Source organism: Oxyura jamaicensis, chromosome 2 (assembly GCF_011077185.1).
Source record: "Oxyura jamaicensis isolate SHBP4307 breed ruddy duck chromosome 2, BPBGC_Ojam_1.0, whole genome shotgun sequence".
NCBI lineage: Eukaryota > Metazoa > Chordata > Aves > Anseriformes > Anatidae > Oxyura > Oxyura jamaicensis.
The window spans coordinates 125516644-125588732 of NC_048894.1; the positions used below are offsets into that span (position 1 = coordinate 125516644).

The window sequence follows — 72089 nt, forward strand, 5'->3', positions numbered from 1 at the left end:
TACATAACTACCATTTCACAGATCCTTTAATTGGAGCCCACCTGAATACCTGCGGAGGCTTTCCAAAATGGCTTAATTAGAATGCGAAACTGTGTATGAGAAAATCAACAACAACAGCAAAAATACAAAAGAAAAAGAAATGAGAAATGTGGGCAAGCTGATAGGAAAGAAACAAGTTTCTAGAATTTTTTAACTTTGTGAACTTAGAGTTCATTGCCATTGAAATCCTAAAATTACGTTCATACATAGTATGATACTCAGCATTTTTTCCTTAGAACTCTATCAGTGTAAGTAAATCTCAAATATCACAATTTGGTGTTACAGATTTTATAGCTATCTATATATATAGATCTATCTGCACAGCATTCAATCCAGTCTGCTCTGGGCTAACCAAACTTCAACCAAAGTTCCATTTATACGTCATTAGGAAGTCAATTAACATGAAGGTTTATTAATTCAGTTATTTAGCTATTTATTTTTTCTAGTATCAATTGGACTCCTTAAGTAATAAAGTTCATGGATTGCATTACCTCTGTCTAAGAAAAAAAAAAAGCTATGACTATCAAAATAGTCTCATATAATTTTATCCTTTGCTGGTAAATTTACTCTGTAATAGTTTTATAATTGTTTAGACAAATCGTGTTTTTTTTTTGTTTGTTTGTTTGTTTGTTTTTCATGATTTTCTTTTCTGACTGAAATATCAGGGAAGTCCTTTTCCATCTCTTCACCCCTAGCACTTTCTCTTCTTTAATTTAAACTTCCACTGGGTGGCATAGTTTCTCCCATATAAAATACGGTAAATGTAATTCTCCAGTAAGTTTGGAGATTTGAGCTTCCCAGCGTTTTGCACAATTACGGTTATCATGCTTGTGGCATAGATCGCAAGAGAATGCTCCCTCTGGAAGATGTTTCTTCTGTCTATTTGTGTTAATCTGAAGAAAATTTTTGACTTGAGGTTTTCAAGACTGTACTGAGAAGAATTGCTAGGTGTTTTTATTTGGTTGCTTCTTTTCTATCTCAGGTATCTGAGGAAAATAGCATAACTTGACATAAATTTATCTCTGCAAAAGAGGCTGTTGATAAATCTCTGCAAACATTTATCTTGAGATAACAGTATTTGTGAAAAGAGAAACAAAGAAATATTAGGGGAAAAAAGAAAAAAAAAAAATCTAAGAACTGTACTGTACAAAGAGCAGTCAATAGACATTTAGCTTTCTTTCTAATAGCTCCAGATCACGGGCACCCAAAACTGTTACAGAACTCAATAAATGACGCATGCATCCATGTTAGAAGAAATCTCAAAGAGGGAATAAAGGCTTTAATCATCACAAAAAAAAACAAAACAAAACAAATAAAAAAACAAATTTAAATTGAACTAAGAGGATACAAAGAAGCTCCTGCACTGAAGATCCTCCCCATCTACTTGGCCCTGGTGAGGCTGCACCTGTAGTTCTGTGTCCAGTTCTGGGCTCCCCAGTATAAGAGAGACCTGGAGCTACTGGAGAGAGGCCAGCAGAGAGACACCAAAATTATCAAGGGACAGGAGCACCTCTCCTGTGAGGAGAGTCTGAGAAAGCTGGGACTATTTCTCTTAGAGAAGAGAAGACTGAGAGGGCATCTTATCAATGTGTATAAGTATCTGAAGGGAGGGTGTCAAGAAGATGGGGCCAGACTCTTCTCAGTGGTGCCCAGCAACAGAACAACAAAGTGAACAACAGGCAACAGGCACAAAGTGAAACACAGCAGGTTCCAGCTGATTATGGGAAAACATTTCTTTATTATGAGGGTGACAAACAATGGAAGAGGTTGCCCTGAGAGGCTGTGGAGTCTCCTTCTCTGGAGCTGTTCAAAACCCACTTGGACAGCCTGCTTTAGGTGGCCCTGCTTGAGCAGGGTGTTGGACCAGATGACCTCCAGAGGTCCTTGCCAACCTCAGCCATTCTGTGAGTCTGCAACTCTGTGAATTGTCTGTAGAACTTGAAACCCAACTCTGCTAACATATCTGTCTCTTCAACAGTGACTTCTGTCCTAAAGCCAGCTTCTGTGAATATTCCTGAACTGATTGTTAAACATTGATCATAACTACATCCCTAACTTTCTACAGAATATCTAGTCAGTTTCCTTGACATGAATCTCCTACTCAGGCACAAAAATGTTGCTGAGCATGAACAGAAATTTGTAAGTCTTCTGTTAGCATCTGCCAGTGTACCATGCTGTCTGTCACGGGGCACGTATTGTCCTAGACCTCTTCAACAGCCACCAATCATCTAAATGTTGTTCAAGTGTCAAATGTTCCACTAAATTCATCAATGAAAACTACTAAAGTGACATTTGTGCACAGGCAGGAATATGATATCTCCTAGATTTCTTTCAGATCTTTGGATGTATGTCTCACCTAACTCTTTTAACATACAAAAAGACAATTCATGGCATGTAGTGTTTGAGTGACATCTATCATCTCATTTCTATTTATTAGTTAAACTTAATTTTTCTATACTTTCTGGTTAGTAGCAGCAAGCTCCTCCCAGAATATGATTCCACGGCCTTACTCAGATCTAATATCAGGACAACTGTCCAGTTTCCCAAACCAAAAGAGAGGATAACCTTCAGATGATGAAAAAAATAAACACTTCATTATATGAATGTATGATTCAGCTTAGTAACTGGGTAGAACTCAGTATTAATTTGAATATACTTCCCAATTGCTGCACTCTTTTGATTTACAGTTCATCAGACAAATGAAAAGCAATGAATGTTTTTAAAAGTTCCATGTCTGTGGGTATCTGCTTTGAAATAGAAATACTCCTTAAATGTTCCACATTGATGTCAAATAACCTCTTTATTGCCAAATAATTGGGCTTTATCTTTTATCTGAAAACTTTTTAAGAAATATTTTATTTAGCAAATAACTTCTCTACCAATCTCCTACAATTAAGCAGAAGATGCAGTTGGATTGGCAGAAAAATGCCATGATCTGCAAACAGACTCTGAACCTTGCCTAGCGTGATGGCTGCCTTGAGAGCCATTCAGACCTTATAAGCACTGTTAAACATTTCAACCTAAATTTAGCTCTTTTAGGAAGATAACACTCATTTTTTTTTTTTTTTTTTTTTTTTTTAATATGCAGTGCCAAAATGTGAGGACATAAAGATGCCAATTTTCACTGTGTGGATGGCAGTCTTTGGGGGAAGATAAAAGAAAATTGTTTCTGATTTCTGTATCATTCTGTAGGAGCTGCAAGTGCTTGCCACTTTTAAAATTAAGACAAGTCTATGCAACAAATCAGTGGATGATAAACATGTTTGCTATGCATTTTTAGTGAATGAATGATTTAGAAATTTGGTGGTATTTCTGAGGACAGTAAGCACTGTACATTTTAGAACCCAGGAATGACCATTGAAGTGACACATAAAGAATATGAAAAGCAGAGTAAATTACTCAATTTTTCGTTTATATATAATATTATAGTGGCACAAGGTTAGAAGAAGAGATCCCGCCAGAAAATAGCTAGATGATTTTTAACACATTAATACAAAATGAAATATCTATTTAGCGGAATGGGTATCAGAAGGACATCCCAAAGCTGGGGTGTTTACAGAGTGAATTTTTAAAGTGACTTAATAATGTGCTGATTAAAAAGGCCTGCAGTTTGTTGATTTAGTTTTGGGTAGATAAGTCTTTGATTCTCTCTTAAGTATTGGAAGCCAACTACTATCAAAAGAAGCAAGTATGGTGAACAAACCATTAGGTCTTGCCAAGTACAGAGTTAGGTTTTGCTTGCTAAGTAGTGTTCTGCTTGGCAGTTAGAAAGTATACACTTACTCCATTTCAAGCCATCATCTATGGGTTGTGGAAGAGAACAGAGCAGGTAAAAGTGTGTATGTCACACTGTGATACCTTGCCAACTATTATATAAATTTATATATGATCTACTCTTTGTATCTCAGTATTTCAATAAAACATACTCATGAATCACACTATGAACCTCCAGTCTTTCACTGAGAGAGTATCTTGATGACTCAGCTGTTAAAGCTGTGGAGGTTTTCTTTCTATGTATTTTTCTTTCTATGTATTTTTCTTTCCTCTTGCAATGTAGCTAAACAGAATACTTATGGGTTATATTCAAAATTAGTCTTAGGAAAGTTTTGCCACTAAAGAGAATTGACTGCCTAACTAGTTGTGGGTTTTATAATTTGAAAGCCCTATTTTTTGTTTGTTTTATTTTTTTATCAACTGCTTCGTGCATCTCAAGATTTTCACATACTCTCAGTTGGATTTGTTTCAAAGAGTGTGAATCTTCCAAACAGATATAGTCATTCTCTAACACGTTGAATTTTTATTTGCATCAGTCTTTGACAAATAATGTTTCTACTTGCTGTAAGTTTTCCTGACATTTTAATTTTCATATCTTGCCAATGCGTAGTATGCGTAATGATTTCTGTTCTGTTTTCACAGAGTATTTCCTCAATAACTAATTCTTCTGTTTAGTTAATTTAACATGAGAAAAACATTCATTTTGTGACAGTTCATCACAACTTCATCTGGTCAGGTCTGTGTTTTCAGAGGCCTTAAAAATGTTGTTAGCTTGTACAATTGTAGTTGAAGAGTATGTCTTTCTGGATCCAAGGGCTTGAGAAGAGCTGCTGAACTGGTGCTCCAAAGGCCTTAAAATTGAAAGACATATTCTTCTCTCTCTTTCCTTTCTTCTTTTCACAGGGAACTCTTTCTTGCATTTAACAGCGTTGGATGTTGACATATTTCTGTTGGCTAAAATCCAAACCACCAATTGAAATACAGATAGTTGCATTAGGTTATGCTCCAGTTGAAGTCAAATACGTTCTCTGTTTAATGTTTTCCAATAATGTTTCTTTGGACTTTGAGTGTATGACTTTGAAGACCTGGTTCAGAAAACTTTTGAATATGTAACCAGTCTCTGAACATATGGCCTGTGATATCATTTAATTGCAGCAATAAAAGGATGCTCCTCATATACTTAATGCCTAGAGGAAGACCTATTCTTTCCTGTAGTTGAATTATTTATCATATTGCTCTGGTTCTTCTGAATTTCAGATATTTATCTAGTCATCCTCACCAAGCTGTCCAACTGCAATATCCCTCATTCTTCTCAAAAAATTGATTCATGAGCTGGTCATTTTATGGATGAATACTCAGGACAATCTCCTTCCTGAAAAACTTTCTTACTAGTTGACAAGACCATCTTTACTAAATGGAGGTGCAGAAATCATTTATTCTAAAAGCTACTCCTGATGTCCAGTGCATAAGTCTAAATCTGAGCTATTACAATCAGCCAAGATGTCAGTGCTCCCCAGCTTCTGCACTTTCTTCCACCCATTAGACTGCTTTCCACACTTGTGTGTCTTGCTTTGACAATATCAGTCCAGCAATTCTTGTGTCAGAGCTCTTCAAAACAGGGAATGCCACAGTTTGCACTTAGTGTTCTGTCCTGGGCTGGACCCTTCAGCTGTTTCCCTATGACACAGGAAAACTTTTTTTTAGGAATCGTTCCTAGAATTTCTAGGACACAGATAAGTAGGTACTATTGTACAACTAACCTTAAACTATCTATGTTTAACGATTTGACTTAGCCAAATAATTGTAGGGTGTAGTTTTGATCTATAGGCTGAATTTGATTCTTAAAAAGGTATTTTTAATGCTACATGTTAGCTGCGTTGGCATAATTAAAAGCTGATGGCTTTTAAAATAGTTGGTATGTTGTAATCCATATAGACCAATGGAAAGTAAAAAAAGAGAGAGAGAGAGAGAGAAAAATATATATATATATATATATATTCCTACCTTTCTTACTGGAATACAGAAAACTCTATAGTTCTGAACAGCTGTTTTTCAATATGTCAAGTTCTAGTTGATTAAATTGCTGTTCAAGAACATTGAAAAAAATGGCTTATCTCAAGAAACTAAGCAATCTGCTGCCTTATTTGGTAAACAGTCATGAGTATGTAAAAGCTGGAATTAGGTTCAGCCTTCAAATAAATATGTAAGACTCCAAAAAAAATTTAAATGATTTTAGTTTTATAATATGCTCACAGCTCTCATGCTGATTCTTTTGTTTCAAGGGCATTCACTCTAGCTTCATGCATAAGTGCTGTGGCATGTGTCTTTTTTTTTTTTTTTTTTTTTTTAGCTAAACAAAGACAATCTAGAATTGATAGACAACATCCCAAAATAACTTTTCCTTGTCATTACATGAACTTTTGCATTGACCTATATTAGGCAAATTGTTTTTAAAAAATGTTTTAAAATGCTTAATACATTTTAACTGTTGAAAATCTGGTAAAGTTCAGCCTATAAGTTTCCCTGAATCTGTGCCAGATGCATGAACATAATGTTTCTATTTTGAGCTATTCCCAAATAAATAACTGGCAACATCATTTAGATTTAGTTGGGTAAGACAGCAAAGTATTTTAGAAAGTCAACAATACTTTAGTTTTCAAAGCTCTGTTTAAGTCTAGTGACTCACTAAGGAGAAAATGATGTATGTGAAAGGAGGAAAGGTAGGAAGACGTGAAAATAAATAAATAAATAAATAAATTGGAATTTTTCACTCTCAAGTTTAGAATGTGAGGGAGAGAATACCTGAGATGGAGGATCTTCAGGGAGTATGTATTTAGAAGACAATCTCATGACAAACCACCCTGAACTGCTTTTGTTTGGGCTTCATGGGGGTAGAGAGGAACATCAGGTTGTGTCTCCCTAGTCAGGGTCTTCTGCCAAGAATTAGAGTTCCGTTTGCTTGAAATAAAAATCATCTTGTTGTCTCATTACCTCAGATACTAAAAAAAAAAAAAAAAAAAGAAAAAAAAAAAAAAAAAAGTAAACTAATATTTGCCTCCCCTTTTTGACATTTGAATCAAAGTTTATATTAAATATTTTGGAATTCTATGTGGAAAAAAAAAAAATAAAGTTCCTTTCTCCTTGTTTTATAAATTTTCTCTCCCTGCATTTTTTTTTTTTTTTTAATCAACAAAATAACACACCTCAACCTGGTTATCCTTTGCTTATCACAACTGGTTATCACAATTTCTCTGTCAAGATTGTTTTGGGCTTTTTTCCTCACCATGTATTGATATGTATTCTTGATATATGATAGCTAGACAAAGTTTGTATTTATAAGCTCTTCTTCCAAAGAATAGTATGGAGCAACAACAGGATATTGTACATGGGTCTCTGGAGCACCAGAGATTAACCTGTTGATAACCTGCCCTAACAGAAGGATATTCATACCAACACAGTTCTGTCCTTAGTTAATAAAACCTGGTAGTTTCAGCCAGCTGCACATTTGTCTATGGTACTGTTAATCTGCAAACCAGGGAGACTACTCAAAGATAATTAAGAGGTTACTCCACATCTATGTTCATTCTTGCTTGCCAATTCTATAAAAAGCTGACTTTGACGTGTCTTCCTTTTTCAGATGACACATGATGGTCTCTCCTATACAATGCAAGTCTTGAGTTTATTGGGATTTGTAGCTTTTTCACACAGAGATTTCAGTGAAACATCAGTAATATTTTAAAGCTGGTAACAGAAATAAGCAATATTCATCACTCAGCCTTCCATTACTGACTTTACTTATGGTGTGCATTTTAACCATGCCCCAGATACAGAAATGACTTCACTAAAAGCTAACCTATTTCTGGCTGTGCTAACTGCTGCAGCACTCACATGAACTAATAGAGGTGTCCGTCTTTCATCACTTTCGTGGTTACAGATTTACCATAGCTTTTCCTTGAGCTGGTTTCATGCACAGCTGGAGAAAGATACTGAAAAGGCAGGTTTTATTAGTGCAAAAGGGTTCTGCATGGGTCCAGTTTGGTGCACTGGATTTTAGTAGGTCAGTCTCAGCATCAACTTGCTGGACACCCAGGTGGAAATTAACCATATGCCTCTGGGCTCTTCTCCTCTGGCCTTCAGTTCCCAGAAGGCTTATTTACTTGTTCCTGACATTGTGCAAATTACTGAGCAAACCCTAGTCTGAGATTCTGGGATATTAGACTAATAAATCTTCCCCAGAGTACCAGGGAGCACAAGGAAGAGCCATTAGAGTCACCATACAATACCTACTTCCAAGTACCAACATTAAGCCAGAATTAACACAAAAAAGTTCATGCTCACCTCAAACCACTTCCTTGCACTGCTACTCAGGGGCTCCTGCATCACACTCTCTCTCTAAGATTCCATGTTTTCAAAGTTTTTATCTCCATAATTTGAGATAAAGTGGACCCTATTACTGCATATACGCAGAGATCATTGTATATCTCAGTACAAAAAATTGCAAATTTGCAATTTTGGAGGAGTATTTAACTATGTTGTAAACATTTAACATTTCCTGTGTAAAGCAATGCAGTTTTTAAAAGAAAACACTGAACAAGCAAAAGGAGTTAACGTGATTCCACTGAGGGAGAATCTGCCTGTGAGAAATCTCTACAGCAGACTGAAATCTAGCTGCTGGTAGTTTATTTGCTGGAAGAAAACCAGACCATCATTTGCCCACTTCCCAGAAAAGAGCATCTGTGGGTGTTCTCTCTTCTTTCTCACCAGTACTAGAGATGAAATCTTGCAATAAGACCTGATTGTTAAAACAGCTACCTCAAGAAAACTGTTGTTATGGAAAACACTGACATCAGCCCAACTTCGCTGTTGTTGTGCTTGCACCCTTCTTGCGGTGTGACAGCATTACAAACTGGGCTGTTTCTTTCTTGGAACAAGAAATGCGGCAAGAACTGCTAAAGCTAGCTCTAATTCTTTGCTGCATTATTTTGTTTGCTTAAAGCCTTCTTTATCCTAACCTCTAATTACATTTAATCTGAGTAAATACAGATAAGAGGAAAAAATCTTAACAAACCACTGAGTTCTCCAGGACTATGTGGTATGAAGATGATGGGAAGAGGCTTCTCCTACTTGTATTAGTGTGTCCCAAAAATAAAGTATTTCTCTGTTGTCAAAAGAGACATTTACAATTGGTATTCTTCCTTCATCACATAGGAGAGGGAGCCATCAGAGGCCCTGCAACACTATGATCTAGTGTGCTAAAGGAAACCTGGATTCATGAGTCTTTATAATACCCATTATAGTAGCTGGGTACCCTACATCGGCAGGTAAGTGCTCTCAGTCCCTGCCTTTGAGGCGTTATGAATCCATTATGGGAAAAAAAAAAAAAAAAAAAAAAAAGCAGCAAAATAAACTAGGTTTGTATTCCCTCTACACTGCCTCTACACTGTATTCTGTTTCCTACTGTTAGAGAAGGCCAGCTTTAAGCTATCATTGCTATAAATCCTTAGGAAAGTGTCCACTTTCAACTCTAGCTATACTCTATTTAGCTGGTTATCGCTGCCCACCATTTGGAGGTCACCACCTCTACATGTTCTGCAAAAGCATGTGTGAGAGTGTTCCCTACAGCCTCGCCAAAGTCAAAGAGGCTAGTTGAAACTACCTTCACTATGAATTAAACTGAGCTGGCCCACTTCGCCTGAGATGATAAAGGATCGCTTACTTCATTGTATCAGCAGGTTTCAGAGGATGGTGACAAATACTATTGTAACAAAAATTTTGTCTATCCCAACTTCACACAGCAGCAGTCCCTGAGGGTAATTTCATACAGTCTTTCCCCTCCATCCATGAAGACTGTGTTCCTAAAAATTGCACTTAGTAGCAAGCCAACAGATAGGAAAGCATTATTTTTTTTTCCCCATAAGAATGCATGCAGTAGAAAGGAGATGCATACAGGGACTTAAGTATAATTTAAATACATGAGGACAGTGTATATGGTGTAGGAGTTCGAAGAGGGAGAAGCAGGAACAACTGGAGGAGATGTTGGTTTTGGGGAAGCTGAGATGTTTCAGAATGATCTGTCACATAGCTTGTATTAAGCAATTAATATTATAATATTATTGTACCCCTGTGCATCATCACCCTGTTTTTTCATCCTTCATCCTTGATAGAAAATTCACTCAAGTTGGAGGAAGATGATGACTATGATGAAAATGTAACCATTCAGAAATAGGCAGCAAGAAGGCAGAAATAATTTAGGTCAGGCTTGTGGCCTCATAAAGTGACAATGTTTGACAGATGTTAATGTTCCAAAAGCGCTGAGACATGAACACCAGCCAGGATCTCCTCCAGATGACAAGCCTGATGATCTTACCGCCTTCTTTTGAAAAGTTATGCTTTCATCACTGTCCTCTTCCTCAGATGAATTAAGGTCAATAAAGTGTGAAGGATGGAAATGGGTAATGGAGGTTAGCAGGGAAGGCTGTTAAACTATTAGCAATGAAGCTTGGAAACAACAGCTAAAAAAGCAACAGTGCAGGGTGTTGCTGTGCTGCATACTGAGGAAATGGTACGAGACATTCTGGGGTTGGTCTGCATTTAGCAAAAAGGCAAAAGTTTTCCTGAAACTACTTGTGGTGGGAAGCTTCTGTCTAGTTTAATGTCTCCATAACATATTTCCACTAGAGTTTATATCATGGAAGTCAGGTTCTTCCTTCACTGACCATTCGAATAAGCTATTAAGCTGTCATGTCATCTTGCATTCACAAGCTTTTTATTCAGCAGCACTCTTGCCTCATTTGGAGCAGCAGATGAACAATGCTCACTTAATAAACAACAATTCAGTACTGTTTTCCCTTGGTTACTCAGTGTGTGGCCCTCAAACTGATTTATTGCATATTGTTTTGAGGACAGAGCTATGAATTCTCTCAGGAATTTTCTATGCTAGGGTGCACGCATGTGTCTCACAAAGCAAGTTATTTTACTGTTGTTATAAATGAGGGGCTACACCACAGAGAGATTACATTCAAAATTATTTGCTGGTTTTGGTTGCCTAATCTGAAGCATTCTGGATTTGGTTTCTTCAAAGTATTTCCAATGAATAGCCCTTCACATGCTAAAATATCAATCCCGTTGCTCTTACTGTGAGTTCTCAAGGCTTTTACAAGTTATAGGCTGAGATCTCTAGCCAGGCACATAGAAAAACAGAAAGCATGTGGTTGCAACCCTATAAATGCAGCGGAACTAAATTCTTAAAGGTGGAATGAACTGTGGCTTCTTTTCTCTTCCAGAGCCCCCACATCTTATTTACTGTTTTTAAACTTCAGCAGTAAAACAGATAGTCATTCTAAAAACAAAAATGAACTTCTCAACACCAACTTGGTTCATTCTTAGAGGCAAGGGGTACGAACAGAGTAGAAGGGTTTGGAAACAATTCACAGGGAAATGGGGAGGAGGCCACAGAACAGAAATCTCAGATCTCTTCAACACACAATGTTAATCACCTGCATGTGATCATGTAATTAAGACAAACACGATTAAAAAGGCTTTTAAATCAAGTTATATTTGTGAGGTGACTATCTAGGGTAAAGTGGTGTGATCTGTCTCCCTAGTATGGGAAGTTGAGGCTAGGAGGTGCAGTTGTGAGAGGCCCACCCCAGGGCAGGACGTGGGAGGATGCAGCCATACAGGTCCCAGCTGGCAGTGAGTGCTGGGTGCTCCATGCCAAGACCAGGGCTGGGGTGACAGCACTGCCATCTGCTACAGATGTGCCCTAGTCAAGTCACTGAGGAAGCCATCAGGTGAAGAAGCAAGGGAGGAGCTGAGCAGATTGTATCTTCAGAGAGGATAAAAAAGACAGGACCTTAGCAGAGTCGAGATCTCAAGCCCCACGTTGTGCAGAGGGAGGAAGAGACAGAAGCTCTGCTTCTAGCAGAAGACAAGGTGGATACTGGGATCTTGTGACTCCTGGATCAAGGCAGAGTTCTTTTTCTAGCTGCAGTGGCTTGGCTGGAGACCAATTACAGGACCCTGAGACAAGAGGAGGCCGAGCTCTGCCAGGGGAGGCAACTGGGCTAGCCATGCCTGAGAGATGGAAAACAGTGCAAATAGAAAAAAAAAAAAAAAAAAGTAATGGGTAATAGTGCCTGGAGTATTGCCTTCTGTGGGAGACAGAAATACTTATCTGTTGCACCAAGCTGCTGTCTCCAGAGGGTTGCTGCTTGCCTGAGGCCTGCATTTGGGGCACTGTGGAGACCTGGCTGAATAATCTCAGTTTTGGTCTACTGTGCTTTGCTTCTCATCCGTATCTACATGAGCAGTAATGATACTATACTGCTAGTATAGTATTTGAACAGTCCCCTGGGGGCAAGTTTGAAAGGTGTGGAGCTTCAGGTGGCATTCTCCTCAGCCCTGCTGGTCAGGAGAAACAGTCTGAGCACAAATCACGCAGCTTCATATCTGTCTGGTGTCACAAGAGCTTTGGCATCTGTGACCTTGGGACTATGAAGAATGAGAACTGCCAAGGAAAGATAAGATCCTTGCCCCAGAAAAAGAGGGGCAAGGGCATATTTGCCAACAGACCTGCTAACCTAGTGATGAGGGCTTTAAACTAGGTTTAAGAAGCGTTTCTTCAGAAAAAGATGTGAGGGTCCTGGGGGACTTGAGCCCATATGTGTGCCACTGCAGTAGTGAAAGTTAACTGCGTATTCACCTGTGTTAGCAAGGGCATGTCCAGTAGAATGAAGAAAGGGATTATTCCCTTCTACTGGTGAGGCTACATTGGAAGTTCTGTATTGTTTTGGGCCTACAGGAGAACCACTGAGATATTTAAGAAGATGGCATACATGACGAGAGACTGGAGGAACTGAGTTTGTTTTGCCTGGAGGAGATGCTAAAGGAAAAGGAAGAGGGGATTCTCTTTGGGGGTTGGACCTGATGATTTCTTGAGGTCCCTCCTAACCCCTACTATTCTGTGATTCTGTGACTCTAACTGTCTCTAGCTAGAACCTATGTAAATGGGTGGAATGTTAGAAGATAGAACCATATTCTATCTTCACAGAGGCACACAGCAAAAGTAAAAGAAGAAACTGCCATAATGTGCAAGAGGGAAAATTCTTTACATGAGAGTAACTGGGTAACATGGAGAGAGGCTGTAGCACCACCATTCCTGGAGAATTTCATAACCCTACAGACAAGGCTCTGAGCAGCCTGAGCTAATTTTGTGATTATCATACTTTGAGCAGGTGATTGACTTCAAGAGCTCTTGTCCAGAGTATTTTTTTCAACTCTATTATCTATCCAAATTCTCATTTACTTTAAAATTAGCTCCTTGTCACTACAGAGTACACTCTTTTCTGCTCTCATAAATCATGTTTCACTGTTGCTTTCAAGCCAGAGATAATGTCCTACTATTTGACATTGCACTATGAATGTTTATCTGCCTTGCTGCTTTGCCAGGGATCATAGAGGAATGCTGTGGTAGAACTAGAGCTGCCATAACACCTAGTGCAGTTATTCACATTGAACAGCAGATAATGGCAAAGATGCTCTCTGTATACATTTACCACACCTACCTCATTCTCTCTTCTCAGCTCTCTATTATGGCAATAAAACACTGAAACAGAACATGGCTTTACTGGCTTGACAAAGTTCCTATAATTTCTTTCACATTTTGTGCTGAATGGACACCTTTCATCAGCAACAGCCTGAGCAAAGACAGTTCTGTCCTGCAACTGAGTGTGCAGAGTGTACATGCTTGCAGTTTTCCTTCTGTAACATGCTAAGAGTAAGGATCATCTGCTAAGCTGAGCAAAAAGTTTCTGGGACAATCTGAATGTGAATGCTGTTGTCTGAAAAGAGTTACCTCATGCAATAAAGGCATAAATAATAAGAGAACTTCTGGCTGAGCAACTAATGATTACTTGCAGTCTCTGAAGAGCTGTTGCTGAGGATTGGTTGCAACATCACAGGGGCACTTACCAGGAATTAGTGGCAGCTTGGTTCCATGCAAGACAACACTCATGGTGCTCAGCTTGCTTCACTGGATTCTGCAGTATCTGTGAGCACAGTCACTGCTGGGATCTTATCTTTTTTTGTCAAGGTAGGAAGAATAGCAAGACCAGGAGCATCCACTGGAAACCATGCAGTCTAGGCAGTCAGGCAGTCAAGGTCAGTGCAGAAAGCTATGGAAGCTATAGCTTTGTCTTAGTCTTACACAACATGGCACAAGGTCACTGTGTTTTGATACAGAATTGGCTCAAAAGACCCTGGTCTATAGTGCAGCCACCTTCAGCTTCAGTAGAAAAGGAGGACAGAAGAGGTTCTTTGCCAAAAATATGACAGCTAAGAAAATTATTATTATTATTATTATTTAATTCGGTAAGTTTTAATATAGATGCTTCTCTACTTTTCCAGATGCAGCACTTACCATTGTGAATCTGTAAAGCCACACATTTCTATGAGGTTGTATGAGGAAAAAATGAAAAGGAAAACAGTTTCAAACAGTCTCTTTATTGCAGTATAGTCTATATTATGGAAATAACTAACAATAGCAAATACAAATAATCAGGGGTTATTTTGTGGACTGTTATATTTGTGCTCAACAATTTGTCTTCTCAAGGACAAGAAGGGTTTCAAGCTCTGTCATAAACTACCAATAACACCTGTGGCAACAGCAGTGGTGGGGTTCTTAAGCCTGTATGTTTAACATAGCTGGTAAGTGCTTTCCTAAAACAGTGTGCAGATGAATGTCTGGAAAACCAGACATGACACCATAAACACAGGACCAAAATGCAGCATGTATGACTGGCACTCATAAATGTTGAAAATTCAGAAAATCATTAATGCACAAGATCTTGGAGGAGCACTAGGAGATTATCATCCTTTCTTTTTTTTTTTTTTTTTTTTTTGTATATACAATGGATGCAAAGGTGCAGACTTAGTCTGAGACGAAGGATTCTATTATTCCACTGGTAGTTAATGTGTAGTAAAGTGCTGTGATATGCAATTGTTCAGACTATGAGCACTACAACCCTCTTGGGTTTAAAGGCTTAAAAAATCAGAAAGAAACCTAAGCAGCTTTCAGGTGCTTACAAAGGTCATTGTGAAACTACATGTTTTTTCATAGCTGTAGGCCTTTCAGTAAAAAATCTTAAGGTCTTTTTTTTTTTTTTTTTTTTTTTTTTGTCTGCAAAACTCACACATTAGATCTGTTTTGGCTCCATCTAGAGATTCGTTTACAAATTGACAGTGGTACAGTCATCTGCCATATCCATGTAGGCTCTGTGTAAGACACCAAAAAAGTACATGAAGTTGAGTACACATACACAACTATTTTTAATGCTTAGATTACAGCTGGTTCAACAACACATGCCCCTCAGACTCAACAAAACACACAGTCTTAAAAGGTAGATTTTTTGTCCAAGAGAACTTTTAGAAAGTGACTAAAACTTTCTGCAGAGGTTATAGCTTGACATGTGCTGAAACATCCTACTTCATAGGTACTCAGCAGCAGCCTACACTGTAGGTTACCAGAACCCTACTTCATTTGTGAAGGCTCGGATGGATAATGGGTAGTTTTTAGATTAGGGCTATTTTCTCTCTCATCCAAAGCCTGCTCTGGATGTGGTTTTAATGTACATCCACAAAACTAGTAGTATTGCTGGGTCTTGGTCAAGGCACAATTGTTTGAAACAAAACAGTTTCAACATACTACAGCAGTTGCCTCTTTGTAGCCTACGGCGATCTGTAGCTTTGCACGGGGCTGTTACTGGGAGAAACATTCCCACAGCATGTTAGTGCAGAAGGAGGAAATCAGCCAGAACTATCAGTACCATGATCTTTGCCGTCCTGATAGGATCCTGAAGGTCTTAAAGACCAAGGAATGACTCATATAGTACAGCAGTGGAAATTCAGCACTTCAGGAGAAGACATTGCAGATGTTTAAGCAACAGGAGTCCCTGACCGTCCAAGCCAACTTGAAAAATTATCCATGGAGGTAAAAGTTCAATATCCTGGTTCCCAGATGGAGGAAAGTCCTGCTTTTCCTTAGGGATACACAGACTTTTCCTACAGATGTCCCTTAATTTCCCATGTATAGCAACTGTTACCTGCATATATCTATCTATACTGTTGAAAGGCACATCATGTAAACAATCAGGAAAAAAAAAAAAAAAAAAAAAAATGAATCTCTCTAATGTTTTCCCAGAAGTGACAGCTTAACATTGGGGAAAAAAAAAATATAAATAAATAAATAAATAAAAATCTATATTCACCTCAAAAGCTCAGCTTCTGAGCAGCAGTTTAAAGAAAAGTATTCTCATTGCAAAATTTTAGTTCAGAAATACAGATTAAAAACATGATAAGTAACTAAATAGTAGAATCAAGATTTACATTCTGAAAAGCATAACTCTGGCAGAAATAGCCCCTTTTACTCAAGCATGCATATTTTGTGGGATCTAATTTCTAAGAGAAAGAGACCAGGGAATGAATGAAATCAATAATAACGGAGGCATTTAACAAAAACTGCATTTAAACGTAATTACACATAGAAGTTTTCAATGCAATGTGGTTCACTAAGGTTGTATTTGAAAGATCAGATGTATGTGCCACCGCTCTATTTACAAACTTCATTCATTTTAGTTTATCTTTTTCTCAGTACAACACTCTTCCAAGAAAGTGTTAGTACAGCATTCAGAGCAAAAACTGCAAATTTGTCTGAGGTCCTGGCTTGCTACTCCCACAAAACTGATTGCTAATCTAGATTACTTGTATAGTGGGGAATCAGTGGGCTTGGTGAAGGGAAAAAAAAAAAAAAAAAAGCATATTAAGGGGAGGAATAGAAATTATTGCAGTTTTTTCCCTGCTTTTTCACAACTCCAGTTTCATGGAACACAGAGGAAAAACGTGTAAGAAAATAAGCCAATTTAAATAAAAATCAACTAGCAACTTTCAAGAGAGGGTCTTGCTCATTTGAATACATGTAAGAAGAGCAGAGCTAAGAGTGTGTTTTCCAAGGATAGTGCTCCTCTGCCATTCCAGCCCAACCCTCACTCCAGCTGAAAACTTTGCTGACTCAGACCTAGTTCTGGATCCAGTTCTTTTTTGAAGGTAGGTACCCGAACTGGTATTTAATGGGACTCACGTACCTACAAGCTTAGTCCTGTAGAACGGTAGCCAAAACCATCCCCTAAAATTCTCCTACTGTGCTTGTCCCGAATAATGAACATTTTGGCAGGACAAATAAACTCAATATTTATATAAAGTTTGAATTTACTTAATGTCCACAATAGATGTCTATACACCAAAAGCTATTCAGGCCAGTAAGTTAACTCAAACCATATGTAACGCTGAGTTCAAAAGAAAGCATAATCATTACTCAGAAATACTCACTTTTCTAAGAAGTCATTTGTGCTGCAAACTGACAAATGTGAAATTGAACCTATCTCTATCACAGAAGATTACATACATCCAGGCAAGCTCTTTCCAGGTAAGTACACTAGACTAATCTGTTTTAAAAAGCACAATCCTTTCCAGATTCCTTTGAAAACCTAAGTCAGGCTTTCATGTTCAAGAAGACTAAATCTGGGACAGAGTTTTGGATGGTGAGTCCTAACCCTGCCTGCAAAAACAGGTCAGCTGGGGAGCTGTGGGGAGGGAGAAAGCAATCACAGTTTTATATTTTATAGGTTTTCAGGTACACCTCCACTCATTTGAGATTGTAGTAACCTGGCTTCAGAGCCCTTCCTGGTCACTACACTAGCTGGCACGAATCCCTTTCATAGCCACAGCCACCAACTCCCTGGCATCACACAGAGGTTTAATTCCTTAATTCTAGGCTGTAGGTTCCCCTCCTGCTCCTTTGGGATGAGTCCTGGCTCAGCTACTAGTCTGACAGGTAAAACTAGGCAAGTTTTGCTTTCTATATATGTCTTGCTCTTAGTGGAAAGAAGATAGTAGCATGGTTGTCAGTGGTGAAGTACATCAAAGTCTGCTAAGAAAAGTACTGTCACACAAAGGCTTTAGCAATGGAAGACGTAGAACCATAGTTAGAAACACCTACCATTCATTTCGAAAAACCAGTGACTGTAATTCAGGAGTAGAAATGAACACCAAGACAGTAGATAGCCAGATGTTAGGGCAGACAGGCTAGGAGACAGTTCAGTCAGTCCTTCCAGGTACTGGAAACCAGGTAGCCTGGAAGCACTATTCAAAATAGATGCCTCTGGAGTCATTCACTGAGTTACACACTGAGCCAGATAATTTGTATTATATAGGGTAAATAAAACAAAAATAAATAAATAAATAAAAGGATTGAAGGTTTATTTTTGGCTTTGTTTTAGAACTTTTATCTACCAAAACACTTAATTTTGAGATCAGTAGTTTCAGAGATGGTCACAAGAAGAAAAACAGCAAAGATCATGCAGAAAACCATGAGGCTCCAACCTAACAAAGTCATCGTTAAAACTAAAACAGAATGATAAGAAAAGTAATGTCATCTACTGGTTAATATTGTACCCAAGTCAGAGCTAAGACCCCCTCACCTTCAACACTTTTGGTTATAAATAAATCCAATATTTACATCCTGACTCCTCAAGTCTTCTAGAGTAAAGAATGCTATAGAGCTAGGCACTACCAAATAATTAGGTTAATTTTTTCTTAACAGCTAATTAACACTTCCTATGCCTAACTAAAACCAACCAAACTGCCACTCACTACTTCAGCTGATTTCAAACCTGCTGCCTTCTCCTACAAAGGGATATATATTGGTAGACTATCTATACAAAGGAAAGCCTCACCCAGTTTTCCTTTCTCCTTTCACTAAAGCATATTCCAGTAGCGGAAGATAATAGCAAAATAGTAATAAAGTTAAGATTGAATAGATTGGCGCGCACACACACACACATAAATATAGGGGCAGTATCATGATTTAACAAGTTAGACGAGTTCTGCAATTCAGTTGTGTTAAACAATATCTGGCAAAAACAGAAAAAAAAAAAAAAAGTGCACCTGTTTGTCAAACTAAAATTAGAGATGCTTGGAGCCTTGCTTGAATCCCATTTTGCTGCTTTTCTTGGCTCACTACAATGTATTTGTTTCTGACTTGGAGGCCTTATTATACTGACGTGTGATATACAATATTAGTATCAATATTTGAAACTTGCATTGTGCTGAAGTTATTAGATACTACTGTGGTATTCTATATATTAGATGTTCAGAGTGATCAAGACTTGAAAGCTTCAGTTGAATTTTACTGTTATGTCAAAAAAGAGCTTAGTATTTTTGATAACAGATGCCCTCAGACATGGCAATGTGGTAATCCCCACATAGCTCCTAACAAAGTGCAGTAGGAGCAGAGACACGTGCCACAGGTAGAGCTCAGAGCACTGCTGCAGTGGTGTTGGGCACACGTTTGCCATGAGATGGTGAGTGCCCCAGGCAGACTCTGGGCCTGTTTGAGTGGTACCAACAACCATCTCTGCTTGGTACCTCCAGAGCAGCCCAGGATGGGAAGCATGTAAAGCACGTGGTGTGCTGATTTGTTAGAAGGGATTTACAGCCTCTCTGCATTGCCAAAGCAGTGCTACGCAAATAAAGGGTAATACTGCTGCTTATACCTCCCTCCATATGCTCCCTTTTCCTCCTGTACCCTAGCTTCTACTTTGCATGTAGTTTCTTCCCCATATCCACCATGTGGCCCCATGACAGGCAGCACACTCCCTTATTTCTCACCATTTTCCTCTGAGTTGCTATTTCATAGTGAAAGACATTTAGTGCAATGAGCAATTTATATGAAGGCATACCAGATAAAAAACTGCTTTTGTGGAGTTTGTTATCTTTAGAAAAATAATTCACGGAAAATTGCTTACAACTGTGAACTGTGAAAATGTGCTTGCTTGCAATATGACCCAAGGTCACAAGTACTTCTGGTTTTCATGAATAAATGAGTCTAGAAATGACTGGTGTCATCATCTAGGGACAGGCTAAAAAATGATGGAAGCCTTGTGCGGAAAATTGTTTCTGAACACCTACGTTCTTAGCACCTGCACTTCATGAGTTTAGCACCTGATTTTTCAGGCTCTTGTCATGAAAATCTCCACCATATAAGAGCCTGTTTACATCAAAAACTTTGGGGATCCTAGATGCCTGTGGTAGTCTGGTATGATAAAGAAACTTTTAGAAGAAACAAGTATGCCAAGAAGAATGGGAATTGCACAAAAGACAACTGGAATGAACAATTTAAACATCCCTGAAGAGAAATTCCCACTGCAACTTACACCTAATGAAACCAGTTGGGCAGAACGGTTTTCCCAGGACTTGTGAGACTTGTTCCCTTCTAAGCTTGACTGCTTTTAAATTGGTATCTCTGTCCACTCTAGTTTCCAAATCTAAGCTAAAATCACGATCTTCTCCCTGCTATAACTTTAATTTTTAAGAAGGAGCAATGTGCAGATTTTCTCACCTGCAATTCTGTAGAAAGGAGTCTTCTGGAAACTGGAAGCAGGCAGCAGAAATGGAAACGGGCAGAGGCAGCAAAGCCCCTAAGAGGTACATGAAAGCCTACCCTCCCCCTCCTGAGCGCTATCTACTGTTAAGATGTAGATAAGTGACTTCCCAGTGTGTGTGCTGTGTTACTCCAAATCCCCTCGCGAAGAACAGAGCATCCACCGCTGGAGTTCTGAGTCCCACTGTGGGTAGCCAGACATACGAAAGCAGGGCTCTAGTATCTTTTGAGTACCTAAAGACCCTGCACATGGTAACTTCTGCTGAGTAAGGGAGGCTCTGTGACTGCTGTCTACAAATCTCTTGAAAGTACGGCATATGTTTTAAGGGAAGAAAAAAAATAAACCTCAATTTAGAAATGACCACTGATGAAGAACCTGGCACGCGACTGGTTAAGCGTTCCAGCAGCTAATTATCTTCCATTAAAATTGCCTACTTAAAGCCAGAAATTATCTGGCTTCAATTGCAAGACATTTCATCCTATTATAACGTTGCTAGATCAAAGAATTCTTTTATCAAACCACTTTTCTCCATAAAGGTAATTATAGGTAGATAATCATTTCATAACGATGTCTGTCTTTAAACTGAATAAATTAAGGTCTCTTAGTATTATAGGGCATGTTCTTGATTCTTGGCACAAGAACTGGATACTGCATTTGGCACTAGTGTAAGCACTACTGGAACAAAAGTAATATTATCTCCCCCATACCATTTGATATTCCCTTTTTAATGCATCCAAGAATTGCATTTGGCCAAGTGGGAGCTTACGTTCAGCTGACCATCCATCACATCTCCCAACTTTCTCTCAAAACACTGATTCCCGGGATGGACTCCCATTCTGTGTCCAGATGTATGACTTTACACTTGGTGATAGCGAAACAGGCTGCCCGAGCTGGACACCAGCAAAGGAATATCAATTAACTGTAAAGCCTATAAACCTTAGCATGCCTGAAAATTTTATAAGCAAGTTGTTAGCATTTCAAAACTGTCTCCTGTTGCTTCTCCAATAGCTATTAGGTAAAGCTTCTGGCTTCAGTTCTGAGAAAAAAAGGAAGATGATTGCCATTCTGAAAGAGGATAAGAGTTCACAGAAGTTTTATTCCAGAACGTGTCAGTCTCTGGCAGTTATGAAGAGTGAAAAAATAACAGCATGTTTGCAAGAACTTGAACTTTATCATGAAAAGTTGATAAAGGATTTGCATTATTTATTGTTTAGGGACCAAGTGATTTTCTTCAACAGCTACATTTTTTACTCGTATTACTTTGTAAGTGCTCCAAAACATATTATTCATGCATTGTGTAAGTGGAACATGCCTCATTTCCAGTGCAAATTCTGACCTCAACTATCCAATCATGAGCTGTTTCTATAATTGAATGCCATGGGACATGCCTGAAGAGCAAAACTAAAATCCTCAAAGTAGTGCTGGTATAAAAGGTGACCAACTCCTCTAATTACACGGGGTTACTGGACTTCTAACATAGCTATGCTTTTAACAAAAGTTTCCACACCATGTAATAACATTGTGAAGTTATCTGAAAGTGGGTTTCAGAGGTAGGTTGCTCAAGTACCATGAAAACCAAGTCAACTTCCTCCTCACTAATGCATATATTCTTTAAACAAAATTTGGGATCTAAGGTGTAACATTATCAGACAAGTGATAGGTCTGAGAGTACTTTAACTTCACAACAAATCTTCTATTCTCTGCTTACACCTTTTATACAAAGCTTGCTATCCATTTGTTTTGCTTCATAGTGTGTGCAATACTCTTCAGCTTATAAGTTAGTACAATAGCATGCATGTAAGGGGAAAAAACTGAAGACATAGTAGCAAAGTAACAGAACTGTCAATTAAACCAACTCACGTACTGTGTTCTTAACTTCCCACATTTTTTTCCAAGGTATGTCACCCTGGTATCTCCATCTTACTGCCTTCCCCTGCAACTCTAAGCTAATAGAATTAAGATAGTATTCTTTTAAGCTCAACACAAGAAGTGGTTTCCCAGGAAGATAACAGTGCAGTGTGAAATTTTCCCAGTATGTTTTTTTTTCCCCTTAATCCAGCAACTTTATGAAAATGCTTCTTCCTTTGAAGACCACATTAAAAAGATACCTAACAAATGAAATACTTCAATGGTTTTAAACTCACTTATAAATTCATTCATCGATAACATTTAATTGCTTGCACTGAACATCTGTAAAGAACTGCTAATTTCTTCTGATTTAGTATACTGATTAGCTTAAATGGGCACAGGTGTCTTTTTTTTTTTTTTTTTTACATTTAGTCACAAGCTGTGTTAAGATTTTAGAGCTTTACCATCACAACAGGGGACTGTCACCCATCTTCAGGTTTCCTAACATAGTTACTCAAGCATATTCACTAAACTTACACCCTTACCTAATTGACACTCCCTTGTTTTACCAACATCTTTAAAGTAAGAAATGAAAGCACTCAGTGATTTTCAACAAAGCCGCTACCTTTATTTCCAGTTATTAAAAACCTAGCCTTTGACTTTTGGTTAAAAAAAAAATCTGAAGTTGTTCACAGCTTGAAGGAATTACTATGATGGTAAAATCAGGATCTTAAAATCTTAAGAACTGATGTAAATTTGACTCTTCTTTACATAAAATAGTCTCACATAGGTTTCTAGCGCACTATGAATCCTGACCCCCCCCCCCCCGACCCCTCCCAGCATACAGCTCAGATAGCCGAGTTTGTGATTCACTCTACTTTTAAAATATTAAATACTTGCTGCCACTCAAAAACTAATCCCTTGCCTGCCTGGGATCTTCACCTTCCAAATGAAGCTGAAACAGTATTACCTGTATAATGTGAATTCAAAGGCATTTAGAGTTTGAAAGATGTTGGCCCAAAGTTAACTTCACAACTAAAGCCACAGTGAGAAAGGATCACAAGAAGAACTACTGAGATGAGACTGTTTTGTGCAAGATGATTTTATTAACAGACCAGATTTTGAAAGACTGCAGCTGGGCATCTGAATCTGAAAGGAAAAAAAAAAAATATACATCATTAGACACATGAAGATCTGAAACTACTTTGGCCACCCAAAGAGTTCATACACTTCTGCAGTTTATAGTGTGGGCTGAAAATATTGACTATTTCACCATATTTGAACTTCACTGGTCTTGCACACAATAACTTATATACTGACAATTCTTTACTCAAAGGACTGATCTCCAGTGCCAGAACTAACAGAATAAAACAATTCTGTTAATTATTGTTACCTACTTTCATATTTGTTGGAAAGCTTAACAGGAAAGAACTTGTTATTTCAAATTGTTGCTAACAAAAAGACAAATAGCACAAAACCATCTATATACCAAAAAGAACAAACTTGCCTTCAGATGTATGGCCCCTCAGAAAGACAGTGCTTAGAACACTGCCAACACCTCATCTGAGCCTACTGCTCTAGTTTTCATTCCTTCAGCAGAAGCTGTAACATTCTTCTATTCTCTACATACAGGTTCTTTATGTTTTAAGCACACTCAATTCTGAACAGCAGGAGAATAACAAAAGTGGAAGCGCAGGAGACAAGAACAATCAGTATCCTAGCTTTACACCAGAAGTATGCTTGTTTGCAGTCCAAGCTGAACAAGCGCTCATAAGCCAGAAACAAGGAACTACAAGCTCACTTCTTAAAAATAAAGATCAATAGATGTAGTTAGGCCCTGCTATCTGCTACTTACACGACATTCTGAGCTAGAAGCGCAATGAAAGATACAAACAGCCGTGAGTATTCCTAACTTTCCTGCCAATATACTACTTTTCACAGGAGTTTATAGCCACTGTAATTGTGAACTAGAAATTGACCTCCTACAGCAAGGCTCACAAAAACTCAAGACCACCAGAATACTTCAGAGTCTAATCAATGAAGATGGTGGGAAAAGGATCTATGCTGTCAGAAAAGTTGCCAGGTTTCAATTAAATACAGTAGCTTTCATCTGGTGCTCAAGAACCACATAGGAACATGAAGTTAAAGTAGCTGTGCTCAGTCTTTCTTATCAAGACTCTTGAATTAACTTCAGGGAAGCATCTGCCAGTGCTGAATGTGTTGCAGTTTGTGCCACCAGCAGCAACATTTATACAAAATGCTAGCATAAGTAATATAGCATCAGCCCAGGCAAACATTCAGGCAACTTTGCTTCTCAAAATTACCCACTTCTTCCCACAGTGGAGTTAAATAGCTTTATGGGAACAGTGTTGCCAGTAAGCAACTATTTTCCTCAAGCACCAAGTTTCAAGGTGCCATGCAACCAGTGCTCTAACTCCACTGCTTCACGCACAGAAACAGAAAGGAATAGGCAAGAAGCTCAGGGTAGTGAGAACAGAACCTGCACATGTATCTGCTGCAACAAAACAGCTCAGACAGTCAAATGGAAGGTTATTTCATAGGTGGTCTTCAGCTCTTTGGACAGGAAACAGACATGACTGAGCTCAACAAAACCACTAAGAAAAGGCTTGAGAAAAAGCAGAGGCTTTCTTCCCTACAAAAAAGTAAGTTTCTGAGAACATTCATCCAAACAGCTTCTGTTCTTATTTTAAGCTCTAAAGTCTCATCACTACCTGCCGTTTCACTAACTGAACCCTGTGGAAGTTATTAATTCTTAAGTAAACTGAACATGGCTGATTTCTGCAGAAAAGCTTCTTGCCTTTGGAGGAATCAGTTTGAGACAACTTCTTTTTGCCCACAGTTTTTTCCAAGCATCCTAAAACAAAACTTCCTTAAATTCCAGCATATTTGTCATACCGCGAAGACATTTATGCTTGATGGAAAATTGACATGGGCAACACTGAAGCTAGTTTAGTGTGAGAATGTTGGAAAAAACAATGGGAAGTCTGAGAACTCTGAGGTTTAAAAGAAAAGTTTTAGTTTTGTCATTGACTGGCACAGGATTCTTGTAACAGGAACAGCAGCAGTGACAATAGAAGACATTACATGGTTTGAAGCAGATACTAACTTCAGGACTCAGTTGTCACTCTCAAACTACTTTAGGTCAAGCATCAACTTCACTTTCCCATTTATAAAGGATAGTTTAGTCAAATGGACAATCTTATTTAACATAAAAGCTTCAACTGAATTCTGCTGAATGAAGATGGAAAAAGCTGAAACTGTAGACCATTAAAATGCCCTAAGTTGAGAATTTAGTTTATCCCTAACTTTTTTTTTCTAGAAATCAGACAATCTGAAGAAATATTGTACTTATAATCAAAAAGACTTCCATTATACGAAGAGTTCATGAGTAACTGAAAATTATAGCCAAAAATCTCAAGGCTTACCATCATAAAACCCAAATAATGTTTTAATACTGATTAATGTTTTTTAATGTTACCAATACCAAGTTATTGGTAAATGGAAAAATAAATGACCAGGAATGCTTACAGGTCACGAAAGCATCAGTAATAACAAGATTTAACTCCTTCACCAATATTTAGGCTACTGTAGGTACCACTCAAGCATAAGTGAACATATACTAAACATGAATCATCAACCACTAACAGCTTCAGCTTATGTATCAGAGATAGAAGAGGGGGTGCTATTAACTGGAAAGTAAGATCTTACCATTAGTTCATTCTCCTTATGAGTCTGTTTATCTGATCTTCTCTGTTACCAGCATCTCCACCCTCCACAAAGTGGATCGTCTTCTTCTTCATTCCACCCCGAGGAGAGGATAACTTGAAGGGCCAAAGGAAGTTGTTCACAACTTTGAAGTTCTTGCCAACAGTGTAAATCTCATGGATCACATCTTCCATGCAGATGATACCAAGTTTTCCTAAAATTCAGAGTTGTTTTCAGAAGAGCTACACAGTCAGTATCAATGACAAGCTAACAATGTTATACCTATTTAGCTTGCTAAACTTCAGCAAGTCAGAAAACATCCACTTTATCAAGACATCTCATAACTGACTTTTCCAATTAAAATTCATTGACTGCAGCTAACTCGACAGTATTTGATAGTTTGTATTTGAGGCAGCAAGGGGAACAAGAAAACCACCATCTAGTGGGCCTCAGGAAAATAGACCTTTTCTTCAGAGAACACAGCAGGTTAAACATACTTAAACACTAGCTACATGTAGCTCAGGGAAATTCAATCAACTATTTATGCTGTTCAGTAATGTAGTACCATGTTTTAATGCCTTTCCAGACTCTTCATTGACATGTTACAAGTGAACTGTTTGTAAAATAAGATGCTAGAAAAGGTACATCCTTATAGCATAATACTTGTACCTCTGCAATCTGAAAAAAAACATGAGTCTACTCTGAGATTTAAACAAAGATCTGTTCGCTTCTATTCCAAGCATGACTGGAGAAAGAGGAGCCTCCTAGATCAGTCTGTTTCCTGACAAATGACCCCTGTGTTTTGCTTTTATAAAGTACATTAATGGCTTTTACTAGCTATATTTTCTCAGAGCAAGTTAAAAAAAGGCTGTTTAGAGAGTATGAAGGTCTACAATACAAGCAAAGTCCAACATTAAATTTGAAACTTCACAGCCACATATGATATGCTTCTATCCTGCTGCAGCACCTTCTCCTTACTGAAACTACTGTCCTATTAAAGTTTGAGTTTACAGTAAACATTTGTAAATGTAAAATCTAAAATTTGATTCTTAACATTTGAGTTTTAATAATTTTAAAATGACAGTTACTTCCAGTGTGCTTTGCACTAAGAGATAGATTTAACTAATCACTACTATTCTCTGGAGAGAGGTAAGGACAGTTGTACAGCTTAGCACTAATCACACAAATGCAACAGGTTGGGTTTGTTTTTTAAGCGTAGTTCTACTTACCAAGGCATTTCCGAATCAGGGAATTATCAGTCAGAGCAATGCGCTTCTTGTTGATCTTGCCATAACCACGCTTGTAGATCAACTCATGCACAGACTTCAGGTTTGGGTAACTGAAGCAATCAAGTAAAAGTTAGGATCCTTAAACTTCACAAACTGCACTCCAAATGAAATTTTACTAACAAATAATTTAAGATTATTCCACCATGTCCCAAACCTAAATAAAAAGCAACACAGGCAAACTTTACTCATACTGAGCTCCCAGAAGCCTAACGTAACCATACATAGCAAGCACTGCCTTAGCCATGTTTGTGTGTCCTTGTGCTTACCCTGCTTAGAACTAAGAACACTTTGAACACAGGAAAACCTGCGCATCTGGTGTAGCAAAATGAAAAAGACACTCAACATTTGTATCCTAACTTGATAAAATTGACGATTTCACTCACCCCCACGCGATATAGGGTTCAACAATCCGCAGCATGTTGATAGAAGCTTTGTTGAGCTTGACGAATGTGCCATTAAAAATCTGACGCAGGCGAAGAAGCTGCAACACCTTACGAACCTTGGGGCTCACACCATTGATACTAGGCAACACAGAAAAGAGACTCAATTATCTGCACCCCAGAAGAGAGGTATCACCAAAGCAATAACAGCTAAAAAGAAAACAAAGAATAGTATTGTCCCATCTTAAAGGTATTTTGCCAATTCCACAGAGAAGATCAAAATTATTTATTATCTCTATGTACTTCAGTATTAAGGCAGATCTAACACCATAAAGCACACTGAAACAAAAAACATACAATTTAGTACTAAATACCTTTGTGCTCTCCTGCACATAGTTTTCTCTAACACTTTCACTAAAGCACAGTTAACAAGCACTTCTGACAACATTCGGTAGGGAAGAGCTGCCTATAACTTCAAAGTTAAGCGAAACAGAAGAGCCTGCATATATTTGCAGTCTTGTCTTTAAAAAAAAGAACCAAAGATTGCTAAAGGCAGCAGACATGCCCAGAATTAAGGATTTTACACTTAAGCCTCTAGTACATCCAAAATATTACTGCCAATAACTTTCCAAGTAATCAGCTGAAGGCTTAGACTTCTTTATGAAACTTTAAGCCCTCAAACCATACAAGTGACAAAAAAGGGCATTTCCAGTGCTTTTGGAAATAAAGGCATGCTCTTTTACATCTGTATTAATTCTTACCCTCTTATCCTGATCACAAAGGCAAGCTTCGGTTCAGCTGGAACGTAGTAATTGCCAGCTTTTCGGGCCATCCTGGCCATACGGATCTCCTGCCTATACATGTGCCTGTACTCCTTGTGGTAAGCTTTGGCTCTTTCATAGATGACCTTTCTTTGTGCCTTACGAAACTGCAATTAATCAAACATCACTTAAGATTATATAACGCCTTTTAATACACGAAAAACAGAATCAAATAACACAGCCTATTCTCAAACTCCCCACAGTTGCCACAGATTACAGGAACATCTGCAACATGAACTTTAAAATAACTATCAATTCTGTCACATCGTAATATTGTTTTATTTGAACATTATTTATAAATATTATCACATACCATACTTACCTTTACAGAGACCTTTTTGAGTTCAAGAACTTGAACAATGCTCTGAAACAGAGCTTGATTTTTGGGTGGTTCTGTGAAGAGCCAGGAGTTGGACTTGAGGGCTTTTATTGGTCCCTTCCATTTCGGGATGTTCTGTGATTCTAAGACTGTTAAGGACTACCCTGAGTCTTACAAGGAATCACACACTTTGCCACTGCTCTGCCCAGATCTGGTTTATCAAGCACTATCTTGATTTTTTTTTTTGTATTTCAGACCTGTATATTAAAGTGCTAAAGCTAAATACCATCAAGTTATTCGTTACTTTAATATCAGCAGTATTAGCATTCTGCTGACCTGCCCAGACAACAGCAATTCAAGCAAGCAATCACGACATATTCACCTTTTTTTGAGCCAACAGCCTCTTCAGACGTTTGGCTTTTGCAGCTGCATAAGCCTGTCGCCTCTTCAGGAGGCTTTCCGGTACAGAAGGCACCTTCTTTACTCTAAATGACAAGGAAAAGCACTCTTAAAAGTCAAATTCCTTCAAAGGAGCAAAAAGCAGCACATTACAAACGCCGATGCAAACGGGCAGGAGGACGTACATGCAGGCCCCGCTGTCTCCATGCAGTTCGTTATCTAACCTGGTCCCACTATTACCGAGCTGCAGTACAGCCTGAAAAGATCACCTTTTGAATTAGAACAAGGAAGCCTGACATTCCTAAGTGTTCTCTGAACGCCGATTACAGCTAACTAACACTCCAACAAGTGCTTTAAGATAAAAAATAAATAAATAAAAAGTACGGCTGTAATTACGAGTTTTATTACGTAGCTTTTCAACTTACTCTAAGTTTAAAGCTATTACACATTTCGGAACTCACAACACCAACGTTTATAAAGCAGTAACGACTCCCTCCCCCCCCCCCCCCCCCCCCCCCCACCCCACAGCAGGCCGCCACGGCAGCCACCACCGCCTGCGGAACGGACGGAACGGGCTGCGGCCACATCCCCACCGCTCCCCGTCCTCCCGCGAGGTGCCGGCAGAGGCCCCGCGGCCAGGCAGCGTCCTCCCATGGGCCCAAAGGACGCCGCGGCCGCAGATGACGGCGGATGGCAACGGATGGCGGGGAGGCGCCGCGGTACTTACTCCTTGTCCGCCATCTTCAGCGCCGGAAGAGAGAGAGGAGGAGCGCATGCGCGGGGCCGCCTAAAGCCGCCCGCCTGCGCGGCAGGGCTTTATGCGCTGGAAGGACCCAGGCTTTGGGTGGCCGCGGCGCTGCCTGATCGCGGCGCGGAGGGCGGGGTGGCCGCGGAGTGCCTGAGTGGCTCGGCAGGGCACGTCTTTTTGTTTCCCATTTAGCAAAGTGCTTCTTACTGTATCTCCTGTGCCGCCGTACGTTGTTAAAGTCGCCCGTGGAGGAGCTAGTCCTGACGTGCGTACGCAGGAGAGGGAGAGAAAGCGGCAGACCTTGGAGTAACAAACTTGTTCGGTGTGGAAAGAGAGCAGGCGGCCAGGCTGAGGGTGGTCGGCATTGGTTGGGGTTACGTGTTGCCTGCACACCGGTGCTAGGTAGCAGCTGCATCAATGTTGATGCTCATAAAATAGCGCTGTTTTACTCAAATACAGCAGCTTGTATTGCTCGGTCTCGGTAAAACTAATGAATGGGGTGATTAGAATCTATCAGCTTGCAAATATACGATGAAAAGCTTAAATTGTCTGGAATAGAAGGCATTGTATATTCGTAGAATGGTTTGCGTTGGAAGGGGCCCTTAAGGATAAGCTTGTTCCACCCCCCCGCCATGGGCAGGGACACCTCCCACCAGCCCAGGCTGCCCAAAGCCCCATCCCGCCTGTCCCTGAACACCTCCGGGATGGGGCATCCACGGCTTCTCTGCGCAGCCCGTGCCAGGGCCTCACCGCCCTCGGAGTGAAGAATTTCATCCTATCCTGCCATTTAAACATCCCCTCTTCTAGTTTAAAGCCGTTCCCCCTTGTCCTGTCGTTATCTGGTCGAGCAAAGAGTCGCCCTTCACCCTTTTTCCGAAGTCCCCCTTAAGTACCGAAGAGATTTTTGCACTTTTTTTTTCTTTTTATTTAACTTAAGAGATTTCACTTTCCCCCAGCGGGAAGAAAAACGGATCAAAACGCGGGCACGCAGGATCTGTTCCGACACCAAATGCACGCCATCACACCTCCAGCCCTCCCATTGCCCCGTCGGCTCCCCCAGACGGCCGCAGCCCCAACTTCGGCCGGGACCGAGGGGGGACGCGCCCGCAGCCCCGACGCTGCGCCCCTGGCGCTCGGAGCCGCCTCAAGATGGCGCTGCGGCGGGCGGCGCAGTGCACGCCGGGACATGTAGTCCGCAGCGGACACCGGCGCGGCTCCGCCTCGCAGCCGCCGGCCCCCGAGCGGCGGGGCTCGGCTCGGCTCGGAGGGGGTGTGGGGGTCCCGGGAAGGCGGAGCGGCCCGGGGGAGGGCCGGGGAGCCGGGGAGGAGGAGCCCGCCCGCCCGCCCGGCCCGCCCTATATAGGGCGCCGAGCGAGCAAGATGCTCACTGCCAGCAGCGGGGCCGCGGGCGGTCGGGGCGGGCGGCCGGAGCCGTGCTGGGGCTCGTTCCCCGGACTGGTGTGCGGGGCTGGGGCGGCGGGGCTGGGCTCCGTGCGGGGCGGCTCGTCCCGGCTGTGGGGGCTGATCGCGGCGGGCTCCGGCCGCCCGCCTGCCACCGGGGGTCAGCGGGGGCGGCCCCGGGTGTCGGAGCCGCGCGGCGGGGGCTCGGGGCCGGCAGCATGAACATCCTGCTGGAGCTCTTCGTGGTGACCTTCCGGGTGCTCTGGGCTTTCGTGCTGGCCGCCGCCAAGTGGCTGGTGCGGCCCAAGGAGAAGAGCGTGGCCGGGCAGGTGTGCCTCATTACCGGGGCGGGCAGCGGCCTGGGCCGCCTCTTCGCCCTCGAGTTCGCCCGGCGCCGGGCGCTGCTGGTGCTGTGGGACATCAACACGCAGAGCAACGAGGAGACGGCGGGCATGGTGCGCCACATCTACCGCGAGCTCGCCGAGGCCGCCAGCGCACCCAAAGGTAAGCGGGGGTCCCTCGCGATGCCCCCCCGGAGCTCACCTGTGCCCCTTTCCTTCCCTTTTCCTTCCCCTTCTCGGAGCCGCCGTGCCCGAGGGTCCCCCCGGGCATGGGGCAGCTCTCCCCGGCCGGGCAGCGTCCTGCGGCGGCTTTAAACCTGGCAGCGACAGTAAAGTGACGAGTTCTTCCCTGTGGCACCGCTGTGTGCAAGTTTAGCCCAATGGAAACCGGCTTGCGCTTTCCACTCAACTCTCAGTTTGCATGTTGGAACTCCAAGTAAGGCTCGTGTTGTTCTCTTGTCTGTGTTCCTTAGTAGATGGAGAAAAAGATGCGCTGCCCCATTGCAACTTGCAGGTTTACACGTACACCTGCGATGTGGGCAAGAGAGAAAACGTCTACTCGACAGCGGAAAGGGTCCGCAAAGAGGTTGGTGAGGTGTCCGTCCTGGTTAACAATGCCGGCGTGGTCTCTGGGCACCATCTCCTGGAGTGTCCTGATGAGCTTATCGAGAGGACCATGATGGTCAACTGTCACGCACACTTCTGGGTAACTATAAACTTGTTTATGCTGCCCTTTTTGTCACTTAGTTTTAGGAAATTAACTGTTGTTGCCTAACTCCTGTTGTCTTGGGTTTTGCACTTGCTCCCTTTAATCAGCAAGCTGGCTACTTTGCAGGTTTCTTATTCTTTAATTTAACTTTCTGTCTAACAGGAATGGTGGGTATTAAAATTATTAATAAATAGCTTTAAATCAACTACGTCCTCTTAGAATCTGGAGTTAAAAATCTCATGCCCTCTTATGCAGTCCTTGGCATGAAGTCTTTTGCAACTGTAACCTCTGAATCTGCTTAGAGGTTGTTACTGTTAATGAATGACTTCACTCCCCTCTTCCTGTAGCTTTATACTAACTAGTATGTTAGCGGCTTTAAAATGCTAAGCTCACAGTAGTGAACATTTCTGAAAAAAAAAATACATTTAAAAAAATCTGTTGGAAATCTTGCTTAAATTGCCTTGGAGGCAAACCCTTCCTTTTGAAGGCTGGAAGGAAAGGCAAAAGATCTCTCAAGAAATCAAGCCAAGAACACTCTTTCAGGAATCCTGCGTATTTGTCCTCATAGCTTTCTCCTGGGGCTGGCAGTTAAAGTAAGAAAAACCTTTAAAGTGGATTCTGAGGTGATACTGTCTTTGTAAGTAGTAGTTACTAATTAAGGAGAAGCTATCTGATCTCATTCTTCTCTTCTACTTAAGTCTTGTTTTCCTGTGTGTTTTATTTTTAAGCTCACTGTAGTGTGGAGTTACATAAATTGGTATGTCGAAGGAGGGCACGATACACACTTGGGTTAGCATTAACTGTCAGATTGAGCCCATTGTTAGTATTAGAACTGTTCTTTGGTACTTCAAATAAGGTTATGAAATACACTTGCATAACAATCAAAGGATTAAGCAATCTGAAATATACTTCAACTTGAGCTTTCTTTGTCTGTTCTTACCTTTTTGATAATAAAATTCTGTAAAATTCTTCATCTTCAAAACTTAGGACCTATCAAACCTGGGTTTCCAACGTGGAGGCTACATGCTGTTTCATAACCCTAAAGGAGCCCCCTTCAAATCTGTTCTGTGAAACACTTAGTGGCAGAGCAGTCTTTTTCCAATGTATTGTAAAGCTTGCTGAGAGAGTGCTTAAACTTCGATGTACATAAGATTGTGTTTAGAAACTCTTAAACCTTAAAGTATGTTTTAAGGCAATTTGGAAAGTGATGAAAATGCTCATAGGACTTCCTACAACAGCTAAAAGTTCTGCATGTTCCCCTTTATAAAAGTTAAACTGATGCTTAAGCAAACAGAGATGTACACTAGATTTAATGACTGTTATTGATGTGGTTTAAAAGCAGAATTGACAAAGATTCCAAGAACTCTAAATTATGACATCACCATGAATTAAAATATGGGAGGATCCTAAATTTTCCAGCTGTTCTTCCTTCAGGCCTAAGTCATACACTTATTTATAACATTGTTTCAGAGACCTTTATAAAGCACCCTGTGTGTTCTGTCTTTTTACAGTAATGTAAAACTAAACTTAGTCTAGGATCACTGATTGTTTTTCCATAAGTTTCGTTCATCTCCAAATGTTAGTGTAAAATGACTATTTTTTTAATCCAAAAAAGTATAGTTAAATCTGAACTGTGAAAATTGAGGTACTGGCATAAGCTTCTAAGGAGCAGTTAACACCCTTTATATTTACTTGAGGATCTGTTCATACGTATGCTTCCTGCAGATCCTGTGTCCTGCTTTGCTTTTTCCTTTTATTTTATTTTTTTGCTGCTGGCAGAGCTTTTTTCCTAGTCTTCCCCTTCCTGATCCCAGAACAGGTTGGCTTGACCAACAGTGGGTGGACTTCTATTAAAAAAAAATAATAATAAATTAATTCATAAGGTATCATCTGAATCAGCTGATTTGAAGCCAATTTTTTTTGATGCAAGCCAATGCTGACTTAAATAAAACAATGTGTCTAGATGTGTGAAGTCTTACGCAGCTAGACTTTTCTGTGTCAGCTAAACTGGTGGTCCAAAAGCAAAGAGAATGCTCTGGAGTATTATGTAGACTTTTAACTATTCTTGGAGGGCGTTTTATCCAAAAAGCTGTAAATGGATTTCATAAAGACAAGGATCTTCCACGTAACATTGCTCTGTATTTCAGTGTCTTTGCTTCCTGGGTCTTGTTTTTCTTCTCCTGTATAATACAGGATTTTTTTCCTCATACCTTGATCACTAATCAAGCCTCCATGTGCTTCTATATTACGAATGGCAAGTGAGACTACAGTATTGTCCGCTCTGAAATTAGGCTGGTTGCCTGCTCTCTGTGCAGAATGCAGGTGAACCACGCTTGCTCTGTGTTAACAGCTATGATCCAAAGGCTGCCCAACCTCTGTGGTAGGCAGCAAGATAAAAGTCTCGCTGGCCTGCTATTGGGACTCTGACTGGGCTGTGTACCGTATCACAAGCTGGCAGTAAGGAGAGCTTTAGCAGTATGCCACAGCCTAAACAGATGCTTTCCATTTTGCTGACATCCATGATTTGTATAAGCTTTCCTATGTGTGTTCTGTATAAACATGTCGCCACTGCATCATGTAGCAGTTTCCACAGCATAAAATCCATTGCAGTATTAAAAACCTGTTATTTCATGCTGTGATAACTCAAATGCTTCTGATATTGAAAACACAGGGACAAAATATTCTCGGTTTGAAACAAGCCAGTTCTGGTTTACTATAATTTGCAGATGCATAAAACTGTAGCTGTAATGTAACAGTATCTTTCCTGCCTGACTGTTGTGAGAATCGTAACTTACTTGGTTGCACTTGTCAATTACTAAAACTGAACTTCTGCAGACCGGGGAGTTCTCTTCCTATATATTGGGATCCAGATTTTAAAAAAATGTTAAGAATGTTAAGTTAGTGCAAGATTAAATTGTTGCTTAATGAATTCTAAGAAAAAAAAAAAACAGTTTTACAATAAAGCTTTAAGTGAAGTACCAACTTACTGTGTTCTAGATCACAGAACAGAAAAACTATTGTAGAAATTATTTCAGAACAGATTGAGATTTTGTACCTATTATTTTTCCTGAACATAAGGTTATAAAGCTACTGCTGAATAAGTAGACAGTAATATTATACATCAGCATAGTTCTTGAGAAGTTCTTCTAGAGTCAAAAGTTGAATAGGACTCATGCTGGAGAACTAGGGGCAAGGCAATGCAAGTCAGGCATCACAAAGTTCTGTGATATGAAGGTCCTTCTGTAGAGCAGATCTTTAGTATCCAGCTCTTAGAACAGTGGTATCACTTCTGTGCTTCTCTGTCATGTGAAGCCTCGAATTCTAAATGTGAAGCTCTCTTCCTAAATGAGTACTCTTCAACTTACCAAAAGGGGGAAGCAAAAGCATTTAGCTCTAGCTTTGTCATCTTTAAAAAAAAAAAAAAGGCATAGTGAAAGACTATGTCCCAGACTTGTGTACTGCTGCCTTACTCAGTGTTCATTCACTTACAAGCTACTCTATTTTTGAAGTTATGCCTATATATTTATCTTTTCAGGGATGTAACAAGTCTCTTTGGCAGTTTAACACTGATAACAGGAGGAGATAAATATTGAGTAAAAAGGGGAATATTGCTAGAGTAACTTAGATATTTTGGACTATGTAATACCCTGAATTTAAATGTACCTAGGAAAGAAAGTTAATGGAAGTTAAAGGGTTAACTAAATCAAATACATATTCATGCAACTACTGTAGTTGTCAGTCTAATTAGACTGAAAGACTTGCTAAAACTGTAGAAAAATAAGCAGCTTATTCTGTAAGTAGTGGTGTTCTAATCTCTTCAAGTTCCCTGGTCTTCAATAAAGCTCACTTATATGTGTAGTTTTTCTTTAGCTTAAATGTGGAAACGTTACACAGCGTGTGCATGCTGTCACTTCTACAGAAGAGACAATTAGATCAAGTTGTTATCTGAAACTATACCGGGACAAATCATTTGTAGACCATGGGCATAGCAGTTTGGTTTGTCTTCATTTCAACAATTCTAGTGTTTACGATCAAAGGTACACACAGTACTCTACTAACATGCCAGCTAGCTGTACTTAGCATTTTGGTTCGGATGAATTAGCTGCTTTAATTGTTTTAATTTCATTGTAAGATATCCAAAGAAGAGTACATTTACTTACCAAGTTTGAGTTCTTGACTTTTTTTCTTTCCAAAATAAGTTGGATCAAGTTCAAGCCAAACCGCGTGTGCGATCCAAAAAGTGTCATCAAAACTAACTTTTCCTTGCGAAATGATTCCAATTACATGCCACCAGTAAATTACACTAGACAGCACATGTGTTTCATATGATGTGGTAGCATGCTGGGTAACGAATATGAACCAAAAGCAGTTAGTCTTAGCTATGGAAACAGGGGTATTGGCCATCCTTACTTACAACTTGCAACTTCAGTATGGTTCTGTAATTCATATATTCTTAGGTTTATTTCTCAAGGAAATAGAGGAAACTTTTTATCAGTTGAGGAAAATACTGTTTTCCAGATTAATACTCTAGAAAACTCAATTTTCCATTCTTATGCAAGAGTGTACTTAAATTTTAGAAAATGGGTGGAAATATTTCTGAAGTTTCAGTGGGCTTGAGACTGGCTTGAAGCTTTCCTCATAGATTTCTTTTATGGACACACTCTGGGGAGACAAGCACAGTTGTCTACAACTATAACAGCAACAAAGAAAGCACATCCGATTAAGGCACCTAGGCTTTGGAAACCTAGGTATTGGCACCTAGGATTTGGAAAGGATTTTGCATCATTTCCAGAGTAGACACAAGTAAGGATAAAAATGAGTCTTCAGACAGTGGAGTCAACTGCAGCATCAGCAAGCATATTAAGCACATTGGGATGGATAGATAAGTGGGTCTTAAGTCATGCGGTGAAAAAACAACCCTTGGCTTGCCATCTGTGGGAATCATGTGAAGTCAAGTACAGACAATTGAAAATCCAGAGTGCTGTCAGCTGAACTGTAGCTGTTCCACAAATTACTGAAGTGTACTCCCTGAAGTCTACTGAGCCTATTCAGTCATGGCTTTACATTGTCTACAGTATCTTGATGGTAAATGAGTAGATGCACATCAAGGAGTCTCAACGAAACAGCTTACAGGGCTCTTGATTTTTTTTTTTATTACCAACACTTCTGTCATCCAATGCATCCAATACATTCCAATCATCCAATACACCTTTGAATGTATTACAAAATCAGCTTTCCTACAAATACATTCTGTGCTAGGCAGTCGTACTTGCATGGTAGAGAACACAGACCTCTGTTCAAACAGCAGTTGAATTCATGCATTTCTCTTCTCTGTAATGGTGTTAAGTGCCTGATGTTTGTCCCAGCTGGTTCACAAATCTGGCCGTCCGGCAGGTCTTCCTTAAGCTGCTTCAATTAAACCCGAGCTCTCGTGGTGGCTGCGCTCAGGCACACTTTGGAAATGAATTTGCTGCATCAGTTGAAAGGTGCATGGAACTTGGACTCAAACAACAGGAAATAAAGATTCTCACATTGCAACCTTTGGATTGTTTGTTGCCTGTAGGTGAGTGCCTGTGACGGTAGAATACAATGCAGTCAGCCAGTTACTTCCAGGTGCTTAACTGGCCAAAGGTTGTAGAGTTTACATGAAAGCAGTAATAGATTTCACAGAAAAGCCATGTGAAAGTCCCATTAAGTAAGGGGAGACTTGTTCTCAAGGGAATGTGCCAAGACTTCTCAAACAATTTGAGATGTATTCAAGTATTAGTAAATTATTAGTGGCTTGTGATTCTGCAGTCTTCTAAAATAAAGATGGAAGTGCAATATAGCTTGTCAGAGGTCAGGCACTTGGGATAATCTCACAGCTTGTCTCCTGTGACTTTTTCTGAGGGTTAGAGACTTGTTAGCAAAGCATATCAGTGCTTTCAGGATTGCTAATCTGCTCTGAAGAAACAGTCCTGGATGAGCAATCAGTGTGGTGATTAAATTCCTGCTTCTTACAGAATGAGTTAAGTCAGCTGAATAAGCAAAAACCTCTGCGCTGACTTTGATCTGATATTATACTGTTACATGTGAAGAGTTTGGGGAGGTGGGAAACCTTGAACGGAGCAGTAGTGTTTGCCACAACGGTGCCTAACCTAGCTAGAAGTGGAAAGGTGCCTCTCCACTGTCCCAAAGAAATACCCAGTATAAAAGATTATATATATGCCTTCCTTGTCCTGTAGAGATTAGGACAGCAATGGGGTGATCAGGTACGAAAGAGTTTAAAGTTCCAGAGTCCTCTATCTACAAAGAATGTCTTTAATTTTACAAAAAGCAGCTAATGTTAATGAGATCTTAGGACGTTATTACCTTGCTGTAATAGCCAAGTGACTATATCACACTTCTAGAATACAGATGTGTTTATGTGCTCAAATGTAGAGAAAAGCAATCTTAATTATGATGTGCCTAAGTGTCTTACTAACCCAGTCTTTTCATCATTGCCTCAGCCCTATTTTAAATGAACTGTGTGGGTTAGCAATCCTTTTTGGTAGTTCCAAGTGTCATCAGTTACCCTGACTAGACAGGTCGAGGAAAGATGAACGTTGTGTTTTCTAGCGCCATCCCTGCCATTTTTAGCACCGCACTTTTAAAATCTTCTCTACTTTTATCTTTATCAGCTGGAAAGTGTTACTGTTTCCCAATGCTTCTCATGCTTTGATTTCACTTCTGTATTTTTTGTTTTGTTTTGGTGGGTTTTTGTTTGTTTGTTTGTTTTGGGGACCCTGAAGGCGGGGGGGAGCCTTTGTTATGCCTCTGTAACACTAAATCTTTCTACAGTGCTCATTTACTTGATAAACCATGCTCCCCAGCCTTCAGGGTTTTCTGGCTATTCACACTAGTGGTAAAATTGCGTTATTGAGACCTGTCTGTCTTTTGTGAAAAATGGTAGAAGTATTTCTGCATAGGGAAGCTGGTGAATTACATACGTTGTTGTATGCTCATAGCTGTGGTCTTCTTAGCCTGCTCATTAAAGGAAAGAAAAAAAGTCTCTCAAAATATAGTTACGATGTGAGTGAGTGGGCATAGCCTGGTAGAATCTCTGTTCCTGAGGGTTTAGTTTGAAAGAAGATATGCCACAAATGGGGAAGAGATTTACATCGGTGCTTAAACTTCTGAATGAGCACTTTGTTCTTGTAAATAATTGTATTAGGATAATGATTTATATGCCAGTCAAATTAACACTTGACACAAGTGAGTTATCATGATTGGGAGGGGAGGGCGTTATAGGCCAAGGAATGCAGGAACAGCTGTGGAGCAGAGGTGACTGCCGTGGTGTGAGCCTTTTGAAATTCAAGTTTGTTTGGCTGTTGAATTCTGCACCTAAATGTGCCCTGGTCACTTCTGCCATCTGTTTGAACTTGTGTGACAGCTTCTCAAGCACTCCCTCACAGCATTAGTTTGTAAAAGCACTTGAGCATATGCTTGTAACTTGTCCAAAATTTGTGTTGATTTATGATGAAACTTCAAGGCAGCCTAGTGGTGGCAAGCTGACACATGGGACCATCCCTTAAATCTTCATCTTACCTTGCACTGGTTTTGGTATTCATCTGATCCTTGGGTAAGCCAGTTCAGCTCTCTAACCTGTCTAGAAGGTCCAGGGGAAAGCTATTTGTTTGCTTTGTCAAATTGATTAGTATTTCTATTTAGAGACTAGAATCACCTCATAAGAATTTCAGAGTTTCAGGAGCTGGTTTATGTTTGGGAAAGATGGGAAGGAACAGAATAAAATTGTGTGGCAGTGGACAGGATCTCTACAGCTGTCTAGTGAAGCCTCATTGTTAAAGAGATTTTTTAGAATGGGATTTACAGACTTACAATATTTAATTAGGCATAAATGTTTCCAAGCTATAGAAAATCTATCACTGTCATAAGTCTGAATGTTACAACTTAATTTCTAGACAGAGAGCAATATTTTAACCACTATTTAAAACCCTTAGATACACGTAGGTTAGTTTTCTGTTGTGCTAACAGCTCTAGCTTATTGCCTTGCACTGCTACCGTGATTGCTGTTGCGTACCATAGAAAGCTATGATCTACATAGGTCTACTGCACTGTTTGTATTCTCTGGAAATCAGTTGTGCTACTACTGTTTCGATGTGGGAAAACAGGCTGTAGCTGTGTTTCAGCATGTGGGAAATGAGCTTAGTTTCCAGGGAAAGGCAAAGAAAGGAAGTAAATCTATGCTTAGAAAGTGAGTGTCTACTCCCTTAGAAAGTGAGTAGTTTGCTGGTGCCTTGTTATAATGCCTGTACAAGTAGAATCTTTGAAAACTCTACTAGCCACTGTTTTGGTTACTGCATTAGCTGCAGTTTTTTGTCTTTTTAGCATCTGTTGGCTTATGAAGTGAAAATTTACCTGCTAAGTCTTTTTTTTTTTTTTTTTTTTTTTTTTCCCCAAATCCTTTCTAGGGGATAGTAGGGAGAAGTATTTCCACTCTTTGTATTTTAAAAAACTCCTAGCTCCATGTGTTTTAAAAATGTTACTTCTCATTTGATGAGTTACTTCACAGTAAGTTGGAGCCTTCTAGTAGGGTGTTACTGGTTCCTGAACAAACTTTAAAGCTAAATTTTCATTCCATTGTAAATGCTTCTTTATTTTTCTGTTGCCGATAGTAAGACTATTAAGTGAAAAGGGAAGCTCTCCTTCTAATCTTGTTCCTCTTATGAGGTATTGTTATGGCATAATCACTTTCCTTTTCATAAAGTAATTGATTTGAGACAATGACTTAGTTACCGCACTGGGAAGGATGAGTTAAGTGACTCAGCTTTCATCTGCATGTAGACTCTGCTTAGAGATAGCAGAACTGTGGAGGTACTGCCTTAAGGTGTCTGTAAAATTTGAGACATTTTTTTTTCCGTTTAGCCACTTCTTGAAACGCCTGTTACATAAATTGTAAAACACGAGTGATGACTTCATATTTTCCATAAGTAGTTCCGACAGTACTGTTCTCTAGTAATTCCTTGGAAACATGCAGACTAAAATACTAAGCTTTACTAAATATTCCAGAAGATGACTAAGCTTATGGCAAGCTGGAGAAAAATGTGTATTTGGAAGTTGGATTGTGTTCTTATTCACTGAACAGAATATTCTGAGCTCTTATCTAATAGTTGTTCTAAAATGAATTTATGTGGATTCTTCACTGACTCATAGAGGCATGTTTTCATTTTTTTTTTTTTGTCAAGATTATCAAATAGCTGGCAATAAATAACTTCTCTCCAAATGGTTGGACATTTGCTACAGACTTGTGCTAATGAAGGTGAGGGACTGACGTGTTTGTTACACTAATGTCAACATTGCTCTGAAACACCACAAATCCTTTGACTTGGCCATTTGTCAGTATATAAACAAAGTAGAATTTCTAGTCACTTCACTTCAACAGGACTTAAAACCAACTTCTGCGGGAAGGATCGGCCAACTGTTAACTTTTTATATCACTTGACGAGCAAACTCTAAAATAATTGCAAATTTGACGTTTGAATAAATGCAAATTAGGCCTTCTTTACTGACAGATCTGCCTGTGGAAGAATACGAGGTTGGAAGTGCTGCCTATTGAGGTTGTAACTTAAGTCCCTAAACTTTCAGGAGTGTACTTGGACTGTCACAGTGGTGTTGGAGGTCTGCATTAGTCTTGAGTATATGGAAAGCTCAAATGCTGACATGATCCAAGTAGAAGGATTAGCTTTCTTTAAACTGCATGTTACTTTGCAGTGACTGCTGCCAACTGTGTAGTACTTGCTTTAAATTGAATAGTAATTGTGGTTTGGTAGCTATGATAGTCTGAGGGTATAATGAGATAATGTTTGTAGAAAATAAACATCAGCTTGCCTAATAAGATATCTTTGGGCAGGAGGGAGGAGTTCAGCTTTAGAGCATGACTACTTTGTCTGAAAGCTTCTGTTCTCATGCTTGGTTATGCCTTAAATTTGTGCTGGCTAGAGAAGTCTGCTTGTATGCATTTGTTCCCAAGTCCCACTTCAGTCTAGGCTTGTATCATGCTTGTTTTGCAATATGAGGCAGACTAAACACATAGCTGAGCCTCCAACAGCCCACTTAGCTTGGTATCTAACCTACTACTAATCCTTCCCTGCCTTTAAATTTTAGTTTGACATTTGAAGTACACAACAAACACCATTGGCAACTTATGTTCTGCACTTCTGCACTGCTTAAGCAAATAGACTGTCTTTTCCCCTGTTCGTTGCTAGCTTTTGTGAATCTAATATGACTGTACTGTCAGAGCTCTGCAATGCCTCGCTGGACTCTCTCTTTCCATCTGAAAGGTCTTAAGAGCTAAGGGAAAGAGTAGAACAGGCACTATTTCAGACAGAGCAAGGTAATTTATTACAGTCAAAAACCTGTATTGGGCAGATACAAGAGAGAAGTGACAGAGGAATCAGCATCTTTTCCAAGCATCTTGTCTGAGATTTTTTGTTTATAAACTGCACTTATCGAAGAATGCAAAGTCTCTGATGGCTTGTGAGCTTTTTCATTTGCAAGAGGCAGAGAAATGGTCTGTTGAACAGGGAGCTGACTTAAGTGGAGAAGGTGCTCCATTATTCATAGCCACATGAAATCAAAGATTTACAAAAAGTGGAGGGAAGAGCCCTAAATATACGATAACTAATTTAAAAGATGGTATATACTGATGCATATATATGAAGTTATACAAGCTGTTATCTGCAAAGTGCAGATCAAAGTAGGTAAGTTTACATGCATGTATGGTAGTATATATAAAACCATGTCCATTAAAGGTAGCTAGATGCTTCCGCAAGAGTTATTGTTAACATATACTCATTAGAAGGATCAGACACTTTTCAGGACGGATCTGACTTCTGCGGGTGGAAATAATTTAAAAAGCTTGAAAATCTAAATCTACAATCTGTTTCCTCTCAGAAGGAGAGAACACAAGAAAGATCTCAGGAGCAAAAAGGTGGGGACTGCATACCAGTACCATAAATGCTCTAATTTCCATTTGCTGGTATAGAATTAACAAGGGCAGTTCAGTTTGAATGCCTGAACTTCTTCATGCCCAGAAAGCATATAAAGCAGTGGCCTCTCTAAACAGAAGTGAAATATTCTTAAGGAGAAATCAGGACCACTTTTAGCTGTGGTATATGTACCTACATCCCTGCCCTAAACTGTTGCTGTGGTGGTGAATGAAAAAAGTCTTTATGTTAAGCAACTGGGAGTTTGATTAGCACTAGATCACCATAAGCCTTAGGTAATTATACCTTTTCCATCTTGACTCTCAAGCAGAAAATTTCTGCAGCAGGAATTGTATTATTTAGGTAGCATGCTTGACTACTTACCTGCACTTCAGAGGAGGGGAAGAACAAAGCTGTTTGCTGCTCTTGTCCTAGTTGCACAATTTGGGGTAGGATCACAGGAAATGAAGGCCTTAAACGAAAGGGGAGGGGGAGACAATGTAGTGACATGGCAAGGCAATAGTACCAAAGGTTTCTGTTGCAATGTCCTTTCCTAACCACTTTTCATATTCCACTCTCTATAGACACAACCCTTTTTCAACTAAGCCCTGTTAACAAACTATACAAAAGACAATTTAGCCAGGCTAGGTTCAGTTGCCGTAGGCATGGTGTAATTAGTTCTGGTAGTAAAGAGTGGAAAACAATGATTAATGTTTGGGAGATAACTAGTGGTATTAGTTTCCTGTGCGCTTTTTTTTTTTTTTTTTTTTTTTTTTTTGAATAGCATTACTTATCTTATCTTTACTGTCTACGCATTGTAAACAGCTTTGTGGCACTAAGTTCTGATTAAGGAAACTACTTAATTCAGTTTCAGCTTTCTTCTGATACACTCAACATGAGTTTACTCAGTGTAAGAGGAACCACTACAATAACCGAAACATTCCCAGGAAAAAATGGTAGCTATTATTACTGAAAATTCAAGAAATTTTATAATTGGACCGTAAATACTACAAATGCTAAGCAATGTAGAAATGTAAATTTTGTCTGTAACATACTTTTTCTTTAGGAAATGGCATGACAGATGTAACCTACTTATAAACTTCAATAAATAAAGTTTAACCTACTTTTGTACAACTTTAATGCTTCTCAGCTGGCTAAGTATGTCTCTTGAGAAGCAGGGGATTTTGTGAGTATGGATCAACCATGAGGGAGGAGAGAACAGGAACGTTAATTACTGACATGAATTAATAATGAATTAAAAACGAAACAAGTGATTCAAGTAATAGCTTATGTTTTTACTAAGTGGAGACTCCATGTACTTCAAAGCAGTATTTCACGCAGAGTTGGAGAGAGGAAAAAAGATGCTTATTTCTCTGTAAATCAAATACAGTTTTAAATTAACTGGTGTTGCCTTTCATTGTGACTTAGTTCTTCGGGGTATTTACTTTATTTTGTTACCTTCACCTCTTAACCTGGATAGATCTTATCTGTAGTTTCAGTCTATCTGCAAATGTAGGGCATACGAAGTATTGGTGTGTGCGCGTGTGTGGCTTTGCTTCCTTGTTACTCGTCATCGTTATAGACTTCTGTTTAAGTCTATCTTGTTCTTTCATGAGCTTCTGGTTGCAAGGCAACTGGAACATTATTACTGTGCATGTATGTTAAGCATTAACTGCTGTAGCAGTTCAATATTAAAGGAATCCCCATGGCCCCAAAACAGTGGGTTTTTATGTGAAGGACAAGCAAAGCTTTAGTGAGAAATTGAAGGTTGTATTGCCTGCCAGGAGCTATGTAACTAAGGGACTCCTTTCAAAATGAAATATTGGAAGCTCTAGCTTTCTGTTTCGAACACAAGACCTGTTCAAGGCACACTTGAGGGCAATCCTTGAGTATTTTGTTTTCATGCTTTTAATACAGCTGTCTATGGAAGCTTGGCTTGCAGGAGTCATATGTACCTCTTGATCCTTTTTATTACAGAAGGATCTGGGTAGACCCATGAACAGTCCAGAGAAATGCATGGCTTTCTTTTTTTTAATTAATTACTTTATGAAAACTGCAAAATTCTGGCCTATTTTTTCCATTATAGCTTCTTGAGAATAGAAACTGAAGATCAAAAATAGTACTGATTTCCACGGCTCTTTAAATATTTACCTAGACAGTGACTAATTATCCTGAGGGGACCCAGACCTTCTTGAAAACAGCCAGTTGAGACATTTTTACGTCAAGGCACAATTTTGGTCCCTTACCTTTGAAAGGTCAACAGCAGTTGTAAACTTCTGTCTACCTTCTGTATTCAGCATGTTATTGACAGAGTCCTGTCCAGTGTGCTGTGCAGTCTCTCTAGAGTCTAACACAATACTTGGTATTTGAGTGTAGTCTTTGCACAGTTGCTAATCTCACCTTAAAGAGAGATTTTGGAGATGCTTCTATAATGGAATTTAAGAAGGTTCTGCAGATAATACGGAAAAAGTAACTGAGATGATAGTGCAAACGTCCAATTATTATGCTCAGTTCTCACTGGAACCAAATAAAAAAATTGAAAGGAAAATAAACAGTTAAATCCAGGCTTGTAATGGCATGCTTTGGTGTCTGCGAAGGCATTTTGGATATTATAACCTCTAGCATGATTAAATTCTCCGTTGAGAGCTGCACAGTTCTAGGGTATACTTTCAAGACCTCTTCTAAAAGTATTTGGCAGTGACTTTTGCTGTAATCCTGTAAATGAAGTTTCACCCAGTGTTTTTAAAGTGTATTTAAAGTGGTTATCTTCTGAAATAAGACGAGCTGTGTGGCTGTTGCTGAAAATAACTTTAGTATATTTACCAATAAGCTTGCCATGCTTTTTTTTTTTTTTTTTTTTTTTTTTTTTTCTGCCTTTCAGGCACCTCTTTCTTCTTTTTTTAACATGTAGGAGTGTATTAGTGCTATTCTACCCAGTTAGGAGAAACTGTCTTTAAGGGTTAGGCTGCACAGCCAGTATACAGAAGAGTTAAAGTGTTCTTTTGTCAAACTTTTGTGCCTTATTTCCCGGTTAGAAGCATGGAAAGGGAAGTCAAGGAGTGTGCAATCTCTGAATTTCGGTACGTGGTGGAGTGAGTGACTGTGCACTGTCCGATGTGGAAGCAGAAGAACCTGCAGTGTCCTTCTGTGATCCATGAGGAATGGGGAGATAGGGAAAGTGGATGTCCATGTGGGGTAGAGAGTAATGTGGAGTAGGATGTAACGTGCATTTTAGACAAAAACTGGAACAACATTTTCTTGTGACCAGCTCCCCTGTTTCATGATAATACTATCATGGCATTAGCCAACACGCATGGCAGCAGGCCGTTATGATTTCTGGTACCTTATTTCCAGGTTTAACCAGAGCTGTCTGGATGAGTCCTTGACTAATCACACCGATTTTGCCTCATGGGTCTGGCCGAAGAGTCTTAACATGAAGATAAAACAATGCAGTTACCCAAATGTTGCACCCTTTTATGTTTACGCATCTGGCTGTTCTGGCAGTCAGGAATAGCTTTGGCTTGGGGGGAAATGTCATATCTGTTATACCAGCATGCCACTCTTGTGGAATAACAGTGATGTAAAATCTCAGCTCTTTTGATCAACCCCTGAAAAACAACTGTGCTCCATCCACCCTACATGAAGGGTGGCCCCTTGGAAAATGAGCTATTCCTTTGGCATAAAGGAATTTCTGCTTTACAGTGAAGCAGCTTGTTCATGCCATCAAAATAGTTCTAAATGGCTGTTGGGCATTGACAAAAGGCAGAAAGTGTGAAAAAAAAAAGAACTATATTGAAAAATAGAAACTTAAAGGACCTTACGTGTTGGTACGTGCTTTATTTGTGTCTTTGATATAAAGACAAGTCTATTAACATGAGGCAGCATGTACTTTTCCACTTTGGTGTACGTTCTGCATTCAGAATTCATTGTCTTGAGCTGCATTACATCTAACATTGTTTTCTGTGGATGCTTGCTTTCTACTTGAAGAATAATTACTCCAAAATTTAATTAAAAAAATCACTTTCCCAAACACAGTGTTTCTTCATATTCTCATTTGCTGTGTTTAGACTAATTTGTCTTGACATTGCAGCTGTGCTGTTCTTTGTGTTGCACAATCTTTTGAGTTTTGTTTCATTAAGAATGGAACTGAAGAATTTGGGGAAGGGGAGGGAAGAAGTGCTAGACTGTTAGAAGTTAATTTGCCGTAAACCAAAATGTTGAGAACAGATTATGAAAGCTATGAAGTGACATGTAAACGCTTGTTCAGTTTCACACTTATGAGAAATAAGTCATTAAAGCTGTGTGCATATGAAATACATGTTTGGTTACAGCTACTGGGAACTGTTTGTTCTTACTGGTATATTCAGAGCTATGGAGGAAATGGCTCAGAAGGCTTGGAATTGGTCTTTAGGCTCCATAAAACTTAAAGATTAGACCTCCAAAAAAAAAAAGCTCTGCTCTCTGTTCAGAGCTGCTTCACATGTCCTGTCTATCCCACCTACCTGCTTTATCTAACCTGAAATGCAGGTTAGAAATAACATATTTGTACCATGCTTTTTTTTTTCTTCTTCTTTTTTTTTTTTTGGGGGGGGGGGAGGCTAAAGTGCTAATTTTGAATAAAGAGGATGCTCAAATTCAATTTCTTGATGTTAAACACTCATATCATTCCTGAATCTTCACAACACAATTCCTTTCATGTACTATATTCACTGGTTTCTCCTCAGTGTTAAAAAAGTGTGTGCAGTTTGTCATTAATGAAAGACCTAAGTACTGACTTTAAGTACTTAAATGTTTTAGTTAAATGTCTTCCTCTGCAGCTGTGAGAGGTAAAACCAAAATTAAGGGATCAAACCAGAAGGCAGATAGCTTGATTAAATCACTTGAGTCAATTTGAATTATTCCGGGGCCTGGTTCATGACCTCTAATGCCATGGACAATACCACATTTCTTGCTTGGCATCTTATAATACTTTTTTTTTTTTTTTTTTTTTTTTTTTTTTTTGGTGGAGGATTAGCACATCCATGCATCACCTCGGAAGACTAATGTGGGCCGTGCTACCTGTTCAGACAAACGCCAGATGGGAAGGCCACCCAGGAGGCATCTTGCCCCTGAACCAGTCGAACTCTTAACTAGTTTCTGAGCAGCACAGCAAGCACGCAGAAGACTCCAGGTCTGGTAGGCAGATGTAGCTGAAGCTGAAAGAAGCTAGTGACAAGAAACTAGGCTGGTCTGGTTTATGTAACAGGCAGAAAAACTGGGGACCAGAGTATGGAGGAAGCCGCTTTGATCAAGGAAGTGGGCTGTGCCAGAAGCTCAGTAAGAACACTGATTTATTTGGGGATTGCTTATACCACGAAAGAGAATAACTTCACTTTGGGATTGTTTTTCCCAGCCAGAGGAGGCTGGGAGGAGCAGTGGGCAAGCCTTTACTCTGAGACTGGAAATGTGTCCCCTGATAGGGTGTGTCTGCCTCTTACAGCGCTTGTTTTTAAGCACTGGCTCCCAGCTGTAGCAGATGGCTGGAGGATGGCAGCAACCGAGGTGACTTTCTCTGTCATCCATTTAGCTGAGACGTTGATAGTTGGCTGCTAAGTTTTGTCCATAAGATAGTTGCACTATCTTTTATAGACCACCTTAGCTTCAGGTTTTAATTGGATTAGCAGGATAATGTCCCATGACAAAGTACAGGGCCCTGCTCTGAATGGGCTGTTTCAGAACACAGAGGTCTCATGCGAAGATTTCCATGAATTGCCAATTGTCCTCAGAGCAGAGTGGCTGCGTTTTTTCCTTTGCAGCTGTAAAGGGCCTCTGAAGAGATGACTTGCATGAAGTGACCATAGTTATGTGGCTGGAAGTTATTCGGTGCTGAAGACATCACCCCAAAGGTCCTTAACAGAATTCATTCGTCATGTGCCAGTTTGCTCTTGACTAAAAATGGGTTACTTTAGTCACAACCTCTGAAAACTCAGGCTTTGTAATCATTGTGCTTTGAAGGAGCATCGCACAGTTAGGAGTATGCTTTTTGAGATTTACTGCTCTGCAGTTATTCTGATTATTTCCCATGTCTATGTGCATGCCTGTGTAAGTTCTGGTCATCTTTAGCCATAGGTAAGTACAGGCATTTATGGACACAGTTATAGTACAACATATTTCCCTCCCTCCAAAAAAAAAAAAAGAGGGGAGAAGGAAAAAAGGCAGCGTTATAGTGTAGATGATTGAAAAACAGCCCAAAGAAGCTTCATGCACGTTCCTGCTGTTTATCTTATGGAAGAAAACAACGATCTGTGCTTTGGAAGTGGTGGGAAAAAAAACTGTTACTGCTTCTTTTCCTTCTTTCTCCCCCCCCCCCCCACCTTCTAAAGATACAAACTCCAAGGCAAGTGGCCCTTCCTTTCTGTACTTACTGTGCTTTGCAGGCAGAGCTTCAGCCTGCATTATCAAGCTTTCTGGCAGTGCGGGGTGGCAATCAGTCATTCCAATGCGATGTGGACAGATAACTGAGACGTAAGTGGAAACTGCCGAGGGAGCTGACTAATGCTCTGGAGGGGAGTAAATTGTTAGCAGGACTGAGCTGGGAGCACGGCTCTCTAATGAGGATGGTGCAGAAGATCTGGGCCAACGTACGTTGGTTGGTGTCGGAGGGTGTAACGCAGGCTGCAGAGGAACAACATGCTGTAAAAGTTGAGCAAAGCAAAGTTTTGCCACTTTGCTCTTACCTTTTCAGACTGTGCTGCCCCAGGATGGCTAAGCTGTGTTGCCACGCAACCTGGGAAGAGAGGCTGAAACTTCATGTGCCTGGCACAGATTAGTTTAACAAGTGAACTAAATTCTTTTCTGAGGCTCTGTATAAGAGGTTTAATGATCCCTGCCACGAGGAAAGAAACAAATGCACGGCGGTTTGCTCTCAGATTATTTTTTACAATTAGCTTCATTATGCGGTTATGACAGAATCTAGGAGTTATATGAATCAACAGTAGAAAAGGCAAGGAGTCAGGACGTCTGTTAATCTTCTATCATCTGCCAGCTGTCCAGTGAAAACAGTCTTTTGTGTGGTGTTAGGAGGTCTGGATTAGTCATTTAACACCTGCAGGCAAAAACGTTGTACAAGAACATGTGAAAATCATTAGAGCAAAACTGTCCTGACGTCTGTGATTGGAAAATGCAGACAGCATAAGAATGGAATTAGATGGATTCAGCTGTAGCTTGCATGTCTTTTTAACAATGCAGCTGACACGATTCAGACCAACAATTAAGCAAGCAGCAAATACTTCAGGGGCATTTGCATGCTTTGGGGTTGGATCCAAATTAGATGGGAAGACCTGGTTTCTGGAAGGACGAAGCATTTATCATTCTGAGTGAGTTAGAATAATAGCTCTGCCACGAGAAGATTTATATATTAACTAGACACATTTGTGATTAACAAGCATTGTTTGAAGTTCTTTGGCAGTTTAAAAGTAATCTCGTGTAGTATATGCTGATAATCTACAAGCCAAAGTAAATCGTAACTAAACAGATCATTTTGCTACTTAATTGATTTCTAGCATCTATGTTGCTCTGTTTGATATATTAAAAAAGAAAGGATTGAGTCAGCTTCAGAAAACAGATGACAGCTAGGTATTCTAAGAAAGGTGATCTTCTAGCAACTGCCTTCAATTTATCACTTAAAACTTAATTTTTTAAAGGTGTTAGCTCTGATTTGGTTGTTTAAACAAAAACAAACTTTGAGATAATCAAAGCATAAAGATTGGTGGTTAAAATCGTTCATAATTTCATCTTGACACTTGATTTTGTTTTATCTTTGAAACCCTTTTAAAATATGGAATTAATAATAGAAGCGAACATCTAGTTTTAGTTAGAGCAATGCTTATGGATACTAATAAAGATGGAAAACGGTTTAAACTACTAGATCTTTAGTGTATTTTATATGGAAAAGGTAACATCAGCAAAACTTCCATCTCCAGTACTTCTTTATTGTAAAATGTAAGTACTTCTTTATTGTACAAGTTGGTAAGTGGATAAAACCAACCATATCTAACTGATAAAACATGCTGTCAATAATTAGAACTGCTAATTGGCACTGATCTTAACATAGATGTACTGGATGGCATAATTAAACAGTTTGCATTCCTTTTTCTGTCTTTAGAAAAATGTGACTTCCATTTTAGGGGAAAATTATCTTTTTCTGATAACTAGTCTCTTGCAGAAAAATAAACATGTGTGAGCCCAATTGATCCTTTACCCTTAGGATTTCTGGAGATACAGTCCTTGCTGTCTGAATTCACAAACATGCTGTAGATACTCTGTTGGCATTTTTGAAAAAATGAGAAGTTCAAAACCTGCACAGTGATCTTCTAAATTCGTGATAACAAACAGAGATAAAAGTTTTGAACGCCTGTAGTTCATATATATGAATATAGTATGTTCATGGTGTTTCTTTGTTTTGTTTTTACTTCGTAGACAACTAAAGCATTCCTTCCCAAGATGCTGGAAATGAATCATGGGCACATCGTGACAGTTGCAAGTTCCTTGGGATTGTTCAGTACTGCTGGAGTGGAGGTTCGTTAGACTATCTATTTATTTATTTATTTTGGCATTAGCAGCAGCAAATACAGTCAGATGCTCACCATCACCAAACAGCTCCCTGTGCATGGGATCCACAGGTCTCAATGGAAGCCTAGGACAGCTAAGGAGTTCAGAATGCTGGATGATCTTTGAATAACCTGGTGATTTTTAGTAATCTGAAAGGTGTCCACCTACCTATTCCTGCCAAGAAGTTTAGTGCTAAGCCCTATGCCAAAGGCAAGGATTTTCAAAAGTAATGTTTCTTGTTTCCTGTTTCTGTGAGGAAATGTCTTCCTGCCTTCCTTCCAGAATATATGGTTCACCTGCTTCACTAGGCTCCAAGTTATGTGTTAGGTCATCTAGTTGCTGGCAGCCATTTGAGGACACCAGTTTCTGTGACTTGTTTGGTACATAAAACTAGGTAAGGATTAGAGCATAGTAGCTTGCATTTGGGCTCATTAACACAAATGCAAATGGGAACAAAAAGTATTCACTTGGTGAAAACAAGTTAATGAGTTTAATGGAATGACAGTCATACTACCCCATAAGATGTAGGCTTCTTTGCGCATGGCTTAGGCTCAATCCAGGATCTTAACCTGAAGTGTTTCTTAACAGAAATGAATTAAGCTGGTGTAAGTAAAAGCTTTTTTTAGAGTATTTGTTGTCTTGAGAATTCTTGAGAGAATTTCCTAGACTGTGGGTGTGACGACCAGCAGAGGTGGACACATCCAGCTGAAAATTAAATGTCACTGCTGTCTCTGCAGTTATTTTTCAGTTTTTATTATTTTTATGAGATAAGCAAGCTATATAATTTTCTGAGAATTAAACATATGATACACTCAAATCTCCATTATACCTCCCGTTAAAACTAACATAAAAAATAAAACATTTTAGATTTCTACACCTATGCCCTGCCAAATATCCAAGCTTCTTCAAATCTGACCCTAGGTAGTATTAAGTTTCTTAGTCCTTTGTTCCAACATTTAATATTAAGCAAACTGGTAATCAGAGCAACTTGCCATATGAGCCTGCCTGATTCAAAGACTTGAATCCCAGGTAATCTCCTCCTACATTCAGCTTTTCTGCTTTCATAGTTCTGTGCTAATTGCCTTAAAAGTGAAGTGATAAATGAGTTTATGTTATGCTATATTCAGTGGGTGTCTTTTGTTGTTGCTTTGTAAATCTGTGAAGAATCACATCAAATATGTTTTGGCTTTAAACACGATTCATATCTGTCCTTTTTAAGTTGCCTTTTTTTGCCTCAATCATTGCCAACACAGGATTATTGTGCCAGCAAATTTGGAGCTGTAGGTTTTCACGAGTCTTTGAGCCATGAATTGAAGGCTGCCGAAAAGGACGGAATCAAAACAACTTTAGTCTGCCCTTATCTTGTTGATACAGGAATGTTCAGGGGGTGCAGGATCAGGTGAGTGTAAAATTTTTCTGCCCTGTGTATGTAGTGTTCCAAAATATACTTGAAGCTTGGAGGTAATTTAACTTTGTTACCATAAAAATATTAAAATAAATATTATGTCTGCTTTAAGATATGTTAATGGGATCTGTAATCCCAACTCCAGAAAAGGACTTTCTGAATTCAGTGAATTTCTTTTCTCCTGTTGTTCTTAGACAGCACAAGTTTTGCCTTTTGGCAAGTTGTGGCAACTGAATAGTGAACACAAAAATTGAAGCCTTTGACATTGTTGAGGCATTCCAAAAGAAAGTGGGTTAATGGACTTCTCTGAGGTTGGCAGTCCTTTACATATCTTCTTAATCAATCTTAATCAAACATTTCAGAAAAGAAATCGAGCCTTTCCTTCCACCCTTGAAGCCAGAATACTGTGTAAAGCAGGCTATGAGAGCTATCCTTACAGACCAGCCGATGATTTGCACACCTCGCCTCATGTATATGGTCACCTTCATGAAAAGGTAATATCTGAAATGCCAGTTAGTTGGTAATACAAGCAACAGAATGCTAGTGGAATATGTGAGCATGTCCACTTTATAGATGTAAACACCCTCCTACCCACACAAGGGCCATAGGTGCTGTTTTGTCACAATTCCTGTCTCTTTCTCGGCTTGCGCAAGTGTAGGTTGCTTTCATGGAAAGCTCCATAAAACGGAGACCCTATGTATTATTTATTATGCATCCTGGCTTTGCCCTTCTGGTATCTTCCATCCTCCCTAGATTTCCTTTTCTCTTCAACTGACCTTTCTTCCATTTTGTGGACTCCTCTTTAGGAATGGGGAATGAGGAAGCTTACAGTAAAGGATCCTGTAGCTGTCTGCAGGACCAGTATGCAGGAGGCCCTGCCTGCAGATCCCCTAGGACTTGCATTGATATGGTATACAAGCTGCAAATTTGCACATTCAGAATCAATTTGCAGAGCTGTAGGAAAGGATAATTAATGGAATTATCTCCTTTGTCCTAACACAGTACAGGTTTTGGATGGGAACTCTGCTTAATCTGTAACTAGGCTTCCATTTCAATGATTCAGGGTAATACAGGAGTTGGCTCAATTCCACTGATTCAACATAACTTACTAGTTCATAGAGAACAGTTTCACAGCTGCACAGATTTTTCTGTTTTGTTTTTGTTTGTTGTTGTTGTTGTTGTTTTAAATCTGTAGTGTGTAGGAGGAACCTTTAAAATATAATGCTGTCTTACTGTCCTTCTGCAAGGGATGGTTGAAACTGAGAGTCTTGGTGATTTTTATTCTACTTACAAAGCAGTTGTTCTCCTCTGCTTTAAGTCCCTCCTGGTGGACAGGATCACCAAAGACTAGAGACCTCGACTGCTTACCTCTTTCCTGAAAGAGAGTATGTATGTGTCTCTTCTGTCAGTGAATTGAGATCACTATTACTGTCTTTAAGAGCTAGCTTCATCCAGATGCTCAGAGGGTGCTTCAGTGCTACAAGCAGTGCCTCCTGCAGCAGCAGTGACATCAAAGGCCCTTTGGGTTGTCTTGCATTCAACACTTTAGCTTCCAACAGGAAGATCAAAGATCCTGCATAATCCATGCCCCAGGCAGCAGCACTTAGATCAAAGTCCCTCCAGTGGCTACTGCACAAGCAGTATTACTGCCAGCGAAGACACCTGTACCAGTGACATCTACTTCAGTGCTTCAGTGATTCTTTCTCCTAATGCCTAGATTCTATGTATTGCTTTCCATTGCATGAGTGTCACTTTGTTTCCAGGGGCTGAGGAAAGCCCATTGTAGTCCTTCACTAGAGCTCCTGACTTACCACCCTTGAAATAAAAGAAATATTTTGTGGATGCAGGAAAGAGGGAGGGTCCATAGCCAGGTGTTCATCATGTACTCTTGGAATTTTATCTGATGGGGGCAAAAAGGAAATTGCTTTCTTTGCTTCAGACCTCTTTTTGAGGATGGATGATTGAGTTTAGAACATGTAAAACTTGTTAGCCATCTGATGACCAAAGAATTGCATTAACTAATACTAATCCCAAAGTAAAGAGTTTCGTAAATGTCTGACTTCTGTTGATGCTGTTTTGAGCAGAAACTTTGGCTTTAGTAGGCTTTCTGCAGTGCAGTTTCCCCCACCTCTTTAAAACAAGCTTGTAAAGAAGCAGCAGAACATCCAGTCTAAGCTGGAGGCATGTGAATAAGTAGCTTCTTCCTCCTTTCTGCCTGCCTGTATGGCTCAGACTTTCTAGAATTTCAATTTTCTCAGTAAGTATTCCTGGCAAATAAAAATCCGCTAAGTCTCTTAGGAAGCCCCCACAATAACTATTATATTGCTTTTAAGAAGACCAAGTACATGGAGGCTTTGCTTTATACTGTCTTCTAACAACTTTATAATTTCTCTTTTGCAGTATTCTGCCCTTTGAAGCAGTTGTATGCATGTATCGGTTTTTGGGAGCAGACAAGTGTATGTACCCTTTCATTGCTCAAAGGAAACAGGCTACAAACAACAATGAAGCAAAAAATGGAATTTAACACTGGTTTGGATGGACTAAGATTTATAGGTGAATATGATAATGTTACATAAATAAATTGTGAAGCACACTTGCATCTATGAGATGCAAATGTCAACATCTTACTGTGGCATTCTCTTGGGTCCTAAACCTGTGTATTGAACTCTAAAAACTTTTTTTTTTTTTAAATATACTGTAAATAAAACTGACTAGAGTACTTGGAAAATGTGATAGGTAAAGTGAATTTACAATGTAGCTGCCACCATTGTCCTTTAGAATATCACTGTATGTACAGTAAGCTAGTCATACTACTACTTGTAGGGATGCACTGTGTGATATCTCTTCCTCAGCCTGCCAAGGTTTATAAGAGCTGTCTACAACTAGAAGATGCAATGTTTCAGAAGCTGTTCATTTTTCCCTATGGTATTTGGGAAGGGAGGGAAATCTTGAGATTTAAGCTACTACTTATGACCTTTTAGCAAATTCAAGGATGGTTTCTTGGTTTCTGAATGCATCTCTTCCTACATTGTCCCAAGCTCTCTAAAGGACACATGGCCAAATTGTGGTGTAATTCTCTTTTGTAGCAATTGTGTGTGTTCTATTTAAACAAAGATAAAAATACATTTTTAAATCTCTGCCGATTCCAAGGCAAGTGAATGTCTCAGAAATACTCTGAGCAAACCTGTATTGGGCATCTGGTTTTCTAGGAGTTCAGTCAGTGATTTCAACTGACTTTTTTCAAGTTGCTTGATTTGAAATGTGCTCTGTTCTGTTTCACTCTGCATATGTCAGAATCCAACCTGTTGTTACAGACTATACGTTTCTTTTCTTCCTACTTATTCATACTTCCGACAGAGTTTTCCCACCCCCTGAGGAAGCTGTTGTATTAAGTTTCTGTAACTGGACTTGTGCCTAAAAGACAAAGCAACTCAGCTGAGATACAAACTGTTTATGTAACTGCTGGTCATATGCCAACTATTAGCAAAGGAAGAATAGAATACGCCTGATGCAACTTTACATGTGGAGTATAGAAGGGTGTAAAGATTTTTTTGAGTTGTACTCACATTGTAGAACAGCAAATGACATTTTTACAGTATTTTTTGTAAAGCGAACAATTTTGTGCCTTGAATTTGGTAATCTGTATTAGTGAAGCATTGTAAAAGTGAACTTCTACCTCTGTATCTTAATGTATACCATCCACTTGTAAACTACTATTGGACAATTTGTGATTACTTTTTTAGAATGTCTTGTTAAATAGTGACCAATGCCTGTGGTTATTAAAGTGAGCCACCTTTTCCTTAAAGCAGTGATTGGAATGCTTCCTTGAAAGACTATTTCAAACTACTGTTGCCTGCTCCAGCTCTTTAGTATCAACACAGTTCACATATTTATTGCTCAATTCCTGTATCCGCTTTGTCAACTACATGGTTTACAGTCTAATCTCATAAGTTGATCAATAAGCACTGTGAAATAAGGCTTTAGGAGCTGACAGTTTTCTATCATTTCTAAACTCATCAACAAAGTAGCTGGTCAAAGAGCTTCTGAAGAGTACCCATTTTGGTTTTCTATAGAGTTTCACTTAGATCTACATAAAAATAGTCTGGTGTGGATGCAGTTTTAATGCCTCAAAAAGTAAATGTAGTTTCAGTACAACTACAATTATTACTGTGTATATATAACATGCAAAATAAAAAAAAAAAAAAAATCCAATATCTATATGGAGAATAGTGTTGTTAACTGAGCCTGTTTAGAGAATAGTCCAAAGTAGAAGAAACTGTTTACATTAGCCCTTATTCCAAATTCCGTGCTCTTTTGAAAAAGACTCTTAATTTGACCCTGGGGAAGTCATTAACTTCATGTTCTTATAGCAAAGTCACTAAGAGCAAGTACAGCAAATTTCATTCCATTACACAGCATCATTTTAATGCACTTTTTTTCCCTCTAAGATGTCTTAATCTATATTGCTGTCTCAGGCTAAGAAGCAGCTTTTCTAGTTGACATACTGATACCCAAGACACTTACTAGCCTGATGGAAATGGAGAAATGAAAAGCTGACCAGTAATATCAAGTTTCTGTAAAGCAACATGACATTTTATGACGGTAATAGACTGACTTAAAAAGCAAATTTTAGGGCTTGTAAGGCTCTATTTTAATTAGCAATTATGTTTCTGTAAATTCAATACCATTCCTGAACATATGGTTCATCTCTCTTCTTGAAATGTTTGACTGGAGCCCTCTGTGACCATGTTTCTAAAAGGGTTCAGAGCCTTAACTTTGAATTTCCTATTCAAAAGTCAATTAGACACATATAGAGAAAGGAGGTAAGAGATGCCTTGTAGATATGGTAAGGACTAAGTACTTTTCAGGAGGTTATCTGAGACTAATCTTATATCTTGGAGACAGCTACGACTACAAACTTAACAAAATGGATGATACGTCTTGCAGAATGTTAGACTGAGCTTAAATTCAACTCAAGCCTCAAAAGAAACAAATTCAAAATGTTACTTCTTCCTGAAATGGAGAAGCTGATTTAGAAACAGTCCTGGATTTCTGACAACTCTAGCCACGCCTTAAAAGAAATAGCAATAAGAACGATAGTCACCCATCCAAGATGTTTTTTTGACTTGGTGGCTTTCCAGTTGCATGGGTGCATTAGACAGAGCAGGAAGTGAAGACTTGTGACTGAGCATGGAGTAGGAACTGGGATTTCCCCCATTTAGATTGCCCTAAATTGCTGCAAATACCACGTGATGCTGAGAGCTTCCTTTAAAGCTAGGATCAGAAATTACGAGAATTGTTGTGTCTCTTCGGGGTTCTGCCTATGCACAAATCAACCAATAAAACTATTACTTCAGCACAAAGGCAATGTAGTTTAAATAGCTCAGGTAAAAGTTTGAAGTTAATACAAATAACAATAAATAAATAACAAGTAATGACACAGGAACATTTTCCTTCATTCTGTAGTACAATGCCACAAAAGTTTACTGTTAAGCTTAGATGAGCAAATATGGCATGTCTCTTAGTATCTTTCTTTGTCTTGCTGTAACAACCAGGTAGAATAGACAGCTCGTTGAAATTTTCATCAAAAGCACCTACCTTAATGTAGCTTATAGCTACCTATAAGCTACAAGGCCAAGCTTATAGCCTTGTAAACCAGGTATTTGAAGATCACTCTATAGCATTGTGCTTCCTAGTAAGCAGGACAAATCACACCCTTCACTTAGCAGCACAACTACAGCGGCACTCCAGGCTTAACAGTCAGTGGAGAGAAAAAGGCACCACCTGAGTTAGGAACTTGGTGGGGAGGAGAGGGGTTGGTCTGTTTGAGTTGTGTGCCTACCTGGGGATCAGGCACTTTCACTATGCAGGAGACGGCTACCTCTATCTCACTATAGAAGACGTCTCTATGACTACGTCAGATATTCTCATCTGGACTTGTTCAAAGGAATGGTACCCTAAGGGTTCTTTAAAGGTACCTTAAGGGTACCTTAAGGTGTTCTGTTTAAACCAGACCTCAGAAGATATGAGATAATCCTTTTCCCTCTCTAAGGAGTAAACTTCCTCATGTTTGCCCCATGGTAAATATATGTGTACAGGCAGTTGCTGCAGTGTAACTGGTATGTCAAAAATGTGTTCATAACCAGGCTTATCTTGTGGTAGCTTACTCCTGGTCTTACACTTTGAGAATTTATCCGGGTAGTTCCCATGGAAGTGTCTACACAAATAGTTCCTTAGAGCCAGGCTCTGTTCGGTGGTGCCCAGTGCCAGGACAAGAGGCAGTGAGCACAAACAGGAATCACAGAATCACAGAATAGTCTAGGTTGGAAGAGACCTCCAAGATCACCGAGTCCAACCTCTGACCTAATGCTAACGAGTCCTCCACTAAACCATATCCCTAAGCTCTACATCTAAACGTCTTTTAAAGACCTCCAGGGATGGTGACTCAACCACTTCCCTGGGCAGCCTATTCCAGTGACTAACAACCCTTTCAGTAAAGAAGTTCTTCCTAATATCCAACCTAAACCTCCCCTGGTGCAACTTTAGCCCATTCCCCCTCGTCCTGTCACCAGGCACGTGGGAGAATAGACCAACCCCCACCTCGCTACAGCCTCCCTTCGGGTACCTGTAGAGTGCAATAAGGTCACCCCTGAGCCTCCTCTTCTCCAGGCTAAACAGTCCCAGCTCCCTCAGCCGCTCCTCGTAAGAGTTGTTCTCCAGACCCTTCACCAGCTTCGTAGCCCTTCTCTGGACTCGCTCAAGCACCTCCATGTCCTTCTTGTAGCGAGGGGCCCAAAACTGAACACAGTACTAGAGGTGTGGCCTCACCAAACACAGGAACACAGGAGGCTCCCTCTGAACACCAGGAAGCACTTCTTCACTGTGTGGGTAATGGTGCACTGGCACAAGCTGCCCAGAGAGGATGTGGAGTCTCCTTCCTTGGAGATCTTCAAAAACTACTTGGACATGGTATTGGGCAACCAGCTCCAGGTCTGCTTGAGCGGGGGTGGGTGGGGGTTGGACCAGATGACCTCCAGGGGTCCCTTCCAGCCTCAGCCTTTCTATGATGCTGTGATTCTTTCAGACAAAAAGGAGCCTGGTTAGTAGACGTGCTATGAAAATGAACTAGCATCTCTTAAGGGCTTGGCCATGTAGGATGAAAATTTACAGTAATCTGAATTCTCAGAGCACCAACCTCCTATATGGACAGTCCCAATGGGCAATAGAACCTGTATTAATCTCATAACTTTATATAGCTAAATAAGAGCCTGTAAACGTCAACTTCCCTCTGTCCTTGTGACAAAGGTGTCTGGGGGAGCAAGCTTGTCTGTAAAATCTGAGCTGTTTTCAGAGTGAGTCTTCATTCTCTTCTAATCCCTAGTCTTTAAGGGAAACATGAGGTCACCAGGCTTCTAAAACTGGGTGTACCCATTAAGTAATTGGAGTGAGATAAGACAAGTTTGGGCTTTAAATATCTTTGCTTTCAGTGTTAGTAATTTCTCGTACCAGGTATATGTTGGTTATTTTATGTATTAATTTAGTTGCAGCTCAGAGCACCAAAGCTAGATGTCTAATGTAGTATAAATTGTTCTTTCCCCCACACCCTGGTGAATTGTTAACACACAATAAGTGTGTACCTTAGCTTACATCATATAACTTGTGCAGAACATCTCTCAGTGAGGTAAGCTAATCAGGAACAATATCCTTTCACTTCATAATGAATAAATAATTCAGGAGCAGACATTGTTTTTGCTTTCAGACACTGCCACAGTCTGTCGTAGCCTTCATGTGTAGATGAACTCTGAAAAGCCATGTCTTCACAAGGAACTGGGGAAAATTCAGAGGAACCACAGCTGTATAGCTAATGCACATAAATAAAAGGATTACATTGTGGACCACTATGGTTCTGAAAGCATGCATCTGCACAAGAGTTTAATGCCTATAAAAGCATTAACGTAACCTCTCAATATGATTCCTAATATTTCTCAGTGTCTCTGAGTAAACAAGTTCTAAGCATCTATTCAACCAAACCAGATGATCATAACATAAATGGTAATCCATTAAGTACTTAGCCTGAGTCTGTTTCTGTCCATTAGTGCTTTAAACCTAAGTTTTCTGAGTACAGAAACTTGGGGCTCCTCTCACTTTTCCATTGCTGCCAAGTTCATACCCCACAGGCAGGAAATAAAATCATCTATTGCAGAGAGAAGCTTTCCTCACAGCCCCCGAAACAGGCAGAAATGGTTGATGAGGGCAGCTGATTTAAGGATGACTTTTTCAGGAAGCTCCTAACCCTAAATGCCAGGTGTTTAGTCACACAGCTGCTCCTCTTCCATGCAAAAAATAAAATAAAATAAAACAAAATAAAATAAAAATAAAAATCTGGGAAGTCTAGGGACAGCCCCTGACAGAGTTAGAAATGTAGTTACAGAAAACCCCCAAACCTGATACCCTAATTAGCCTGCCATACTCCAGTCTGGCCATTAGATGCTGATGTATGTAGTAGCAGACAGCATGGCTTTATCGTGCCATCAAAGAAATGAAGAAATTCATACTAACTTTAAACATAGTTTAAGTGGACAAACCAAATATTTAAAATAACTTCAGAAATAACATTCCGGCTTGCATACTTGTCTAGCTGCTTAATGCTAGCAGTACACAAACAATTCATTTTGTCCACAAGGAGAAAAAAAAAAAAAAAAAAAGCTTTTGAGCTAAATGATGAATGTGCAAAAGTCATGATCAAGTGTTTGTGTGTGTGTGCATATGTTAGATCAGCAGGATGTTTGTTTCCCTTTCCCTAAACTGGACGACTGTAGCTTTTAATGAAGGAGATTTTAATTTAATGAAGCAACATTTTTTCAGAAACAAAACTTTTAAACACAGCCCTGCCCGTACAGCCTGACCAAACTGCCTTCAAAACATTAGCCTGTTCTGACTGAAAACTTTTCAGCAAGCAATACGCCTGTCCCAGTGTCTGTGGCACTTGGATAACTGGAGCCTGTCTTTCCTAATCCCATTACCGATACAGCTGCTGTGGCACTGAGGCACAGGGAACAGCTCAAACTGAGCCGTTAGCAAAGCCAGGCACTGTGTCCAGGGCCAGGTTTTTAGTGGGGAGGAGGAATGGGGTGCTAAGGTGGCTCTAGGGATTTCTCCTCTGTACCCTGTGTTAGCAGTGTGTGTGCACGTACAGCATCCCAGCTGTGTGCTGACACTCAGCCCTCTCTGCTGCTGGCAGCTGCGGCCAGCCGCAGCCCTGAGCTCATGTACCAGGGCTCATCCACACACATCCCAGCTCAGAAGTTAGTCTGGAATGACTCCTCCTAAGTGTGTGCTTGTATGTGTGTGTGTGTGTACCCTTCTATTTTGCAACCAGCATAAACTGTTCCAGCTTAATTTAAACAAGAACAAGACTCTGGGGTAAGAAGGTCTGTGTGCTGGGAATTATTCAGGACCATCCAGGGCATGTTGAATGCCTATCATGCTCTCCCCTACATTAACTGTCACATCTAAACAAGCCCTTAGAAGATAATTACAAACTTTCATTGGGATACAGCCACTTAAGCCGTGGATAAGCAGAGTTAGCTTGAACTTGTTCTATTCCCCTACCAGGCAAGAGCATTTAGAGACACTGTTTAGAAGAAACCTTTCTCTGCACAAGTTAGATCTTTACGTACGTCAGCAGCTAATCGCCAGGCGGACGCGTGCCAGGGTAATTCGGATGCTAGGTTTTCAGAGTGCGCCCCTGCCGCTGTGAGAGCCAGGAATATTGAGCCTTCCAGCTTTTTTTTTTTTTTTTTTTTTGGAAAGGCATGCCTGGCTAGTTAAACCTCTGGCATGTAAGGTGAGGAGTGTCACGTCAACAGCAAGATCGGAGGCGAGGGTGGAATTAAGGTCTCAGAAGTATCTCAGATCAACCTAGTGCCAGTGCCCTTCCTTTTGTGGGTGTCTGCACAGAGGTTTCATCACCAGCTCTTGCTGTGTTGCTCCTCCTCATTCAACCTTGCTTCTGGTAGCAGCAGTGGGAGCCCTAACACGGACACATCTCCCAGGGACCGGTGTTTCCTCAAGGCCTCAGCTTTCCCAGGGCTGGCCTGTGAACGGCATTGCTTAAAATGCTGAGGATTGCCAGCTTCTTGTCTAACAAGTGCTCTCAGTTGTGGGAAATAAGCACGAGGCAGATGAGACCGAGGCTTCCAGCGGAGGGATCACAAACTAGAACAGTCCAGAAAAAACACTGATACATGGATTTTCTCATCTCTCACTTGTATCCACAATCCAAACAACCTGATAAGAAATGCCAGCTTTTCTCTGTTTGCAGTGACTCAAAATAAAAATAATTTAAACAATTGCTCTCTATATTTTATTTCTGAACTTACAGAAGTGACCATTTCTCTGGTTGTTTAACTAACAGTTCTGACATGTAAAAATAATGTGTGGCTCACATAATACATCATCCTCTAGCATGTGCAAAATAAAGCAGTTCATTACTCCCAGGACTAAACTAGTAATTTCTGAGGAGTACTTGGATGATTATGAAAATTCGGATTGATCAAGTGATGGTTCAGCCTATCTGTTTGGGTACAGTATTCTTTCACATCCTTATTTTGTGTAGCAGAGTAAAACAAAGAGAACAATTACAAGATGTGCAAGTGTCTTTACTAACCGGGGAACAAACTAAGCTCTCTACAGTAATGCCAGGTGTATGAAAAGGTTATAAGCTTTGCAAGTATGTTTTTAAATAATTTGAAATCTGTTTTAGTATGTAATCCTTATGTATAGGCAGAGAATTTACAAGCCACGGCTGTTGGTGAGATGGTGTTTTCTCAAGAAAATAACTCATTTCACCTTCACTGAAAGACAACAGTAGTAACTTTGGTCAAGGCACTGTTCATCTTGTGTTGGAGCTGGGTCTGGGACAGGGACTGGAGGAAAAGTTCTGCCCAAATTCTCCATTCCTGGAAATGGGGCAAGATTTTAGCTGAAATGAGCAAGTACAATAGACCTGGAGGTACACGTTCCCAGAGTCTCCAAAATGGAGCTTTTAACTTTCCCTGGCTTTTTGGTATTTTAAATATTTGCAGTCCCCTGTGAAGGTTCTTCTCCGAAGACCTACAGCATCTAATATGAACAGTCAGGTCAGCCAAGGCAGCCCCTCTTTACTGAAGGGGCAGAACAGCACATGAAATTCCATGACCCTTGAGCTTGTGAGACCCAAGTTTCTTGTTTTCTCAAAAACCCATATTTTCATTTTTGTCTTCCTCCTGATGCTTGAATGATCAGATGTGGAGATGCTGTCAGTGTTCCTGGGATTCACCTTGGGAAGCCGAGCCTTTGTTACTAAATATTTGGAATTGGACCTAAAATTATTCTCTCACTGGGGACTCATAACACAATCTGCTGCCTTGAAAATTCTTACACAGAACAGCTTGTGGGACTGGGACGGCTGGGAAGCGGAGAAACTAATACGGCACTCTGGGCCAGAGGGAACGAGGCAGAGCAAAAGCTAAAGCCCCACAGGGAAATTCATTAACCGCAGCTCCTACAGCTGCTGTAACTTCCTGTTCTGTCACTGTCTGGAGTTTTTCCTCAAGTCCCACTCCCTGAAGATAATTCCAGTGTCATGGTCAGGACTCTGAGGTTTCTCACCTGCCGAGGTGCCGAAAGCTTGCCCCCTCTGCCTGCTGGGGCACTGAGGTCTGACCCAGAGAGGCCAGGAGCCGACCCGTGTGGGCAACCATGTCAGTCCTGAGAGGGGAAAAGGGAGCTATTTGTTACTGTCATCTTCTTCCTCTTGCTTCTCTCCCATCCTATACTGGGAACCTTCAAGCACCCACAAAAAAATAGGGGGGGGGGGGGATCTAAGTATGTGAACTGGAGTGTGCATACATGATTATGCTACTAAGCAACACGATTTCCAGTATTTAAACTAATTTTACAGCAGAAAGTATATATATTGTCTTTTTCTGCCCTGAAAGACAAAGGACAGCCATTTCCCACTTCATTACAAACCTGGAGTGGAGCTGAGACCTTTGGTAGGGCTGGCTGTGCTGTTGTGTGGGCTGTCTGCTTTGGCTCCTTCTTTCCTTGCAAGAGCCAAGAAAAATATTCCTGACACACCCAGCACACAATAAACACCCAGGCTGGCATTTTGCACTCGCACGGATGAGTCAGATGGCAGGGGTGGAGTGGGGGCAAGTGCCACGTGTCCTTAATGAGGGATGTGGCGAAAAGCTCCCAAAATCCTCCCAGGTGGGAGCAAACCTCACGTGCAGCTTTTTCGAGCTGAAAGCAGCCATGGGTGGAGGAACTTCACCTCCTGCCTCTAAAGGGGACAAGCCTGTATCATCTGGTGAAACACCAAGGTGAGTCCTTGCCAGCCTCACAGGTACCTCTGCATGGCACGCTGTGCCCATCTCTTCTCTCAGCCATGCTTGCCCTCGAGGAATGGCTCCAGACCAAGTTCAGCTGCTCCAGATTGCCACCAAGGCTGAACTGATTGCTTTTCAAGGATCGAGGTTGTTAGGCAAGCTCTGTCACTCCAAGCCATCCTGGCAGGCTCCCATTAAAATCTGTGGAACTCCTTGGGAGGGTGGAGGCTTTCTCTATTGAAACAGCCACCATATGTGTGCCTCTTTTTTATTTATTGACTCGATAAACAGCAACCTTCCTAGATGGCCTGACAGCAGTCTGAACTAGACAAATTGTTGGCTTTCCACGTGGTGTCCTGCAGAAGGGTCCTACTGTTGTTGTGCCTTTGCTTTGCGTATCCTGTGCCAGCACTTAAATTACTGCCTCACCACAACCCAGCCTAGAGCCCAGGCTGCAGCTGCAGCCTCCCTGTCCCAGCAGAAGATCTGAGATACAAAGGGAAGGAAGGCATAAGGGCTTGCAAAAGAGTGTCCACAAACAGTGCTGTGAAGCATTACTGTGTCTTGTCATTAAATCACAGTACTGGGTCTGAGTGCTTTACTGTGTTGTTCAAGGCTACAAATTCCTAGTAAAAACATTATTTAGATCTCACATGCCACTAAAAAATGGTTTGCATGTCATTTTAACCACAGCATCATCTTGCTTCTTCACAAATCCTTGTCGCGTGAGTACCTCTGCCTTCTTCCTTAGATAGTCGTGCTATGTTAGATCAAACCACAGGTTTTCATTGTGGTCTAGGTCTTTGAGTTTGCAGTTTACCTCACTCGGACACTTCATTTAACTACTAAATCAACCTCACAGATCACATTTGTGGATGTCTAAGCAGCGAGTGTGTTTATTAGCAGTGATTATTAGCAAGCACACACACAAGGCAGACTGGCATTTGAAAATTAAGTTCAAACACAGAGAAACAGAATTTTATAGCTGTCTACCATGCATAAAAAACAGATCCAGCACACAAAAATAGCCCCTCATTCTTAAGTCTGTATTTTGAACTGACTTTCAACCAGGTGTTTCCACTTTAATTTGATCCCCGGCATTCCTAGAGGTGATGTAAGATCCAGATCCACAAGGTAATAATGAAGTCAAGAGTTGAAAAATTATCAAGGCCTAATCTGGCAATTTAGTCCCTTGTAAATCATTGTGGTTAGTTATTGCAGGGCCATTCTTACCAACCAAGTTCTCTGGAGACTTAGCATTAACTTCGCCACCTGTTTGACTGTCAAAGAGATAAATTTACTTGAAGGGAATCTTCCACTCCTGGCTTTATTTACGACTGGGGGGAAGAGGATGGATCGACTGGGAAACTTCAACTGCAAGGGTCTGCATATGCTGAATCAGGGAGTGATGCAATTCATTTAATCTGTTGGATATTACACATAAATTCCCAAATTTTAGCATATAGGCTTAAGAAATTCTTCTGGCTTGTTTGCTGCACTGAAAGCTCTAATGAAATGTAGTCAATTCCTGCTTCTTCCTCTTGTTTTCTTTTCTTTCTTTCCTTTTTTTTTTTTTTTTTTTTTTTTTAACAATCAGCCCCAAAAGTCATAAGATCACATCAAAGCTATTCTGTAATCTAACACTGCACACCTTTCAGAGCACCTGTGCTCTCAGTGTCCCAGTGGCTTATTCACACACACACACAAAAAAGTATATCAATGAATTTGGCAAGCTCTTCCACATGGAGATAAACAAAACAACAACAAAAAAAGGCAGGATAATAAAAATAGTTCAGTGGGACGGATCCTTCAGCTAACTGCCAGGGTTATGGAGCCAACCACGTGACAGCCTGTAGGATCTGAGCTGTTAGCGAACTGAGAGGCTTGTGTCTTGAATCAAAAATACAGGTAAATATTTTCCAAGCTCAGGCTTGAGACTTACAAAAAGAGTACACTCAAATTTCTGCTCAAGCTTTTGTATTTCTTTTCGTCAGGAAAGGCCTTTGCAACTGCTGAAGTTGGAAAGGACTAGAAATAAAGAACAAAAAAAGGGATCTTAGGTTTTAAACCTGTTATTTCCTGCACATACCATTTGCTTCTGACAATATTTTACTGAGTTTCTTTCCTTTGAAATGATGAGGCTAACATCATTTGGTATGTAGAAAGAGGGACTGGGTATGGACACGCACACCACAAAGTTTTCAGCTTCTTATTTGGTACCCTGAATCCACATCCAAACCATGCAGCTTACTCTGTGTCAAATCTGTCCACATGGCAAGCAATTCTTTTACTGCTCACATCAGTTTTGCATGTATTTGCCATAAGTGATACCATATTAAACCCAGCCAACTGATGCTGCCTCTGGCAAAAGGCAAGAAAACAGCTTCCCCAGCCTCTCTACCCCATCAGCGTTCTGACCACACAAAGCAAATGGTGTAAAGAAGCCTCATATCCAAATTTGCACAAAGCTTCTCATTTTCTAGGCCTTTTAGATGAACTTATGTTGTTATTCTGTAGTCTTGGAGACTGCTGGCTCTAGTGGAGGCAAGGCTGAGCCTCCATTGGCATGAGGGCAGAAAACTCCCTGTTCCTGTAGGCTGATTCACCTGCCAACACAGTGAGAATAACCAACAAGCTGTTTTTTATCATCAGTTTTTTAAAGATTTATGAGAAGGTTTGGGGTTGAGGGAGGAGGGGACATCCTTTCAGCCAAGGAGAATATCTTTATTGAGAAATGTAAACTAAGGAGCAGACTGGTGGGAAGGAATTGACAGAGCTCTGGAGGAGTCTGTGAGCAAAGCTGGGAACGTAAATCCATCCTAAGGAGCTGGACAAAGTAGGAAAGATGATACAGAGTTGGGGGAATAGGCAGGATATGATCAGGACATGTTTCTTTCAGGGTGTGAATCCTGCATGCTCTTCATGTTCAGTGCAGTTCATGTACAGTGGTTAATGCTCAGACTATGGCCTTCAGCACTGGTCCCATATTTCTCAGTGGGAAATAGGAGAGAGGGAGGCAAACAGTGCTGAAGCCCTAACACACTTCTTTTGAGGGCACTCAGAAAGTCTCCACATGGATGGAAGTTGTTGTAGGCACCTGGGAACAAAGGGTCAGTCGAGCTGTCAGTGAGGATATGCTCAATATCCTTTCTAACGCCCGCTGGTATTTCTGGAAAAGACTGACAAGCGTTCAGGTTCAGGATCCCAGCAGTCCACAGCCCAGAAGACCTTGGGCTGTTTAGAAACCATTCACTCAGTTAAATTCATTTTATTACTTTTGATTATATTAATGTTACCCTTTTTTGTCCCAAACTTTAGCCAAGCTTGTGGAGCTGCAGGTGTTGCATAGGAAACCAAAGATGGAGTCAGCTGTCTCTGTGAGGCAATCCTGTTTGCTTACAAAAAAAGTCAGAAACTATGCTTTCCCCGGAGGTCTCAGGCTGCAGGTGACAGTCCTGTTGCTCCCTGTTTCACAGCACTGTCAGCCAGCACTCTGCTCAGGATGCTGCCTCTCCGCAGGCTTTTCTCAGGATCACGTTTCTGAACAAGTTCAGCAACGCAGGAACTGCACAGACAGCACAGGAAGGGGCATGACACTGCAGCCTTGGCCATGCATTTTTTAAACTGGCTAATCACTGATTTCAAAGGAAAAGAGAGGAGAATTCAGCCATTTTCCAGACAAGTTCCACAACATTTGGCTGCAGAGCCATGGTCCTATTCATGTTGCCTTGCTGGCCCCCCCTTGCTCTGTTCTGGCCCAGCTTCAGCCCAGGAAGGCTCTGGGAAGCTGCATGTTGGGAAAGGCCCCTTCTTGTGCTGGGCAGGCATAGCTTTCACCACTGCTTCCTTCTTCATTTGAAATGGCACAGGTTGCACAGAAAGGTTGTGGAGTTTCCCTCCATGGATATCTTCAAATGCCTCCTGGACATGGTCCTGGGCAACTTGCTCTGGGAGGCCTGGCTTGAGCAGGGGGTTGGACCAGATGGCCTCCTGAGGTCCCTTCCCACCCCAGCCACTCTGTGACACTGTGATTCTGTGAAATGTTTTGGACTTGTTTCCTAAAAGAAAGACCCAGCCTTTGTCCAGGACCCAGTTTTCTCTGCAGATGCCTTTTCCACCACCTAATCAGGCCATCACAACCCCCTTCCTCTGACCCATGGGTACCAAAGGCTGCAGTAAGAGACAAATACATTGCTGCAGAGGCTTGGACTTTTGCAGAGCATTTGGCCTAGGGGCCAAATGAACATTTAAAGCAAGCTGGGAGGGGCCAAGTGCGTTTTGATGCCTGTGGGACAAAGTGTCTTGGGAGAGTGGCTTGCAGCTCTGATTTTTTTTGTTGTTGTTTTGTTTTTTTGTTTTTTCCTAACTGAAGGCTCACCAGACCTGTATACCTTTTATTTCATGACTTCATGCAATGAGAGATCTTCCAATTTCTGAACATTGAACATCTCAGGCAAACAGATGTCCACAGCTCCCTGACAAATGGCTACAGGACATCAGCCCCACTCTCTGCATGTCTGTGCGCTTTTAGGGTGTCTTGATTGTCCAGGCTTAAGCAGGGTTAGAGGTGTGAGAGGCCATGACAAGTGCTTTGGGGGACTGAGCTTGGCTGGCCAGGGTGACAGGGACACAGGAGGACAGGGAGGGCAGAGGGAGCTGATAAGGGCAAGGGCCAGAGTGAACTGAGATCAACCCAGTAGGAGGCATCTCCCTGTACATAAACATAAGAGAAGGGAACAATGTTGTTCAATCAATTTATTTTAGTATTTCTTAAAATGTTGAATCCTTGGATCAGTTAATTACAATATTTTTCAATGTGTTCGTATGAACATATAAAACATATACATGCTTAAGATGTATTAAAATGAAAAAAAAATGCCCCAGTGCTTCCAAAATAGCACTAGTCTTATAGAAAACTAATTAAACCTTTCTCAGTCTCTTTTTCTAAGTGTTATCTTTTGAAAAGTGAGTAAGAAATGCTGTAAAAGATAAAGCTGAGAAAGGAAGAGCCAATATAATCAGGGCTACATGAATTTTGGGGTTAAGTCCCACTGGCTATTTTTAAAATATAGTCCTATAGAGAGAAGAGTTTGTGTGTTCAAAGGTATGAATTAAGGCCATGTGAGACTGAACTCTGAATTTCCTGGCTTGTGTCAGTCTAAGCCTTTTTAAAAATGTGTGTATAGGGGTGTGGGTACTTATAACTCTTGCCTTTCAGCTATCTGGGATACACTTCTATGCTGTTAGTGTAGGAAATTTTACAAAGCATTTGGAAGAATGAAGCCTGAAGAAATAAATCTTCAGTTATAATTTGAATACACACTCTTAATTATAAGAAAGGAGCCAAATCAGCCATTAATTTTCCAAATGTGTGAGTTTAAGATGATTTACTGGCAACTGGGTGTGCGCACATGTACATGCACAGTTGCCTGAGTCCAGCTTTACAAGAAATCTCGGAAAATATCCCAGTCTGCTTTACAGGATTACAGTAAAAAGAATGTGACACCCTTTGCCATTATGTTTGCTGCCAGTGATTCAGGCGGGGGTGGTGGGGGAAGGGGAAAGCTTTTGGCAGAACAGCTCAAGGTCCCCCTACACTTGAACTTTGAATAAGCAGTGACTGTATCTTCAGGAGAACTGTGGGTGTTGGAGCAGGACAGTGAGAGTGAGAGTAAAAATACCTCAGCAGGGGTTTTCCTTTTACTTTATGGAAAATGATGCAAAACTATTCATCAGTTCCTTGTAATGGCTGTGCAAAGGGGAATGGGATTTATTTATTTTTTTTCAATTAATACAGACCATGGATTTGTGAGGTCATCAGTCTTAGTCACGGTTATCTCAAAGTGACTGAGCAGCTTTTCTACCTCCATCTGGCCACATTGCTCATCCAGTGCCATGGCAGACTCTTCTCCTGAGCAGGTTCAAAAGAGGAGTTTGGACAAGAGGATGTTTTAAGAACAAAGTGCACTTCCTTGTGACTGATCCCTTTCTGATTTCTTTTGGGTGATGCAAAGCTATCTACTGCCGAAAGTGCGATTGATACTACATCTATCAGTCGCTCCAGGGACTTGCCCATTCATCTTTGCCCTGGAGGAACAGCTCAAGTAATGTCTGAGAGGGTTGTAGCCTTTCCCATCATCCTTGCATGTGTGGGACTACCGGAAAGTGAGGGTTAAAGGGCTGCGTGACCCTGGCGTGATTCCAGGATCCCGACCCTTGCAACATCTGCAGGGCTGGGAGACATGAGCCCAGTGTTTTGCTGAGGGCAGAGCCCTGTGCTCACTCAGCCCACCCATCCCCACAGTTGGGGGTTTGGCAGCAGCTGGGCTCCTTAAAGGCATTTCCCCCAGCCAGGGGGCTGTGAACAGTTGAACAAAGTGCTGCATTTGCATCGCTCTTGCCCGCACTCGTGTCTAGGGCACAGAGAATGGTGGAAACCCAGAAGTCCCCCAGATGTTTGAAATGAG

At 40.4% G+C, this 72089-nt stretch overlaps 2 protein-coding genes across 3 annotated transcripts; one reads left to right on the forward strand and one right to left on the reverse strand.

Moving 5' to 3' along the window:
- Nucleotides 1-23237: 23237 nt before the first annotated feature.
- Nucleotides 23238-29832, reverse strand: RPL7 (ribosomal protein L7). The gene is made up of 7 exons (XM_035318938.1): nt 29819-29832; nt 29075-29177; nt 28314-28480; nt 27556-27693; nt 27113-27222; nt 25887-26097; nt 23238-23306 (listed from the first exon to the last, which is right to left on the reverse strand). Exons 1-6 carry the CDS (start codon nt 29830-29832, stop codon nt 25889-25891), a joined length of 741 nt encoding a protein of 246 aa, XP_035174829.1. The 3' UTR covers nt 23238-23306; nt 25887-25888.
- A 1339-nt stretch (nt 29833-31171) lies between these two features.
- On the forward strand, nt 31172-57053 carry RDH10 (retinol dehydrogenase 10). Of its 2 annotated transcripts, none has more exons than XM_035318416.1 (7): nt 31172-31370; nt 31405-31744; nt 32058-32287; nt 51712-51810; nt 53097-53242; nt 53611-53742; nt 55649-57053. In XM_035318416.1, the coding sequence occupies exons 2-7, from the start codon at nt 31459-31461 to the stop codon at nt 55770-55772; spliced, it is 1017 nt and encodes a 338-aa protein (XP_035174307.1). In that variant the 5' UTR covers nt 31172-31370; nt 31405-31458; the 3' UTR covers nt 55773-57053. The 2 variants fall into 2 exon arrangements, with proteins under 2 accessions (XP_035174307.1, XP_035174306.1); XM_035318415.1 differs by having other exon boundaries at nt 31175-31370; nt 32055-32287.
- The last annotated feature ends 15036 nt before the right edge of the window (nt 57054-72089 follow it).

Coding starts and splice junctions, on each gene's coding strand:
- RPL7 (XM_035318938.1), bottom strand. Junction 28,481..29,074: donor GGCTGTTGGCTCAAAAAAAG/GTGAATATGTCG, acceptor GATTAATTGCAG/TTTCGTAAGGCACAAAGAAA. Junction 27,694..28,313: donor TTTGTGATCAGGATAAGAGG/GTAAGAATTAAT, acceptor TGTGTTGCCTAG/TATCAATGGTGTGAGCCCCA.
- RDH10 (XM_035318415.1), top strand. CDS start 31,459: ATGAACATCCTGCTGGAGCTCTTCGTGGTGACCTTCCGGGTGCTCTGG. Junction 32,288..51,711: donor ACTGTCACGCACACTTCTGG/GTAACTATAAAC, acceptor TTTACTTCGTAG/ACAACTAAAGCATTCCTTCC. Junction 53,743..55,648: donor ATGGTCACCTTCATGAAAAG/GTAATATCTGAA, acceptor TCTCTTTTGCAG/TATTCTGCCCTTTGAAGCAG.